The sequence below is a fragment of the Somniosus microcephalus genome, chromosome 8 (genome assembly GCF_052327205.1).
Source record: "Somniosus microcephalus isolate GS21.2 chromosome 8, FLI_Smic_1.0, whole genome shotgun sequence".
Lineage (NCBI taxonomy): Eukaryota > Metazoa > Chordata > Chondrichthyes > Squaliformes > Somniosidae > Somniosus > Somniosus microcephalus.
In genome coordinates, this window is record NC_140994.1 from 223,799,510 (window position 1) to 223,871,598 (window position 72,089).

The window sequence follows — 72,089 nt, forward strand, 5'->3', positions numbered from 1 at the left end:
ATAACAGATGTAAAACAGAACTCTGTGTAAGTTGACACACATCAGAAGATGGCCATGCTTGATTTAGTTTACCAGAGCATTGCAGAAGAGCCAGAATATATTCCTACTTTTGTCTCATTTGCCTCTCAGCTGCTAGAAAGGATTTTGCTTCAGGTCCTTTGAACATATCCATCCAGAAGCTCAATATGTAGTAAATCATTGACATTCACATAGCGGCAGCCCTTGCTGATGCCTTTAGCAGATGGTGTATGACTCAGCAGGATATGTCATCTTATTCAGACAAGCAGGCAGGATAGATTCTGTACTGAGACTTTAACATTGAGATTTAGGGATTGTAGTGAAGAAAAAGATGCTGGTATATGACTTTCATATGACAGGTGAACTATAATCAAGTGACTGAGGACATAACAATCACAGCCTTGTTATATTGATCAAATTCTTATGCAGCATTATGTTTGTTTACACATTGCCATGACCAGTGTGATTGCATCTCATGGGAGATGACAAGAAAAATAGCAGCAAGCCATAGGTAATATGAACAATGTGATCCAAAGAGAGGATTTTAATGCAAAATAATGACTCCTTTTTATAGGGGTCTAACATGAGCTACAATGGTTATATTTTCATTTGTGGGTACGGTTTAATGACACAGTTCATATGGGAAAGACCAATGGAAAGGTAGTAACTGGATTTTCTTTTGTTTCATTGCCACTCAGAGCCATGTTCCTTAAATGTGTTGTGATAGTTTGCTAATAACAAAAATGCCTTGTTAAAGGGCACTCAAGCTGTGCAGCTTTTCTCAGGGTGGGATAAAGACAAAGATTAATTGCACTACTCAGTCAAGCCTGTTGGTTAGCTTTATAAAAGAAGGGTAAGATCTCAAAATGTCATCAGAACACTGGCAGAAAGAACTGAGTCGTGCAGTGAGAGATTCATTCTCCTGATATGGATGCACCAGCCATTATGAGTTATTGTATAATGTAGCAGAAGCTCTAGGAGGAGGCTGTGTGCAAATGTGCACAATTTGTGGAACTACCCCAGGCAGTAAATTTACCACAACAGATGCAGCTACTTAGGAAAACTAGTGTATGAGGAGGTTCAGAGTCACGAGGGAGGCTATGACAAATGTATGCTGTCTGATCCATGATGATGTTAATTGACAGTTAACTATCAGCACTGCACTACCCTTTAGATCACCTTACTCAAACTTTACTAGACTGGTTCGTCTCGGCATCCACAAGGGACATCACCAGAGTCTGTCACTATGCCATATACTGCACCATCAGTAGCCTAGTGGTTAAAATATTGGTTAGCAACCCAGAGGTCCTAAGTTTAACTCCCATGATAGCAAGTTGTGAAACTGAATTCAATACATCTGGTAATTTGAGGGCTGTCACCAGGAAAATAATCATGAAAGCTGTCGCATTATCCTAAAAATTCAACTGGTTTACTAATGTCCTTCAGAGTAGGGAACCTGTTACCCTTACCTGGTCTGGTGCACAAGTCCCACTACTTGGTTGACTCTTAATGCCCTCCAGGATGGGCAATAAATTCTGCCCACTGCCTGAGTCACTCACATCGCAAGAACAAATAAAAAAACTAAAGCCCTGTTTCACCACGCACCAACAGATATACTTTAGCCGTGACCATCACCAGAGGCAATGGCAGTTTTATCATTTTGCTTACATCCTCAAGCTCTAGGGCTTCTTTGATACATGTGTAGCCATTTGTGCTGCCATTAACAATCCTATGCCATAACTGTATATGATTTCATCAATATATTGACATGTGACCACTGCCAGAAAATTGTGAATGTCAATACATGCTTCCCAGGAATATGAATTATCCCTTTATTTTGAGTTAATCATGACAGAGCTCTTCGAAGTAGAAGGAGTGAAGGGTTGATTTCAGAGACATACATGGGCTATACAGTTCAACCAAAGTCTCTCTGCACAAACACTGTACCACACTGAATTCCAGATGCCTCTCTGTGAATTACAAGAGTGCAATCTGCAGCTGCATGTGTTAAGTCTGTGTGTTCCAGTTGTATTAAGATTAATTACTGACACAGACTACAAGAATAACGTTTCAACAGGTCTTTACTAGTTGGAGGTCAGGACTATACTAAATACAATATCACTACACAGTACTTATATACCGGTGGTCACCACCGGTATTACGTATATAGCAGCCAGAGAAAGTAGTACATCTCTTAAGGTGGAACAGGCTTAAGTTCTCTTAAGGTGGAACAGGTTACATACACCACAATCCTCCCTTTTTAGCTTAACAGTCATATCCCCATTTAACATAACATAATAACATATATACATATATAACTTCAGGTATAAACAGTTCAAAGGTTCAGTCTCTCAGGAGGCCTTCTGATTCGGTTTGGATAACGCCTTTCAGTGGTCTCTGATTCTTGTTGCTGAGGTGACTCTTCTTGTTGGTTTCCTATGTATTGGACGTCATCATCAGGTACAGTCCCTGCCGAGGTAGATGCTTCAGGTTCATTAACGTCTTCCACAGTTGTCTCTGTCGCAACCATGGGTTCGACCCTTGCTCTTGATTCTACCAGTTGATCCGCATGACGCCTTATCACATTGTTACCAATATCTACTGTGTACATCAGAGGTCCTTGTCTGGCCCGAATTGTTCCGGACTGCCATTTTTCGTTTCCATAGCCCCTTGCCAACACTGGTTGTCCTACGTCGAAACTTCGAGTGGACTTGTTATTAATATGCCGGAACTGTTTGTTTTCCACTTCCCTCCGCACATTTGGTTTTAACAAGTCCAACCTGGACCGCAACCTCCTGTTATAAAACATCATGGCAGGACTTTGGTTAGTCACTGCATGAGCGGCGTTTCGATATGCCATTAGGAAATTGTCCACCTTGTGTTGTAACGGAATCTGATCATCGTTCATGGCCTTTATTGCCTTTTTGAATGTTTGGACAAATCTCTCGGCCAACCCGTTTGTCGCCGGATGATATGGGGCAGAGGTATAATGTTTCACCCCATTCTTCTTTAAGAATTTTTGGAATTCTTCCGACACGAACTGTGGTCCGTTGTCCGAACATATCTGTTCTGGCAATCCGTTCCTTGCGAATATTGTTCTTAACACCGCAATTGTCTTTTCTGAAGTAGTGGTATTCATCTTGATCACTTCTGGCCATTTGGAATGTGCGTCCACCGCAATTAGGAACATGGAGTCCATGAATGGACCAGCAAAGTCAATATGTACGCGTTGCCATGGGGCTGAAGGCCATTCCCATGGGTGTAGCGGTGCGATCGGAGGTGCATTTTGCACTTTTTGGCTCCCAGCGCAGCTTTTTGTCAACTCCTCTATCTGTTGGTCAATGCCCGGCCACCATACATAAGCCCTAGCAAGACTTTTCATCTTAACTCCCCCCAGATGACCTTCATGCAGTTCCTTTAGAACTCTTTCCCGTAACTTGGGAGGAATAATCACTCTTGTCCCGTACATCAAAGTACCATGGCAGACGGACAGCTGGTCTCGCCTTGCCGAGAATGCCGGTAACAGAGGATCACCATGTGTTGGCCATCCCTTCACTGTCACCTCGTAAACTCGGGACAGTGTCGGGTCATTCCTGGTTTCTCTTTCAATACTTGCATTGGTGACTGGTAAACACTCGATGATGGTCGAATGAAATAACTCAACAGGGTCAACTTTCATCATCTCTTCCGCTTCAGGTAGTGGCAGGCGCGACAGCCCATCAGCATTGCCATGCTGCTTTGTACCTTTGAATTCTATTTGATATTGATGTGCCCCTAGGAAAAGGGACCATCTCTGGAGTCGCTGTGCTGTCATTACCGAAACACCCTTCTTAGGGTTAAAAATGGATACCAACGGCTGATGGTCTGTCAGAAGTGTGAATTTTTGGCCCTGCAGGTAATGATTAAACTTCTTCACTCCCCATACAAGGCTGAGAGCCTCCCTATCGATCTGCGCATAGTTGCGCTCAGCGGAGGTCAATGATCTGGATGCAAACGCGACTGGCCTTTCCGTGCCATTTGGCAACTTGTGTGAGAGTACTGCCCCAATACCATATGGAGAAGCATCACAAGCCAACCGAATAGGCAGTGTCGGGTTGAAGTGAGCCAACACTTCCTCTGAGGTGATCAATTCTTTGCTTTTGCGAAATGCCTTCTTACAGTTTTCGCTCCATTCCCATGGTACCCCCTTCTGTAAAAGAGCGTTCAGCGGGTGCAGTACCGTGGATAGATTCGGTAGAAACTTATGGTAATAGTTAATCAATCCCAGAAACGACCTCAACTGAGAGACATTATCCGGAGCGGGAGCCTTTACAACTGCCTCTATCTTGTCAGGAGACTTATGAAGCCCCTCCCGGTCAATGACATGACCACAGTACGAGATCCGCTTCTGAAAGAACTCACATTTCTGCTGATTAACTCTAAGTCCATACTCTTTCAGTCTGTTGAGCACCAGTTCCAAGTTTGCGAGGTGTTCTTCATCACCATCACCTGTAATCAGAATATCGTCCAGGTAACATTGTGTGCCTGGAATTCCCTGTAATACCTGCTCCATGGCCCTCTGCCAAATTGCCGGAGCCGATGCCACTCCAAAAACCAGCCTATTATACCGGTACAAACCTCTATGCGTGTTGATCGTGAGGTACTGGCGTGACTCTTCTTCAACCTCCATCTGCAAGTATGCCTGCGCCAGGTCTATCTTGGTGAAGTGTTTCCCGCCAGACAACGAAGCAAAAATATCCTCAATCCGCGGAAGCGGATACTGCACCATGTGAAGCACCGGATTAACGGTGATCTTGAAATCTCCACAGATGCGAACCTTCCCTGGTTCTCCTGGCTTGTTGCTCGAAGGACGTTTCATAACGGGAACAATGGGCGTAGCCCACTCACTCCAATCTACCTTAGACAGTACACCTGAATGTTCTAGCGCTTCCAGTTCCGCTTCTACAGTAGGTCGTATTGCATAGGGTACCGGTCTGGCTTTGAAAAATTTTGGTTGTGCATGTTCATCAATCTTGATGTTTGCCGTAATTCCTTTCAGTGTTCCCAGTCCTTGCTGGAACACCTCTTTAGCATCATCCAATATTTTGGACAATCGTTTAGGTTTGACATCTGTTTCCCCGGAATCTACCATTAGTGCTTTTAAGGAGTGCCAGTCCATATTCATTTTCCTAATCCACTCCCGTCCCAGTAGTGGTGGACCTCCTTCAGGTAGCACATATAAGTCCATTACTTGGCTTTCTTCGCCCTTGTGGACCACTTTTACCTCTACCTTTCCAATGGGGTACACTCTTTGCCCCGTGTATGTTTTCAATATAATCTCCGTATCCCGTAGGGGAATATGTTGGAATAACCTTTTGTAATCTTTCTTATTCATGACCATCAATGCCGATCCAGTGTCCAATTCCATCTTTACTTGGACTCCTGCTATCTGAAGAGTGACCCAAATTGTCTGGAGAGCTGCATCCTTACCAACGTTGTGTACTCTTAAGCTACCCAGTTCATTACTGCTAGCGTCTGAATCTGACTTCTGTTCGTTCGAACTGGTCTTTGTCACCTTGTGCACCTTTATGTATTTTCCTTGCGGTGACTTTTTGTTACTGGTCTTCTTTCCTGACCGGCATACTTTAGCTATGCGGCCAAGCCTGCCACACATTCTGCATTCTTGGTTTTTAAACCAACACTGGTTCTGATCGTGTGTTGTCTTTCCACAATGATAACATTTTACAGTACACAAACCCAATTTATTTGTACTGAGTTCCGGTGACCGTAGCTGCATTACTGCCGTGCCTCTCGCTGCGGCTTCGTGTGCTGCTGCCATAGTGACCGCTTTCTCAAGCGTCAGCTCATTCTCCTCGAGCAGTCGCTTTTGTGTATCTTCTTTTAATAATCCACACACAAATTTATCTCTTAGCGCGTCTGTTAGTCCTGTTCCAAACTGACAGTACTTTGCTAGCTTACGCAATTCCATTAAATATTCAGCATTGCTTTCATCCTTCAGCTGCCTTCTGCTGTAAAATTTAAATCGTTCCGCTAGCATCAGCGGCGTGGGGTTTAGATGATTTTTCAGGACAGTAACAATCTCCTCGAACGTCTTATCCGCCTGGCTGCAATGGCGTTTGGCGTGCCGCTGCTGCTCCCCTTTCCCAGCGGTTAGTAACTCCCCCGACGCTGTCTCCGCTTCACCGCGGCTCCCTCGGGCATTCGCACTTCCCCGATGTCGTGCCTCGCAGCCCTTCTTGCAGCCCGGTTATTAGCACCGGCTGCGTTCGCCTTCACCGCAGCTCTCGCGCCTTCAGTCGCCCCAGACGCTGCGCCTTTTTGGCCCGAAAGCGGCCCGGCCCTTATCACCAGCCGCGATCGATGTCCCCGCGCTGCGCCTTTCGGCCCGAATGCGGCCCGGCCCTTATCTCTGGTCGCGATCGATCTCACCGCCCTTATTCCTCCGTCTTCCTCCCCCCCGTCTGTACAGCCAACGCAGCCGACTTTCTGCTCGCGTCGCTGACCGGCTTACCCACCACCGAGGTAGAAAGAAGATAGCTGACTGCCGCTGATGGAGGCTTCGAGTTCAGGATGTCTTCTGCACTCCGGGTTCTCGATGCCTGCCGCGCGACGTGTCTTCCAGCAGGGTGATGAGGGTGGATGCCTCTCTTCGACGCCCGTTCTGTGGACGAAGCCGCCGTGGATATAAACTGCCGCAGGGTAAGAATCGGACTCGTCGCCACTGTTAAGTCTGTGTGTTCCAGTTGTATTAAGATTAATTACTGACACAGACTACAAGAATAAAGTTTCAACGGGTCTTTACTAGTTGGAGGTCAGGACTATACTAAATACAATATCACTACACAGTACTTATATACCGGTGGTCACCACCGGTATTACGTATACAGCAGCCAGAGAAAGTAGTACATCTCTTAAGGTGGAACAGGCTTAAGTTCTCTTAAGGTGGAACAGGTTACATACACCACAGTATGTATACTATAATTGTCGTGCTCTAAGGAGAGGATCTTACTCTGCTTTTCCCAGTGTCAAATCAGGCCTTGACTCAAGACCCTTGCTATTATAACAACACTCAAGAAGCTTGACGCCATCCAGGACAAAGCAGTCCACCTGATCAGCACCCCATCCACCACCTTAAACATTCTCTCCCTCCGTCACCGGCACAAAGTGGCTGCAGTGTGTACCATCTACAAAATACACTTCAGCAACTTGCCAATGCTTCTTCGACAGCACCTCCCAAAACTGTGACCTCTGTCACCTAGGGCAGCAGGTGCATACGGGCACCACCACCTCTAAGTTCCCCTCCAAGTCACACACCATCCTGACTTGGAAATATATCACTGTTCCTTCATCGTCGCCGGGTCAAAGTCCTAGAGCTCCCTCCCTAACAGCACTGTGGGAGTACCTTCCCCACATGGACTGCAGCAGTTCATTGCCATCTTCTCAAGGGCAGTTAGGGATGGGCAATAAATGCTGGCCTTGCCAGCGACACCCACATCCTATGAATGAATAAATAATAACTTAGTGCTGTTGCAAAGCAAAGTTGTTTTACAACCCTGGACAAGCAGGGAGTGCAAGTTAGATAAAGAACTGAACTATGCCGTTATACATTTAAAAAAACTTTCTATTATGGGAATATAACTACTTCTGTCTATTGTATACCATGTGAATATGGGAATTTTGAATGAAGCAGATCCACCCTGACCTGTCAGAATGCTTCAAATTATCATCTTCTCACAAAGGTAAATTGTCGTAGGCCAAACATTCTATTCTCCAGTGTAAGTGCATATATGCTCATGCGAGACATACACTATCAGCAGCATCCACATTTTCCATTTAATTCTCTTCTTCAATATTACAATTGACTGTGAATGATTCCCTTGATGTTTTGGTTTTTTGTTCTCTTTACAGTACTATATAATGTAGGACATCAATGAACATCAGCTTTGTGATCTAGAACCTCAAAGTATGAGAGTTTTCAGCAGTATTACCAAATTATTTAGCACAGTGAATAGCAGTACTTTGAATTATTCAGCACATACTGTGCAGAGACTATCTGACCAGATTGGAAGTGACACGGTGACAAAAAGGAATTAGATCAATTTCTGATTCTGCGAAGAATAAAGAGATATGGCGTGGAATAGAAGAAATGAAAAAAGTTTGTTTAGTTCGGGTCCTGGACATGCATTATGGAGCAAGATGGATGGGTTGGACATCCTTTCCCTGCTTCTACATTCTTATATTTCCCAACAATCTCTGACTGCCTCATTTACTCAGCCTGGTCAACCTCTGATATTTTTTCTTCATTTTCTCCTGTAAGATGCCTCTGATGTTTCTAAACTGCATTGATTAGTACTTGAGAATTCATTATTAAATTTGAAATGTTCATCTCTCTTCTCTCCCCATTAAAATTTAAAGCTTTCTTACTTGCATTCACATCAGATAATACTGTGCTGTGCACCAGGAATCTTCACTTACTTTCCAGGATGAATATTAGTTGGAGATCATAGTCCTTCCAATTGCTCTCAGAGAGGAATCCAGTGAAATCTGAAGAACAGCATCTTATTTGACAAAACTCGGACCAGGAGAGAGATGACGTTCAAATGAAGATTAGGATTTGAACAGAGTTTGAAAACTGCTGGTGCACTCATGTGAATATTTAATGCATGTAAAATCTTGGTACAGTACATAGAATTGACTCAAAATGAGACATGTTGAAGAACAAGGGGTAGAAATTCGTGTGGGCCCATTTTCAGCCCTAGATTCTGTGCTGCATTGACAGAACGCACCTAGTCACATGGGCACAATTAGCAAACAAAATTGTTCAAGGGCCCTCATTATCATGAAATAGGCGAGCTGCCAGTGTTAGTCATGCTGTTGACTAAAAGACCCAAAGGGGCCTAATACAACCGCTAGACCCCTATTTATATATTTTAATGAGGTCAGCATTCATTTTAGGCAGCCACCAGGGATGTCTAATCAGTGCCTTAACCAATATGCCGGCCGTCGCTTTTTGTGCGTACTTCTAGCCCAGGACATCCCAGAGTACTGAAATTGGTAACTGGAACACTGATTTCATGCTCAAAAACCTGACGAGACACAAAGGAATTTCTACCCCCAAGTGTCACCATCAGCACTCCTTTTAAAAAATACAATTCCTACAAAAAATATATTAATGATTTTCATATTAAAATGTCATATTAACAAGGGAGATGAGTTATATCTGTAGAGATATAGGATGGAATTGCATTGCCTGTGGGAGTAAAGGTTATTTTAGCATTAACCACATTGTTGCCACATAACCATTGGTACAGTATTTTCTACATTCTCACATGCTGATAAGTAAAGTCTTCAAATCAAAACACACTTTCAAAAATTTGTTCGACCAACTTAATTACCTTGATCCCATTGGTTACCTCCTGATAATTGCAATGACTTCCTGATAATGACTTACTGTTGACAATTGAGATCCAGCTAGCTAATCACGATCACAGAGAAAGTACTCAGCAAATAGACCCCCATCTGTGAAACCATTAGGTTACCATCAATTCATATCCCTGTACTCCGCAGTAAATCAGAAATAGACATCATAGAAACTTACAGCATTGACTCTTTGAAAGAGCAGTTGTACTTAGTCCCACAAATCCGCTTTTTGTCCATAACCCTGTAAGTTTCCCATTCTCAAGTGCCTGTCCAACTCCCTTGTAAAATTATTTATTGAATCAGCTTCCACCACCTTTTCAGATAGAGCGTTCTCGATCCTGAGAGCTCTCTGAGTGAAAAAAATTATCCTCATCTTCCCTCTAGATCTTTCACCAAAGATTTTAAATCTATGCCCTCTGGTTATTAACCCACTTGCCAAAGACATAGACATAGACATAGAAGATAGGAGCAGGAGTAGGCCATTCGGCCCTTCGAGCCTGCTCCGCCATTCAATGAGATCATGGCTGATCATCCAAATTCAGTACCCTGTCCCTGCCTTCTCCCCATATCCCTTGATCCCTTTAGCCTTGAGAAATATATCCAACTCTTTCTTGAATATATTTAATGAACTGGCCTCCACCGCCCTCTGTGGCAGAGAATTCCACAGGTTCACCACTCTCTGGGTGAAGAAATTCCTCCTCATTTCAGCCCTAAATGGCTTACCCCTTATCCTTAGACTATGACCCTGGTTCTGGACTCCCCGGCCATCAGAAACATCCTTCCTGCATCTAGTCTGTCCAGGACTGACAGAATTTTATAGGTTTCGATGAGATCCCCTCTCAATCTTCTAAACTCCAGTGAGTATAAGCCCAATCGACACAATCTCTCCTCATACGTCATTCCTGCCATCTCAGGTATCAGCCTGGTGAATCTTCGCTGCACTCCTTCCATGGCAAGAGCGTCCTTCCTCAGGTAAGGCGACCAAAACTGCACACAATACTCAAGGTGCGGTCTCACCAAGGCCCTGTACAACTGTAGCAAGACATCCTTGTTCCTGTACTCGAACCCTCTTGCTACGAAGGCCAACATACCATTTGCCTTCTTAACCGCCTGCTGCACCTGCATGCTTACCTTCAGCGACTGGTGCACAAGAGCACCCAGGTCTCTTTGCACTTCCCCTTCTGTAAGATTCGCAATTTTCAGCAAAAATCACGCAAGAAAACTGGATAAAATAAGACTGTTTATTGACCAAAGTAAGCTTGCACAGAAAAACCTTTGATAAAAGGGCATACAAAATGGCCGCCAGGCCCCGTGATCAGTTTATGAACCATTTTATTTCTGTTACTGCAAGCCAGACAGGCTTGTGGATTGAAGACAGTGAGCCCACGAAAGCCAGTCTCTGGGAACCGAAACTCAGAGCAACAGCATACATATTCAATGAATTATAAGTACAGGATGGGGCCCATCAAGATATGGGCGGACAATGTAAAAACACTTATACCCATTTATCGTACAAAGGAAAAACCGTTTAGCAGCCATCAAGGAAAATGTCCGGACCGATCAATATGCGAACCGAGCCACGGTGACAATGCAAAAGACATTGAAAGACATTATCGGCCAGGAAGGCCAGTTTAAGTTATCACCGGCTCCGTTACAAGACAAAGCGCCCCTGCAGAGATTTCTGCCCGCCAAAATTAATACAAAGACAGGACTATGATTTGGCGGGAGATAAGACTGTCCCAAAAGAGTATAACTATGGATTGAAAGTCCATCTAAGTTACTTCGGACTTCGGGTTACTTGAACAACTTCTTCTTCACTGCCACGGCTTCTCGTTGGGCGACTTCAGGCTTCCATTTCTTCAAGAACTTTCTTCTACGAGGAACGAACGAAGGGCGGACGGTGCCCGGATCGGCGCCTCTTCCACTTCGGCAGATCGATGAAAACGTTTTCGTCTTTTTAAAGACGGACGGTTTCGGTAAAAGGACAACGTGGTCGGTGTTCAGCCAAACAAGGCTCGGCCACGACGAGAAGACGACGAGGGTGGCCCGGGTACTGGGGTCGGGAGATCATCGACGACCCAGGCCGACGGAGAAGAAACCCTCTGGAGGACTGGCGATCTAGGCCGCAAGATTCTCCCAAGTGCATAGCCTGCATCTGGGTCTGCTCCATGAACCCAAATCGACTGAGTAGATCTCAACCTTAACGAGCGCTCATCGAGGCTGGGTCTACCCCACCGCCTCGAGGGAGGAGAGAATATCGACTGCGCCAGAAGTTTCCAAATCCACGTGACGACGGAAAGCGGTGCCAAAAAGGCTGCGAACCCCCTTTCTCGCGATTTCGAGAGTGGTGAGCATGATCCCAAGTTCCCCAGGTCGAAACTTAGTTTAGGTATAGGGGAGGGAGTTAAGGGAAATCGTAATGTGTTTCCCCTTTTACGATGTGCCGTGTGTTCCCCATTTCCATAGAGTCAAGTTCATAAATTTGTGCATGATTGTAGTAACTTTAATCTGTGCCTATGACATGTATTTTGTAATGCTTCAAACTGTTTAAAAATAAAAGCATCCATTTCGTGCTATTCAACCTGGTCTATTGAGTTCTTTCTCTGCACTACTGTTCTCTGCACCTAAGTCCAAGGTCTAGAACCGTAGGGGGAGTGGGTCGAACCACTCAAGGGTAATTATTGCACGAAGCCTGGCAGGAGACCAGAAAGAGCAAGAGAAACCCCCTACAGAAATGGCGACCACGGCAGGACCTTGGCAGCAGGAAAGTAGTGTGTTAGATCAAGATCTGAATAAACGAAATGTGATGGATGAAAGAATAGCATATTATGTTTTCGGAAAAGTCAACCTCACTAAACAATGGATATCTGATCTACTAAGGGATAGGCGCCCGCTAGACGCAGCCATCAAGTGGACAGCGGGTAGAGAGCATAAGAAATCTGTAGAAAAGGCGGTCTGGCTGATGTGCTACAAGAAGCAAGTCCAGCTTTTGGACCAGGTAGTTGCAGCACAGACAGTCCAGATCAACGGCTTGCTTAAAGGCGTAGAGGAAAAGGTTGCGGGAGGTCAAAAACTGATTGAATCGCTTGACGCGCTGAACCAGGAACGCCGCTCTGTAATTCGCTGCCACGAAACCCGGGTAGAATATTTAAAATGTCAGGTCGTTGAGGCCAAGGCCAGTGAAGGTAGAATGAGAGAGAGGTGTTCCCGTCTAGCCAAACAAGTAGATGCCCAAGAGGAAAAGCTCCTGGGAGCCAGGGCAGCATATAAGATGGCCATGGAGGATAGATCTGAGAACACCGACCACAGCACTTGCCGCCGGGAGCTAGAGGACCTGAGAAAGGCCCTAGCGAAGGCAAACGGGTTGGTGTGTCTCATAAATCCACCAGCGAGTCAGCTGTTGCTAGCCAAGGAATCCAAAAGACCGATTCCACAAGAGGCAGTTGGGGTACCAACCCCCGAACCTTCTGCGCCTCCTGCCTATGAGGAGTCTTGGACTCCGGGACAGGAGACGGAGATGGTAGAGGAAGAGAGCCCTGAGGTAGAGCAACCCCAGACAGTAGAGTCGGGGTCGGCGCCAATGTGTCCAACGAGACACCGGAGGATCGGTCCAAATGAAGAAAATGGCGATGACGGACCCCTTGAGAGTCAGATCATAATGCCTCATAGCGCACGACAGCTAAGAGAGATGATAAGTCACATCCCAAAACTCTCCGAGTCAGGAGATCCCTCCGTGCATTTCAGGGACGTGGAGCAGACCGCAGCAGTCAATGACTGCGACGGGGTTGAACAGTCTAAAATGCTGCTGTTCTCCCTGGACAGTTCGCTCCTCCAGTGTCTCCCTGACGAGAGCAAGAGAGGGCACAGGGACTATGAGTTGCTACGGGATGAGATTCTGGAGATCATGGGAGAGGGGGACGGAACTCCGTTCCTCCGTTTAGAAAAGACAGTGCAGCTAGAGGGAGAACCCCCACGGGTTTTCGCCGACAGGTTGTGGCCAGTGTATCGGCGCAGCTGCCCGGGCGGGCCGGCCCGGGCCGGGCTGGATGGCGAACAAAGGGCTCACTGGCTTCGGTGCCTGGTAGCAGGTTGCCTGCCAGTAGTGAAGGAACAGGCCAAAGCATGGTTTGACCCCACTAACGCCCGCTCCACGGAGGAAGTAGTACTAGATCAGCTCACGATCAGTTATAGAAACAACAAGGGCAAGAAAACGCCTGTTGTGAAAGGAAAGGTGCATGAGGTGAGACCCGCAGCCTCTGCTAAAAAGGAATGGCGTCAGGAGGGAAATCGCCATCCCCAAGCAAATAGCAGTTGTTACGGGTGTGGGAAGGAGGGTCATTGGCGCAAGGACTGTAGGAATCCTTGGAAGGATAAGAGGGAGAGAGCGTTCGCCGCAGCCCAAGATCAAGCCCAAGCCCGAGTCGGCAACGGCCCGAGAGTTTACCCAACACCAGCACAACCACAAGTGCAGGCCGCTGCCCCAACACCAGTCCAGAACCCAACCGTAGCCTCTGCCCCGAATAAAGGGGGTGGTGCGGTTGTGGACCCCGCTGCGATCGAGTCAGTCTTGGAGACTATGCGGTCTCTGATGACCTGGCAGGGGAAGGTAGCGGTTGCTAACAGCCCTATCGCCCCCGAGACCCCAGCCGAAACACCTAAATGACTGACGCCCGCGCAGCCCATCTACTTGTGTCCGCTCCGCTATGACGCTTGGAGAAGACCTGTGGTGGAGATGGAGGTGGAGAAACAAAGGGGTAGTTACCTGTTGGATACGGGAGCTTCGTGTACCGTGATCCACACGGACAAACCTTTTGCCTCACCTCTGTCCGCCCAGGCTCCATATTTAGTAGCGGGTTTCACAGGTAGAGCACAGGCTGGCGCGCACTCCCTCCCGCTCTCCATTCAGTTGGGAGCGCTCCACACCACATGGACGTGCATCCTATTGAAGTGGAAAGAGGGGGGGGGGAAAGGCACCCTTGGGGCTGATTTCTTGGTGGAACACGGGATCCTCGTGGACCTGAGAAATCACTGTCTCTGGGGAGCCGAGGGCGGTTTAGGTAAGGTAGTCGTAATCCCGGGGAAGGAAGAAAAGGGGGCCCTGTGCACTATGAAGCCATCAGGAGGTTACGATCTCGAGCTCATGATAACAAACGTCCCAACGGACTTGCAGGCGCGTGTGTCAGAAAATCTGACCGCGTTCGCCACCCACAAGCACGACTGCGGGAGAGTCACTGGGTTCGAAGTCAGCGTAGACGGGGACCCCATGATCCGACCCCAAAAGCAGTATAATTTCCCCAAGGAGGCAGAACCCGACATGGAGACAGCAATATCTTCATTGGTACAGCAGGGCGTGTTGAGGACGATAGCCACCCACGTGAACTCCCCATTATGGCCGGTAAAGAAACCGGACAATTCGTGGAGAGCCACGGTGGACTATAGAATCCTCAATAGTAATATCCCAGCCTGCGCACCCACGGTAGCAGCAGTTGCAGACTTAATAGGGAGTATTCCAGCATCGGCGACCACATTCACGGTGCTGGACATCTCGAACGGTTTTTGGTCCATTCCGCTGCGGCGGGAGGACCAGTACAAGTTTGCCTTTACTTTCAAAGGGCAACAGTACACCTGGAACTGCTTACCACAGGGTTTTCACAACAGCCCCAGCATTTTCCATCAGTGCATGGCGGGGAGTTTGAAAGAGTTCAGCCAGCCCAACCAGATAGTGCAGTATGTGGACGACTTACTCCTGTTCACAGATACAAGGGAGCAGCACGGCCCACTGTTAGCCGAATTGTTGGAACTGTTAGAAAGGAAGGGTTTCAAAGTAAACCCAAAGAAAGCCCAGATCGGCCAGCAGGAAGTTAAATTCCTGGGTCTGGCCATCCGCGCTGGGGAAAGAGCCATAGATAAGGCCAGACGGGAATCTATACAAGATCTGCCGATTCCCAACACAGTAACGGGTGTAAGGTCCTTTTTGGGATTGACCGGGTCCTGCAGAGATTTCATCGAGGACTATGCTGCCACAGCGGCCCCGCTACTTCGACTCTTACACAAGGGAGTCGAGTGGTCTTGGGACGAGGGGTGCCAGGCAGCATTCGAGAAGTTGAAAAGAGATCTGCAGACCGCGCCAGCCCTAGGGGCCATAGATGGGGGAGAGGAGTTCTTTCTGGAGGTAGCCGCTAGTGGGGACAGCCTGAGCGCAGTGCTGCTCCAAGAGCGGCACGGCAAGCTAAGACCAGTAGTTTATTCCTCCAGGGTGCTCACGGATGTGGAGAGGAGTTTCTCCAATTGTGAACGGCATCTCCTGGCCACGCATTGGGCTGTGAACAGATCAGTGATCTTCACAGGGACCTCTCCCATTACGCTCCTCACCCATCACACCCCCACGAAGATGCTTCTGGACGGGAGGATTAAGGATGGGACCATAAGCAGCGCTCGGATTGCGCGCTGGACCCTCCTCCTTTCCCAGATGGATCTCAAAGTTAAAGGCCTCTGCGCGCCAAGGCTCGCAGCCAATATGGCATATCCCGGGACAGCCCATCAATGTTCCGTAGAAGGGGTATGGGAAGTTAACATAGGTTTACGGGCCGGGATACATCCCACGGGCCGCGAGATCTACGTAGACGGTTCTAGCACTGTAGCTGACGGCAAGCAACTCACAGGGTGTGGAGTTTATGACCCTGCGGCAAACATTGCCCTGGCAATTAAGCTCCCCAGCACTATGAGCGCGCAGCAGGCTGAACTGTCCGCGGTGGCGTACGTGGTTACCCACCCCGAGATTTTCCCAACCCCATACACGATTTGCTCAGACAGCATGTTCACGTGCAATTCGTGTACAGAGTACCTCGCCATCTGGTCCCGACGCGGGTACACCTCCGCGGACGGGCGGCCTTTAACAGTTAAGCCCTTGCTGGAGAAGATCCTAGCAGCTGTGGGGGAGAAAGGAGAGGTGTTCATCCATAAGGTGAAGGCTCACTCCATTACAGAACCCCGCAGTCAGGGCAACCAGCAGGCGGATGCGCTAGCCAGGGAGGGTGCCCGCAACGGCATTCTCTGGGACCCATACGAACCCGGACCCGTGGCGGCGATCCAAGGCAGGGTGGGAATTCCCGGGAACACAGGGGTGACGCCGCCCCCAGACCTAAAGACCGTCCAAACCCTGGATCCCGCCCTAAAAGCAGTCCTAAAAGCCATCACAGAGGGCAAACAGGTAGAAGGTCCGTACAGTACGGCAGCCCTCACAGTCAAAGAAGGTATGCTGTTCCGAAAGGAGCAGTGGGTTGTGCCGCAGCAGCACCGAAGGGAATTCCTGCAATTGGCCCACGAGGGTCCAGGAGCGGGACACCCCGGACCTGAGGTCACCTGGCAACGGGTGGAGCAGGCGGGATGGTGGCCGGGACTTCGGGACGATGTCCGCGAGTTCTGCGCAAGCTGTCTTGTGTGTGCTGCTAACAACCCAGACCCCCACAAAAGGAAGGTGCCCATGGGGCACATCAGGAGGGTAGAGGGACCATGGCAGTCGATTCAGGTCGACTACATAGGGCCCCTGCCCGCCGCCCAGGGAGGCTATAAGTACTGCCTTGTCCTGGTAGATGTGTTCACCAAATGGGTAGAAGCCTTCCCGTGCAGAACAGCTACGGCACTGGGTACTGCTAAGATCTTGATTCGGGAAGTGTTCTCACGGTGGGGACTCCCCCGTTTTGTAGAGTCCGACCAAGGGAGTCAGTTCACCGGTCAAGTAATGCAGAACGCCCTCAGGCTCTTGGGCATTGAGGGAAAGTGGCACGTAGCATACAATCCCCAGTCATCCGGGATTGTTGAGCGTATGAATCGGACCCTCAAGGAAAAGCTGAGGAAAGAGACAATGGGCTCGCCCCAGAAATGGGCGGAGGTCCTGCCTTTAGCCCTCATGGGGATCCGAGCCAGCCAGTCCAAAAGCACGGGGTATTCCCCGCACGAGTTAATGACTGGAAGGATCATGCGAACACCCACCCATGTGCTAGCCCCGGTGCTCACTGAGGGCCAGCTCCGAGAGGTGAAATGGGACAAATTCGCCCAAACCCTCTTGGAGCGCCTGAGACAGATTTATGGGCAGGCGGCTGGGAACATGGGAAGACAGCACCAGGGAAATAAACTGTTGTTGGAACCTCGGAAACAACAAGAGTGGGTAGTCGGGGACCAGGTCATGGTCCGAAACTACGCCAGGGTAGGGAGTTTTGAACCACTGTACATGGGGCCATACAGCATTGTAGACAAAGCCAGCCCCATGGTTTATGCAGTGAAGACGCCCCGACGTACCAAATGGTTTCACATCAACCAGTGTAAACTGTTTAAACCGGGTACACAAGGGCCACCAAAGGGGACCAGGTCTGAGAACAAAGATCCTCAGCCTGTAACAGAGTCACAGACCACACAGGCTGGAGCAGTAGCCTGCGTGAAGGGAGAGGCCATCCCATTGGAGTGGGAGGTCTCATCTTTTGAATGGGATTTAGGCAGGGGAGAGCCCGAACAGCTCAACCTCGCTTTAGACCCAATCACGGAGGAGGAAGAGTCAGAGGACGGCAGTCCCGCCCTCGACTCAAGCTTGGGGGAGGTAGGGAGTGGGGGTGGAGACTCGTTACCTGTAGGGACAGGTGAGGTGGAGTCGGAAGCCACAGATCCCGACCCCGGGGGGGCGGAGCCTGAGGGAGGGGAGCTGGAGCCGGCAGCTGTGGAGGAACCACAGGCTGTAACGGTAACAGTCACGACCCCAGGTCCATCGGCCCCGGGAGCCCAACCCAAGGCAGCCCCTCGTAGGTCGGCTCGAGCGCCCCAGCCCAGAAAATTTTGGCCAGATTCTCCCCATCCTCCCCAACCACGGTTTAAAGCAGCCCCAGGAAGACATGATCCCCGTTCAGCAGCGACAGGCTGCGGGGGATCAAGGCCAAAGATCAATGCAGCCCCACCGCAGGGTGTGGCACACGACAGACCTCACAGGGATTCGGAAAGCCGCCCCACGGAGGGCGGCGCTGTACATAAGTTAAGATAGGTAATTATGGTCATAGTTTAAGGAATGTAAAGTATATGGTGTTAAGAGTACAATTTTGAGGTCTGCCCGGTATGTGTGTTTCTTAGGGAGCGGGGTCCAGGAACCCGCGCGTCCAATTAATTTAGGCCAGCACCTATCGGGAGCCCGGCTACATCATTTTGTTGGTTACAGAAACCTGGGATACGATGGAAAGGATTGTCGTCGCGTTCATGGCGATCGGGTACGGGTGGGCCTACCGAGGCCGCACCAAGGACGTCATCATTTTCGGGTGCTCCGGGGACACGGCCCCCATCGCAACGGATGGGATGGGGGAGCGAGAGGTAGAGGAAACCGCCACCTACTTCCACCAAGGGAGATGGCCAGGTTGGCTGGGAACGAATTCTACGGAATATTCCAGCAATTTCGGTTTTGCCTACCAAGAGACTTCATTAACGTGCCCTCGAGTGAGGATCCTAGCGCCCAGAGTCAGCGTCACCGTGGGAAAGAGGATTTGTCTGGTGTGCAATGGGAACGTACCACCAAGGCGATGGTGGTGGCTACGAAAGCTGGGAAAGGACATGAGAAACTCTACGGTCGAGTGGGAGCGACTGGGTAATAATACCCATCGGACTATTACGGGAACTCACGGACAATTACGTGTGTGTTGGGACAAATGGTGGGAACCGGATGAGGGAATATATGTCTGTATGTGGGGTTCGAGACACGTCTGCCCCAAGGGCGTGTCCATCTTCTTCCAGAGGCAGTGGCAGGATGAAGGGAAGGGGATGAGATGGGATGTTAGCACTCGAGCGTGCGGAGCCCCATACTCCCCTATTCCGGCGAACGCCACTGAACTCATCACCCGCCCACGCAAGCCCCTGCCCACGCTTCCGGTAGCACTAGCCCAGAAAGGAGGGTGCCCAACCACCACCAAGGGACCCGGGAACGGTTTAGTATTGGTACCCACCGGTCAGGTGCTGTACCAAGGGGTACACTACGCGGTGGCCTCAGTGATTTTAAATCTCACTGAGGTAAGATTGCCGGAGTGGTGTCCCAAAGAAACGGAACAATTATACCAGGTCCTGTCAACCAGTATGTTTAGACAATTTTACGAATTTGACTTTGCCGACATCGACAGAGACAAATTATACACCACACCGCCAGAAGTTTTGGATCGAGTCGGGAGGCAAAGAAGGGGTACTGTAAATGACATATTCACTGCTTTTAATACCGGGACATCTGTTGTCAACGCTCTAGATAACGTGGAGCTGCAGACACAGATCAACGGTTTAAAAGCCCAGTTAAGGAACATATTGACAGACGAAAACAAGGTCGTGGGTTCTGAGTTGCATGAGGACCAGGCCATGACACTACACTTTAAGGACATAATTGCTGAGCTGGAGAAACACGCGAGAACGGTAAATGCACTCATTAAGGAGGATCAGAATGCGTCCGATCAAGCTGCGCAAAACGAGGCCTGTGTGCTGTACGGGGCGTGGTTATTGGGCGAGGGCCGCAGTAATCTTGAGGATTTAAAACAGGGTTTGGTCCCGTCCTGGATCAGCAACAAGCACTTGCAAGCGCTCCACCCTTTTGAGAATGCATTAAGCCCGTGCCAGCTCAGACTAGCCGCAGAAGCATACCCAGTTCCAGTGGACTGCGGACATTCGAATCACACTATTATGGGAATAGTAGTAAGAATGCCGGTGTTGGGTCCCGCAGCAAAGCCCGCCCCGGTATACAGAGTAGAGAACATTGGAGTCATTCAGGGGGGCGCACACATTCGTTACGCAGTGGTCCCGCCTTACGTCATCAGATGGGAGCGTACGATGACAGGCACCGACCTCTCGGGATGTCGGAGCCGGGGAGCACACATCATCCTGTGTCCCCAGCACTTGAATGCCTTTTTGAAACCACAGTGCAGGTTCAGAACCGCTAGCGCGAAGCCGGTGAATTGCACCATGGAGGCAATGGCAGAGGACCATGTGCCCCCACAGGTAGCATATATCGGGGGTGGGACATACTGCGTCACCACTGCAGCGCCTCAGTACCGATATGGACAACACGAGTGGTGTTCGGTCGGTGATAGCAGTTTCTGTTTCAAACCCAGGGACGAGGTTCAAGTGGCACAACAACGAATTGTTCCCATTCCTGCGCCCTCCACCGTACACATCACTATCAAAGAGAATTTCACAGACTTACAACGATTTGTCGCGCATTTTGGTTATGTCATTCCCCCTCTTCCCGAACACCTCACCAAGATTTTAAAAGCCGTTATAATTTCGCAGAAACATTTCTACACACTGGAGCAGAAGACTTTAGAGATAGGAAAAGACATATTGGACATAACCATCCCACCATGGTGGGACTTGTTCACCAACATAGAGGTCCCCGCCTGGATTAGAATAGCATCCCATATCCTAGTAGTATGTCAGGTTTTGATTGTGATATTTTTGCTCTTCGTGCATTACAAAAGAGGCAAACGCCTCCAGAGGCACGAGAACACAGGAGAATGGAGAGAACGCTATGTGCGAATGGGGGAAGCAGATACCCCACTCTAAGCTGCTAGTAGAAGATTAAGCGTCCCTCCATTTAAAATTTTTTTTTTTTTGATTGTTTTGGGTTATAAGGAAATAAGTATTGTTATGTTATTAGTTGTTCTTAAGTTTTTTTTGGATTAATAAAAGATGCATGCAGATGGCACAAAAGGGTATCAACCCCTGCCCATCTGACAGGTGAAGGTGTTATAGTTTAAGATTTGCTGTCTATGATTCCAAATGTGCATGAGGTAATTTTCATTTTCTCCGGAAATGGGAACTGCATGTGTCGTGAGGGGCATAGATAGTTAAGTGCCAGGAATGTTTGGATGTGGGGAATCAGGGAAAATTTGCTCATCAAGGATTATTGATACTTTAAGCAAGCTATCAGTATCACAGGGGGGCCTGTAAGATTCGCAATTTTCAGCAAAAATCACGCAAGAAAACTGGATAAAATAAGACTGTTTATTGACCAAAGTAAGCTTGCACAGAAAAACCTTTGATAAAAGGGCATACAAAATGGCCGCCAGGCCCCGTGATCAGTTTATGAACCATTTTATTTCTGTTACTGCAAGCCAGACAGGCTTGTGGATTGAAGACAGTGAGCCCACGAAAGCCAGTCTCTGGGAACCGAAACTCAGAGCAACAGCATACATATTCAATGAATTATAAGTACAGGATGGGGCCCATCAAGATATGGGCGGACAATGTAAAAACACTTATACCCATTTATCGTACAAAGGAAAAACCGTTTAGCAGCCATCAAGGAAAATGTCCGGACCGATCAATATGCGAACCGAGCCACGGTGACAATGCAAAAGACATTGAAAGACATTATCGGCCAGGAAGGCCAGTTTAAGTTATCACCGGCTCCGTTACAAGACAAAGCGCCCCTGCAGAGATTTCTGCCCGCCAAAATTAATACAAAGACAGGACTATGATTTGGCGGGAGATAAGACTGTCCCAAAAGAGTATAACTATGGATTGAAAGTCCATCTAAGTTACTTCGGACTTCGGGTTACTTGAACAACTTCTTCTTCACTGCCACGGCTTCTCGTTGGGCGACTTCAGGCTTCCATTTCTTCAAGAACTTTCTTCTACGAGGAACGAACGAAGGGCGGACGGTGCCCGGATCGGCGCTTCTTCCACTTCGGCAGATCGATGAAAACGTTTTCGTCTTTTTAAAGACGGACGGTTTCGGTAAAAGGACAACGTGGTCGGTGTTCAGCCAAACAAGGCTCGGCCACGACGAGAAGACGACGAGGGTGGCCCGGGTACTGGGGTCGGGAGATCATCGACGACCCAGGCCGACGGAGAAGAAACCCTCTGGAGGACTGGCGATCTAGGCCGCAAGATTCTCCCAAGTGCATAGCCTGCATCTGGGTCTGCTCCATGAACCCAAATCGACTTAGTAGATCTCAACCTTAACGAGCGCTCATCGAGGCTGGGTCTACCCCACCGCCTCGAGGGAGGAGAGAATATCGACTGCGCCAGAAGTTTCCAAATCCACGTGACGACGGAAAGCGGTGCCAAAAAGGCTGCGAACCCCCTTTCTCGCGATTTCGAGAGTGGTGAGCATGATCCCAAGTTCCCCAGGTCGAAACTTAGTTTAGGTATAGGGGAGGGAGTTAAGGGAAATCGTAATGTGTTTCCCCTTTTACGATGTGCCGTGTGTTCCCCATTTCCATAGAGTCAAGTTCATAAATTTGTGCATGATTGCAGTAACTTTAATCTGTGCCTATGACATGTATTTTGTAATGCTTCAAACTGTTTAAAAATAAAAGCATCCATTTCGTGCTATTCAACCTGGTCTATTGAGTTCTTTCTCTGCACTACTGTTCTCTGCACCTAAGTCCAAGGTCTAGAACCGTAGGGGGAGTGGGTCGAACCACTCAAGGGTAATTATTGCACGAAGCCTGGCAGGAGACCAGAAAGAGCAAGAGAAACCCCCTACACTTCTCCCAATCTATTGCCATTCAAATAATAATCTGCCTTCCTGTTTTTGCCACCAAAGTGGATAACCTCACATTTATCCACATTATAGTGCATTTGCCATGCTTCTGCCCAATCACCCAACCTGTCCAAATCGTACTGGAGTTTCATGACATCCCCCTCACAGCTTACCCTCCCACCCAGCTTTGTGTCGTCTGCAAATTTGGAGATATTACATCCAATTCCCTCGTCCAGATCATTAATATATATTATGAACAGCTGGGATCCTAGGGCTGATCCTTGCGGTACCCCACTAGTCACTGCCTGCCACTCGGAAAATGACCCGTTTATTCCAACTCTTTGCTTTCTGTCCACCAACCAGTCAATACCTTGCCCCCAATCACATGTGCCTTAATTTTGCACGCTAATCTCTTATGTGGGACCTTATCGAAAGCCTTCTGAAAGTCCAAATACACCACATCCACTGGTTCTCCCTTATCTATTTTACCAGTTACATCCTCAAAAAATTCCAGTAGATTAGTCAAGCATGATTTACCTTTTGTAAATCCATGTTGACTTTGTCCGATCCTGTCACTGCTTTCCAAGTGCTCTGCTATTACATCTTTTGTAATAGACTCCAGCATTTTCCCCACTACCGATGTCAGGCTTACCGGTCTATAATTCCCCGCTTTTTCTCTACCACCTTTTTTGAATAGTGGGGTAACATTAGCTACCCTCCAATCCATGGGTACTGTTCCAGAGTCTATCGAGTTCTGGAAGATGACCAGCAATGCATCTACTATTTCTACGGCCACTTCCTTAAGTACCCTGGGATGTAGATTATCAGGCCCTGGGGATTTATCGGCCTTCAGTCTCATCAATTTTCCTAGCACCATTTCCCTACAAATACTGATTTCTTTCAGTTCCACCCTTTCATCAGACCCTATGTTCCCCGGCATCTCTGGGAGGTTATTTGTGTCCTCCTTTGTGAAGACAGAACAAAAGTATATATTTAGTTGGTATGCCATTTCTTTGTTTCCCATGATAAATTCCCCTGATTCTGACTGCAAGGCACCTACGCTTGACTTCACCAATCTTTTTCTCTTTACATATCTATAAAAGCTTTTACAGTCAGTTTTTATGTTCCCTGCTAGCTTACTCTCATATTCTATTTTCCCTTTCTTAATTAATCCCTTTGTCCTCCTTTGTTGAATCCTAAACTGCTCCCAATCCTCAGGATTATTGCTTTTCCTGGCCAACTTATATGTCCTCTCCTTGGACCTTATGCTATCCCTAATTTCCCTTGTTAGCCACAGTTGAGTCATCTTTTTTGTTTTATTTTTATGCCAAACCAGGATGAACAAATTCTGTAGCTCATCCATTCGGTCTTTGAATGTTTGCCATTGCCTATCCACCGTCAACCCTTTGAGTGCCATTCCCCAATCAATCCTACACAACTCGCTCCTCAGACCATCGTAGTTTCCTTTATTTAAATTGAGGACCCTATTCTCTGAGTCAACTACTTCATTCTCCATCTTAATGAAGAATTCGATCATATTATGATCGCTCCAACCCAAGGGGCCTCGTACAACAAGATTGCTAATTAATCCTTTCTCGTTACATAATACCCAGTCTAAGATGGCCTGATCTCTGGTTGGTTCCTCGACATATTGGTCCAGGAAACCATCCCGTAAACACTCCAGGAATTCCTCCTCCACAGTGTTGTTACTAATTTGGTTGGCCCAATCTATATGTAGATTAAAGTTGCCCATGATGACTACTGTGCCCTTATTGCACGCTTCTTTAATTTCCCTTTTAATGCCATCCCCAAACTCTGCCTTACTGTTGGGTGGTCTATATACCACTCCCACTAATTCTTTTTCCCCTTAGTATTTCTCAATTCTACCCATACAGATTCCACATCATCAGAGCTAATATCCTTCATTACAATTGTATTAATCCCTCCTTTAACCAGTAATGCTACCCCACCTCCCTTTCCTTTTTGCCTATCTTTCCTGAATATCGAATACCCCTGGATGTTGAGTTCCTAGTCTTGGCCATCCTTGAGCCACGTTTCCGTAATCCCAACCAAATCATATTCGTTTACCTCTATTTGCGCAGCCAATTCATCCACCTTATTACAAATGCTCCTCGCATTAAGACACAAAGCCTTCAGGCTTGTTTTTTTAACGCTCTTAGACCTATCAGAATTATTATTTACTGTGGCCACGTTTGATTTAAACCATTGATTTCTCTGACTGCCACTTTTGTTTTTCTCCTTCCTATCTTTTGCTTTTATCCCTGTTTCCCTTTCCTCTGTCTCCCTGCTCAGGTTCCCAACCCCCTGCCATTTTACTTTAAACCCCCCTGAACAGTGCTAGCAAACCTCCCCGCAAGGATATTTGGCCCGTTCTGGTTCAGGTGCAACCCGTCCGACTTGTACAAGTCCCACCTTCCCCAGAAGCAGGGCCAGTGATCCAGGAAACTAAAGCCCTCCCTCCTGTACCCACTCTTTAGCCATGCATTCATCTGGTCTATCCTCCTATTCCTATACTCACTTGCACATGGCACCGGGAGTAATCGAGAGATTACAACCTTTGAGGTCCTGATCTTTAATCTGCTACCTAGCTCCCTAAATTCTTGCTGCAGGACCTCATCCCTCTTCCTACCCATGTCATTGGTCCCAATGTGAACCATGACCTCTGACTGTTCACCCTCCCCCTTCAGAATGCCCTGCAGCCATTCAGTGACATCCTTGACCCTGGCACCAGGGAGGCAACAAACCATCCTGGAGTCACGTCTACGGCCACAGAAATGCCTATCTGTTCCCCTTACGATAGAATCCCCTACCACTATTGCTCTCCCACTCTTTTTCCTCCCTTCCTGAGCAGCAGAAGCACCCCTGGTGCCAGGAAGTTGGCTGCTGCTGCCTTCCTCTGGTAAGTCATGCCCCTCAACAGTATCCAAATCGGTATACCTGTTTGAGAGGGGGCTGGGCACAAGGGTCCCCTGCACTACCTGCCTGCCTCTACTGCTCTGCCTGATGGTCACCCATTTCCCTTCTTCCTGTGCAGCCCTTACCTGCGGTGTGACCAACTCACTAAACGTGTTATCCACGGCCCTCTCAGCATCGTGAATGCTCCAAAGCCCATCCATCCACAGCTCCAGCGCCGCAATGCGGTCTGCTAGTAGCTGCAGCTGGATGCATTTCTGGCACACATGGTCATCAGGGACACAGGCAGCATCCCTGAATTCCCACATATTGCAAGAGGAGCATAACACGGGGCTGGGCTGTCCTGACATGATTTATCCTTTAATTAATTTAAATTAATTCACTATCACCAATTAAAGTTAAACTCTAAGGCACTTGTATGGTTTACCAACAGTCCCCGCTATACCAGAAAGACCTTAGCAACTATAAACCACAGAGTTAAAGTTTAAAAAATAGAGAAATACTCACCAACCAATCACTTATCTGCTCCCTGGTGACGTCACACTCTGATTACTTTTTACCTCTCTCCCCGCTGCTGAGTTGCTGTGCCTCACTGCTCCCTGGAACTGGTTGGGCCTCGGTGCTCGCGTCGGTTTTTATACCGGGCTCCTCGCCTCACTGCTCCCTGGAACTGGTTGGGCCTCGGTGCTCGCGTCGGTTTTTATACCGGGCTCCTCGCCTCACTGCTCCCTGGAACTGGTCAGGCCTCGGTGCTCGCGCCGGTTTTTATACCGGGCTTCTCGCCTCACTGCTCCCTGGAACTGGTTGGGCCTTGGTGCTCGCGCCGGTTTTTATACCAGGCTCCTCGCCTCACTGCTCCCTGGAACTGGTCGGGCCTCGGTGCTCGTGCCGGCTTTTATACCGGGCTCCTCGCCTCACTGCTCCCTGGAACTGGTCGGGCCTCGGTGCTCGCGCCGGTTTTTATACCGGGCTCCTCGCCTCACTGCTCCCTGGAACTGGTCGGGCCTCGGTGCTCGCGCCGGTTTTTATACCGGGCTCCTCGCCTCACTGCTCCCTGGAACTGGTCGGGCCTCGGTGCTCGCGCCGGTTTTTATACCGGGTTCCTCGCCTCACTGCTCCCTGGAACTGGTTGGGCCTCGGTGCTCGCGCCGATTTTTATACCGGGCTCCTCGCCTCACTGCTCCCTGGAACTGGTCGGGCCTCGGGAATAGTTTTTCTCTATTTACTCTATCAAAACTTCTCATCACCTGTTAAGCTTCTCTGTTCCAAGGAGAACAGTTCTAACTTTTCCAACCTCTCCTCGTAACTGAAGTCCCTCCTCCCTGGTAACACCCTGGTAACCCTCCTCTGTGCCCTTTCTAAGGCCTTTACATCTTTCCTGAAGGGTGGTGTTCAGAATTGTCCACAATACCCCTGCTGAAGCCTAAGCAGTGATTTATAAAATTCTAGCATGATCTCTTTGCTTTTATATTCATTGGCCTAGAAATTGGGTTTTGGCGCAGCGACGGCTTTAGCGCCGGAAGTTAGTGCCGGAGCTAAGTCGCGCTGGGCGGGCCAAAAATTCACTACTTCTGCGCCCAAAGGGCTGCCGGCGCTGCTGAAAGCTGTTAGCGCCTGAAAACTGGCGCTATGCGCTGAATTTCGGCGCTATTCCGGCGCTGCGGCGCCCACTGCGGTGCGGCAGGCTCGGGAAGTGCAGGCCTCCTCCTTCCCTTAAGGAGGAGCTGCCTGCACCCGGCCGCGGCCCGCGATAATCTTTTTAAAAATGAGCCCGGCACCTCGGACAAGTGCCGGGCTTGCTTCTGTTCCGGGGGGCGGGGGGGGGGAAGTCCGGGGAGGGAGCTGCGGCCAGGCGGGCGGCGGGAAAGCGGCCGGCCGCCGCGGGGCCTTTAATGCGCCGGCGCAACGTTCTGTAAGACACCTCTGCCAGAACGTTGCTTGCGGCTGCCACGGGCGAGGCGGCCGCAACTCAATTTCCGAGTTCGGGCGGGTTACCATGGCAACCGGGACGCTGCGCACACCGATGACGTCATCGGTGCCGGCGCAGCGCTACCGGCCTAACGCCGATTTAGGGCCCCTGTCAATTTCAAAACTGGCCATAACTTCGCCGCTAGGCCCTCTAGCGCCTCAAAAGCGGCGCTAAGGCCAGTGAATTTCTAGGCCTATACCTCTATTTCTAAACCCAAATAATCCATATGCTTGTTAACCACCTTATCAACTTGCTGTGCCACCTTTAAGGATTTGTGTATATGGACACCAAGGTCTCTCTGCTCAGCTACACTTTTCAAAATCGTGCCATTTATAGATTCATTTATGATTTGAATTCTTTAATCAAGACCACATTTGATGTATGAGATGGTACACTATTCCATAAATTAACTAAATATGTGGAGCAGTTACTGTCTAATTTGCAGTTAACTTGGGATTACCCTACATTTTTCAATGTTAAATAACATATGGCACCCTTCTTCCCCATTGTCAAGTTTCTAGAGATCTTTTTGTACTACATCCTTTTCTTTGGAACATTCCGTTGTTTTACACACAAATTGTCATTTACAAACTACTTCTTTTCTCTTGCTGTACAACATTTCTCCAGAGACGGTGGTCAGGCATCATCAGCCAGTCAATACGGCATGTGATAAAGTGGCTCAGCATGATTTCATTTTCATTTCCTTCCCTCCCCACATGTAATACCTGTTGGCCTCTGCTCAGCACCTCCACAAATAGCGTGTGAACCTCATCATGTGGAACATATAAGGTATGAGCCACCATTATGTCACTTTGTGCGACTGTGCTTTTTTGAATTTTGTTCACATTGATCGTGATATTTGCTGCTCCAGACCAGAATTATTAATATTGCCTGTGACTGTTTGTCACAAATTGTATTTGAATCTAAAATTAATTTGGTCACTTCTCTATCCACTGTAGTTCTCTGGTATCACTCTGTGTTCCTGCTGCCAAGATTAAGGTGCTGCAGAGAAGTGCTGGGGCGGGGAGGAGGGTCGTGAAATACAGCAATAACTCCCATGGGTGGATCAAACAAATTACATACAGAAATAACTTGAAACAGATGTTTTGTATCACAGCAGACTGACAAAGGTGACAACAAAGCACAAATCAACTCACAGATTTCACGAAACACGAGTGCACCCAAAAACTGAAGATCTCAAGGGGAGTGGAGAGATTTGTCTTGACAACTGCCATAGATAAAAGAGGACTGATGCAGGCAATTCTTTGACACAGTTACAAAGGAAATTCAGTAGAGTTGGCAATGGAAAAGAAAACAGACATAACTATCTGCCACAGCCGGGGGTGGATCACAAGCAGGCATTATCGGAGCTGAGGCTAATGCAAGAGGTTGACTTAACGGGGTCGATTTTAACTTGGTGGAAACCTGGCAGGGGGCAGTTAAATTGGAGCGTGGGACTTACCCACTCTGTCTCGCCCCAATCTGGCCGACTGCAATTTTAAATTGCAGGCGGCATGGACATTCGTTGGAGTCCTTTTTTAAATATGCAGGTCAAGCTCCAATGAAGTCATCAAGGCCTGAGTGCTATCTTTACCTGAGGCCTGAGGGGAAGAAGTGGTGATTTCCCCACCAGGCGGGAGCTGCATCAAGAGTCAGGAGCAGCCCAGTAAGGTAATTTAAAAAAAATTATTTGAAGTTTCCTTGTGGGGCCAGGAGGAGCAGGAATAACCCCCTCCCCTGCTATAACAACAAATTTTAAGTCCCTTTGGACTGTCTGTTCAATGGTTCGAAGCTGACTCCATATTGGTAACAGTTATGATTTTATTTGAGCATAAGTGAAACTTAATACACTCTGCAGTTTACAAAGTACAATTGAGAATTTTATTACCTGTTGTTGTCCTTTGGGTAGAAGGCGTGGCCCATTCCTCGTTCCTTCTACTCACATATGTGTTTGCACCTGTCTGGATTGGTGCCCTTCTTGGTCCTTCTACACTGAGAATAACCCAAACCTTCTAGGATATGCCCCAAAAACTGGAACTGCGGAGAAATCCATCCAATCGTAGGCACAGCAAGTTCAATGTCCAAGCACAGGTTTTGGGTCTGCCTTTTAGCCTTAGCGCAAGCATTTTCTGTGCGTGTTTTCTGTTTCTATGGTTGATGACACAACCCAGGACTTTAAAGACAGCAAGGGTTCGAACTGTAAATAAATCCTAACTTAAACAGCGTTCTCTTTACTAATTTGAAGAAAGGAAAATAAAACTGCATGTTTGCAAACTTAATATTGAACTACAATCTAGAGAAGCTTAATATTGAAAAATAGTAAAAAGGAATTATATTTGGTTGTACAGGAAACTCTCGATTTGCCGGCACCTAACCGGAAATCTCTGTTAACTGGCAAAATTCAGGAGTAGGTTCAGGTAAGTTTTACTTCATATTAGTGGCCTTTCCTGGATCTGTGGCTGTGTAATCGGGGTTCCTGCACTTGTTGCTAAGCAACAGGGATGCTTGGTCTGTGGCCAGGGTTCTTGCACCTGTTACAGGAAACTTCGCGATATCCGGCACCGACGGGACCGAGCTGCTGCCGATCTATCAAAACTTCCGGATAGACCAGCGCTAATGTTGAAGGATAGGAGGTTTTCATCTGCGTATCTGACAACAAACACTGTTGCTTAGCAACAGCTTGTAAACACTCGGCCCGTACCTTGGAAGCGTCTCTGAAGCTGTTGCTAAGCTACAGAGACGCTTTCCAGAGCCTGACTGTTAAAAAAATGCTAGGAGAAGAAAAAAAACCTAATCAAAACGGCTGCTGATTTCTGCCGTTAGATCGAGGTTTCCGGACTTACAACCTCCGGATAAACCAAAGTTTCCTGTACTAAGCAACAGGGAAGCCTGGATTTGTTGCTGTGTATGGAGCTCTCGTACCTTTTAACTATACCTCTCTGTAATCCGGACTTTTTGATAAACCGGCACCATACCGGTCCCGTCGGTGCCGGATAAAAAAAAGTTTCCTGTATTTCAATGGCTCACAAAGGTTCGTGCATTCCCACAAATGTTGAAAGAGATAAGAGATAAGACTGTAGACAGCTCTGAGTCTCCCTGTTCTTTTCCTCTCCTTACAAGCAATAATTATTCATTTTTGCAATAACAAGGACACTTGTGATCGTATGTCATCCTGAGAGTCAGAAAGCAGTGGATTCTGTGTAACAGCAGGCCTAACAAAAAGCTTAGGGTCAGTTAACTCTTGCAATGCCTAGTCCCTCTAAATATCCTCAAAAGCCTATGGGGGAAAAATGGAGTCGCGCCTACTTTGGGACGCTAACTTCGCCGGCCCGAGAAAATTAGCGCCCCTGGGCCGAAATTGTGTGATAGCACCTCAAGAGAGAAGCGGGGCGCTACTGGAAGCACCCCACCTCCCTCTTGGGGCGCTGCAAGGGAATATTGCGACACTCTGTGCCGCAGTGCTGCAGGCCTTCCTCCCTTTCTTAAAGGGGAGGGGCCTTGCGCAGCGCGACCTGGGACCCAGCTGGGCCACCGGGGATTGGAGTGCTGGCAAAAAAGTCCGGCACTCAAGAGAAGTGCCGAGCTCACGGAGCCCAGCCGGCACTCTGCGGGGGGACGGGTCAGGAGGCTGTGGATGGCAGAGGGGGCAGGTGTTGGCAGGTGGCCAGCAACATAAATGGCCACCTGGCACCTCGCCTTTAATTAGCGCTGCCTCGGCTGCAGGTAGGCCCCCCTGACCCCGTTGGACATTGCATCTGGCAGTAAGTCAGGGGGCGCTACCGAAGATTGTGGCCGGGGCATGACCGGGGCGCTGCACACACGGCGCAGCGCCACGGGACGCTAACGGTTACTGCTGCCGCTAGCCGCCCACTGAATTTCATGGGAGGTGTTGGCGGCGCCGCGCCTGGGCGCTAGTTGCTTTGCGCCCCGGTAGTGCCCTCTTTTCCCCCTATATTCCTAAACTGCATAGCCCCTCTGATCCACTTACCTTGTGCCAGGAACCATTCCACAGGTCCCTGCCGGTGACCTCCAAGCCTTCTGATTTTAACAGCTGGGACTCCACTTCCTGCCAACATCTCGGCCATTTTTGCTGGGAAGTCAGCAAGCGGCATGCTAATGAAGCCCAGCCTTTAAAATCAGCCAAATCTTCCAGCTATCACTGGCAGCTTGTTAGGCTGGGTTCCCACTCATGAGTAAGGATCAACCCCAATATGGTACCAAGCTTGTGGAATAAACTCTGACAGATGCCAACAAATATGCATGAAAAAATTATACGATAATAGCAGAAGTCAGAAAATACATTTCAGATAAATAATACAAGAAGCCCTATGCATAATTAAAAGCTGCTTAAGAAATCTCACTATGTACCCCCTGTTCACTTTTTTATTATAACAAAAAACAGTGTTATTGTTCTGATCTCTACCTAGCATTGCCAGGGCTATCACTTGTGATCAGCCCTTCATGCAGCCAGGCTGTTATATCATATATTTGGTTTGCATTCCAGGAAAGCACCTTCAACTTTTTATAAATTATCAGTTTGCTGAAAAAATGGATCATGGATCACGCTGCTGAAAAATGCCACGTTCAAGTGTTCCAACTATGCCTTTACTTATAGCACATGGACCCTTTTAAATTGTTCTTCTTAGAGCAGAGAAGTTTAAGGGGAAATATAATAGAGATGTTCAAAATTACGAAGAGTTTGATAGTCCAAATAAAGAGCAACTGTTTCCACTGTCAGATTTAAGATAATTGGAAAAAGAACCAGAGGGGAGATAGAAACATAGAAACATAGAAGATAGGAGCCATTCGGCACCTCGAGTCTGCTCTGCCATTCGATGAGATCATGGCTGATCATCCAAACTCAGTACCCCGTACCTGCCTTCTCCCCATATCCCTTGATACCTTTAGCTCTAAGAAATATATCTAACTCCTTCTTGAATATATTTAAAGACTTGGCCTCAACCGCCTTCTGTGGTAGAGAATTCCACAGGTTCACCACTCTCTGGGTGAAGAAATTCTTCCTCATCTCTGTCCTAAATGGCTTACCCCTTATCCTTAGACTATGACCCCTGGTTCTGGACTCTCCGACCATCGGGAACATTCTACCTGCATCTAGTTTGTCCAGACCTGTCAGAATTTTATAAGTTTCGATGAGATCCCCTCTCATTCTTCTAAACTCCAGCGAGTATAAGCCCAATCGACCCAATCTCTCCTCATACGTCATTCCTGCCATCCCAGGGATCAGCCTTGTGAATCTTCGCTGAACTCCTTCCATGGCAAGAACATCCTTCCTCAGATAAGGTGACCAAATCTGCACACAGTACTCAAGGTGTGGTCTCACCAAGGCCCTGTACAACTGCAGCAGGACATCCTTGCTCCTGTACTCAAACCCTTTCGCTATGAAGGCCAACATACCATTTGCCTTCTTCACCGCCTGCTGCACCTGCATGCTTACCTTCAGCGACTGGTGCACAAGGACACCCAGGTCTCGTTGCACTTCCCATTCTCCCAATCTATTGCCATTCAGATAATAGTCTGCCTTTCTGTTTTTGACACCAAAGTGGATAACCTCGCATTTATCCATGTTATATTGCATCTGCCACGCTTCTGCCCAATCACCCAACCTGTCCAAATCATCCTGGAGTTTCTCGGTATCCTCCTCGCAGCACACACGCCCACCCAGCTTTGTGTCATCTGCAAACTTGGAGATATTACATCTAGTTCCCTTATCTAGATCATTAATGTATATTGTGAATAGCCGGGGTCCAAGGACTGATCCCTGCGGTACCCCACTAGTCACTGCCTGCCACTTGGAAAAAGACCCATTAATTCCTACTCTCTGCTTTCTGTCCGCCAACCAGTTCTCTATCCAAGTCAATACCTTGCCCCCAATCCCATGTGCCTTAACTTTACACGCTAATCTCTTATGTGGGACCTTATCGAAAGCCTTTTGAAAATCCAAATACACCACATCTACTGGTTCTCCCTTATCTATTTTCCCAGTTACATCCTCAAAAAATTCCAATAGATTAGTCAAGCACGATTTACCTTTTGTAAATCCATGTTGACTTTGTCCGATCCTGTCACTGTTTTCCAAGTGGTCAGCTATTACATCCTTTATAATGGACTCTAGCATTTTCCCCACTACCGATGTCAGGCTTACCGGTCTGTAATTCCCCGCTTTCTCTCTACCACCCTTTTTGAATAGTGGGGTAACATTAGCTACCCTCCAATCCATGGGTACAGTTCCAGATTCCAGTGAATTTTGGAAGATGATCAGCAATGCATCTACTATTTCTAGGGCCACCTCCTTAAGTACCCTAGGATGTAGATTATCAGGCCCTGGGGATTTATCGGCCTTCAATCCCATCAATTTCCCTAACACCATTTCCCTACAAATACTGATTTCTTTCAGTTCCTCCCTCTCATCAGACCCTATGTTCTCCAACATCTCTGGGAGGTTATTTGTGTCCTCCTTTGTGAAGACATAACCAAAATATGCATTTAATTGGTCTGCCATTTCTTTGTTCCCCATTATAACTTCCCCTGCTTCTGACTGCAAGGGACCAACACTTGATTTCACTAATCTTTTTCTCTTCACATATCTATAAAAGCTCTTACAGTCAGTTTTTATGTTCCCTGCAAGCTTACTTTCATATTCTATTTTCCCCTTTTTAATTAATCCCTTTGAGATTTTTTTTTACCCTGCAAGTTGTTATGATTTGGAATGCATTGCCTGAAATGGTGGTGCAAGTAGATTCAATAGTATTCAAAAGAGAATTGGATATATACTTGAAAAGGAAAAAATTGCAGAGGTATGGGGAATGAACGGGACTAATTGGATCGCTCTTTCAAAGAGCCGGCACAGGCAGGAAGGGCCAAATGGCCCCCTTCTGTGCTGTATGGTTCTATGATTGCAAAGGGAATGCAGTATAAAAGTAGGGAAGTCCTGTTACAACTGTACAGGGTGTTGGTGAGACCACACCTGGAGCACTGCGTACAGTTTTGGTCTCCTTATTTAAGGAAGGATATATTTGCATTGGAGGCAGTTCAGAGAAGGTTCATGAGGTTGATTCCAGAGATGAAGGGGTTATCTTATGAAGAAGGGTTGAGCAGGTTGGGCCTATACTCATTGGAGTTTAGAAGAATGAGAGGGGATCTTATTGAAACATAAGATTCTGAGGGGGCTTGACAGGGTAGATGCAGAGAGGACGTTTCCCCTCGTGGGGGAATCTAGAACTAGGGGGCATAATTTCAGAATAAGGGGGCACCCTTTTAAATCGGAAATGAGGAGGAATTTCTTCTCTCAGTGGGTCATGAATCTTTGGAATTCTCTTCTCCAGAGAGCTGTGGAGGCTGGGTCATTGAATATATTTAAGGTGGAGATAGACAGATTTTTGAATGATAAGGGAGTCAAGGGTTATGGGGAGTGGGCGGGGAAGTGGAGTTGAGGCCAAGATCAGATCAGCCATGATCTTATTGAATGGCGGAGCAGGCTCGAGGGGCCAAAAGACCTACTCCTGCTCCTACGTCTTATGTTCTTATGTGTTATATATGATTCTATGACAAAACTGTCATGAGATATCCAGTCAGGCTAGCTGACAGTCAGCTCACTGAGTCAAGCACTGTTCCTTATTTATCTGCAGCTTCCACCAGCCCCCACCCACCCACCCCCCATCTGTCCAACTCTCCAGCTTACTGCTGCAACCTTCAGTCAGAACAAGCGTTTTAAAGGTTGCACTCTAATTTCCTTGCATCCCAGCACATTACTCCTGTTTCACATGGGTTTTATGCCAATCAGTATTCCAATGCTTTACAAATGAGTGGTTCCACAAAATTCTGGTGTAAGTGCCTCTCCAGCCCATCAGCAGGTGCAACCTAATTTCCATTGGAGTAAAAGCAATGTAACTCATCCCTTGAAATTTCTAGGTGTAGGGGTTCGCAAAATCCCCTCAGCCCTCGAAGATCGGGAAATATTAATCCACATCGTGGACGAAGACTTTGCGTGATTTAAATTGTCTCTGGGTTGGACAATGTTTTAAAACATACCCAGAACTGCAAGAAGGCTAGGCTAAGCTAGGCAGCACTTGGACAACACCGGAATCAAAGAACTTTGTAAAAAAATCGCACACCTTAAGACAGTACATTTTTATTTTTAAAAATGTACTCTTGAGTTTGGTAAATTGCCCAGGGATAAAATGGCCGTCAGACTGCATGGCCAAGGACAAAGGACCTGGAAGCAGTTTTCTGTGTCTGTGATGCAATGGCAGTCAAATTCTGTCAGTCAAAAGGGAAGTTTCCCCTCCCTGCAGAGACAATCGATGTTTGTTTACAGAAACTGCTACTTTGTGTACACAAGGGATTAAAACACTTGACTGCAGTTTTGGTGACCACAAGATAGTGGGTTTCTGTTTACATAGTAATACAACTCCATTCAAAACCCATCAGGATGAACGGAAATGGTTTCATAGCCCATCACACACAATGAACTCAGCACAGAAGAGATATTTGGACTGAGGAAGGGAACAGTTTAAAATGAATGGGTTTGAATCACCCATTACTGGACAATGGGGACAGTTGAATCCCTTTTGTTTCAGCCCAGAAACTTCCGGATCTGGGCGGGAACATTTCAGCCCCAAAATTGGGGTATAAGAGATAGCTTCTCAGGGGCATCTCTCTCTCTCTCTGGCCTGCCTCCGTGTGCCTCTCTCTACAGCGTGGAGTCTGTCTGAAGAAGTAAAACACCAGCAGTTTACTTTTAAAACACTGGGGTGTTTTTCACTTCTGGGCAGTGAAGATCCAAGATCGCAGGGCACGGAGCTGGCATTGCAGTGGTGAACATATATTTTTCTGGCCTTCCACAAGGCAACTTAGGATAGGCTTAGGGGTGGGAGTAAAGTGGGGATTTCATTAGAATTGTATTTTAGTCGATTTCCCTCGTTGTGTCCGTTTTTCCTCCCCTATTTAAGCAATTTTAGCGTGATTATTTTGATCGTGTGATGTAGTTTCTTAGTTTTAATAACGTTTGACTTTCTTGCATCCAGACTATTTGTCCGTTTTAATATATCATTAATTAAAAGTTCCTCCAGTCAGAACTGGAAGGAGGGGTTTAGCGATTCGAAACCGCTGATTGGAATTGGTCACAGTGCAGTGGAAAAAGGCTGCCTGACCAGGTAAATTACCGTAAACCAGGTAAAGGATGCCCCCCTACATAGGCCATGAACTTGAATCTCACAATGGCTTAATCACACAGCGCAGTTTTTGAATGACCATAATGGAACTCCTGCAAGAGAATACAAAGCAAGGCAAGAAATAAAGATCCTTTTTGGCTCCAATCCATCGTTTTTAATGGAACTGCTTCTCTCAGAGCAAAAACTATGTTGTGATTTTTAATCTCTTTGGTTTAAGGGGATAGTTAAAAGAGCACTGTAAATTGCTACATAATTCTTAATACTGTGAAGCAACTTATCTGTATACTAATGGTGTCTCTCAGTTCCGTAATTCTTATATTTTATGGTTTGAGGCAGACTACAAAAGTCCTGTCTGTATGGAGATTCCTACAGTTTACATGAGCAGTATACAGATACTTGAAAGAATTTCTGTAAGTGCCTGAGAAGAGGCATGAAGGGATTGAGGGGTCTGTGAGAAGTTAAGGAGGTGAGTGTTCTATCAAAAAATGTTGGCATGTGTAGGCCTAATGTCCTTTTCCTAAAAACTTTCTCCAGTATTCAATCTCTTATTTTCTCCTAAAATTAAAGGGACTCTCAGCAGTCATTTTGCTGCAGTACATTTACTATATGTCATCTGAGATCAGGTTAACAGAGGCAGCACTTACTAGTCAAGAAAACAAAAGATCCAAATAACTGTACAAGATCCTCAATGTATATATCTACAGATATGAGCTGCGAAATCGGGAGGCCTAGTGCGGGCTGTTAAAGCCAGTTTCGCTGAAAAAATTGTCATTTTGGGGAAGTCGGCAACGCTGCCGTTGCCTGTGCTCACCGCGCACATGTAAATTATGCAGATCGTGATGTCAATCGACGTGCACTTGATATCACCCTCTCCAAACCACGCACGGAAGAATGTGCATGCAGCAGTACTACAGGGATGCTGCCAGTGCTCCTTAATGGGGCACACAATTCTTTCAGGTAAGTTTAGATTTTAGCTTTTGGATGGGTGCTTTTACATTTTATTGGTGTAGTGGATTGACGCAATACATTTAAAAAGTTGTTAAAGTGTGCAGGGAATGCTGCTGGTCGATTGTAAGGCTTTGGATGTTAAAGGAAGACCTCTGAGAAGACCATTTGCTCACAGTCCTGGGGGCTCTAGTTGCCCCTTGGGCTGCAGCACATGGAAATGAAGCAGAGGCAGCAAAAGCAACAAGCTGCTCGCAGAAAGAAAAGGAAAAAGCAGAAGAGGAAAAAGCAGAAGAGGAGGAAGCGGAAGGAAAGGAGGCAACCCAGAAAGCCCCTTTCTGGCCGGGATATCTGGGATCGAATCATCCGCCTGTGGTACCAGTGATCACAACTCCAATTCCCCTTTCAACATTTGTCCCACGCCTTACCTTTCTTCTGTGATTGACCATCATAGCGTCCTCTTGGCCACATTGATGAAATAAAAGCCACCACAAAGCAAACTTTACAATCCAAATTTATCCTTATATGCAGACAATATTACATCAATAAATCAACTAATCACCCTTGTGCATTCCCTTAGTGACTGTCTTGCATGTGCCTTTGCCTATCCTAGTGGTGTTACGTAGTGCTACCCCAGTGGCTGCAGCATGGCTGATGGAAGGCTGCTAATTTTCAGTGGGGGACACTGCAGATGGCCGTGCAGGACGACCTCTAGGAGCTGGTGGCTGGGAATGTGAAATCGAGTAACGGTGTTTCTTCTTCTTCTTCATCACTCTCTTCTCCCTCTTCTTGGTCAAGCATTGGCTGGGCAGGCTGGATTTCTTGGGTGTCTAAAATGAGGAAGGAACAAGGGTAGGGTTGTGGTGAGGGGAGGGCGGGAAAGTAAGAGGTGCATGCTTACACCATGTGCAGCTCGTACATCAGAAGAGATTGTGAGATAAAGGGGAAGTGGGATGTGAGAAGGAGGATAATGTATGAGGATACCAGCATCTTGTGTTCTTTCAGCCCCGCCACTGGCCAAGGGCTCAGCCATGCCCCTACCAAGATTGCCCAGAACCATCTCCTCCAAGAGGGTGAGGTGAAGGCAGGAATGTGAGGTGTGCCTCGTGTTTGATAGAGTTTGTTTGTAGGTGAATGATGGGGGTGGGGGGAGTCATGCATTGAGCAGTATGTGAGGCTAGTGGTGCAGTTGGTAAGAGATGGGAGAGCTGTCCCACAGACTAGTCAAGCAACAGCCTGACATAGTCATACTCACAGATTCATACCTTTCAGCCAATGTCCCAAACTCCTCCATCACCATCCCTGAGTATGTCCTGTCCCACCGGCAGGACAGACCCACCAGGGGTGGTGGCACAGTGGTATACAGTCGGGAGGGAGTGACCCTGGGAGTCCTCAACATTGACTCCGGATCCCATGAAGTCTCATGGATTCAGGTCAAGCATGGGCAAGGAAACCTCCTGCTGATTACCACCTACCGATTTCCCTCAGTTAATGAATCAGTACTCCTCCATGTTGAACACCACTTGGAAGAAGCACTGAGAGTAGCAAGGGCACAGAATGTACTCTGGGTGGGGGACTTCAATGTCCATCACCAAGAATGGCTCGGTAGCACCACTACTGACCGAGCTGGTCGAGTCCTGAAGGACATAACTGCCAGTCTGGGTCTGCGACAGGTGGTGAGTGAACCAACACGAGGGAAAAACCTACTTGACCTCGTCCTCACCAATCTGCCTGTCGCAGATGCATCTGTCCATGATAGCATTGGTAGCAGTGACCACCGCACAGTCATTGTGGAGACGAAGTCCCGACTACACACTGAGGACATCCTCCATCATGTTGTGTGGCACTACCACCATGCTAAGTGGGATAGAATCAGAACAGATCTAGCAGTTCAAAACTGGGCATCCATGAGGCGCTGTGGGCCATCAGCAGCAGCAGAATTGTATTCCACCACAATCTGTAAACTCATGGCCCGGCATATCCCTCACTCTACCATTACCACCAAGTGAGGGGACCAACCCTGGTTCAATAAGGAGTGTAGAAGAGCATGCCAGGAGCAGCACCAGGCGTACCTAAAAATGAGGTGCCAACCTGGGGAAGCTGCAACACAGGACTACATGCATGCTAAAAAGCAGAAGCAGCATGCTATAGACAAGGCTAAGCGATCCCACAATCAACAGGTCAGATCAAAGCTCGGCAGTCCTGCCACATCCAGTTGTGAATGGTGGTGGACCATTAAACAACTAACAGGAAGAGGAGGCTCCATGAATATCCCCATCCTCAATGATGGTGGAGCCCAGCACGTGAGTGCAAAAGACAAGGCTGAAGCATTTGCAACCAACTTCAGCCAGAAGTGCCGAGTGGATGATTCATATCAGCCTCCTCCTGAGGTTCCCACCATCACAGAAGCCAGGCTTCAGCCAATTCGATTCACTCCACGTGATATCAAGAAACGGCGGAGCGCACTGGATACAGCAAAGGCTATGGGCCCCAACAACATCCCGGCTATCGTGTTGAAGACTTGTGCTCCAGAACTAGCCACACCTCTAACCAAGCTGCTCCAGTACAGCTACAACACTGGCATCTACCCGACAATGTGGAAAACTGCCCAGGTATGTCCTGTCCACAAAAAGCAGGACAAATCCAACCTGGCCAATTACCGCCCCATCAGTCTACTCTCAATCATCAGCAAAATGATGGAAGGTGTCATCAACAGAACTATTAAGTCAAAGGAGGAAGCTTATAAAGTTGCCAGAAAAAGCTGTCAGCCTGAGGATTGGGATCTTTTTAGATATCCGCAAAAGGGGAACCAAGAAATTGATAAAGAAAGGGAAAATGGAATATGAGCACAAACTAGCAAAAAATATAAAAATGGATTGTAAAAGCTTCTATAGGTATGTGAAAAGGAAAAGACTGGCAAAGGTAAATATAGGTCCTTTACAGTCAGAGATGGGAGTATTTATAATGGGGAATGAGGAAATGGCAGAGAAATTAAATAAATACTTTGTTTCTGTCTTCATGGAGGAAGGCACAAAAAACCTCCCAGAAATACGAGAAAACCAAGGGTGTGGCGAGAATGAGGAACTTAAAGAAATTACTGTTAGTAAAAAAACAGTACTAGCAAAATTAAAGGGAGTAAAAGTCAATAAATCCCAAGGACCGGATGACCTACATCCTAGGGTTTTGAAAGAGGCAGCCATTGGGCTAGTGGACGCATTGGTTGCCATCTTCCAAAATTCTGTAGATTCTGGAATGGTTCCTGCAGATTGGAGGATACAATGTAACCCCGATATTTAAGAAAGGAGGGAGAGAGAAAAGAGGGAACTACAGACCTGTTAACCTCACATCAGTAGTTGGGAAAATGCTGGAATCTATTATAAAGGATGCAATCACTGGGCACTTAGAAACTAATAGTAAGATTGGGCAGAGTCAACATGGATTTATGAAAGGGAAATCCTGTTTGACAAACCTATTGGAGTTTTTTGAGGAAGTAACTAGTGGAGTACACAAAGGGGAACTGGTAGATGTGGTGTATCTGGATTTTCAGAAGGCCTTCGAAAAGGTCCCACACAAGAGGTTGGCGAACAAAATTAGGGCACATGGAATTGGGGGTAATATACTAGCATGGATTGAGAATTGGTTAACAGACAGAAAACAAAGAGTAGGGATAAACGGGTCTTTATCAGGATGGCAGGTTGTGACTAGTGGGGTACCTCAAGGATTGGTGCTTAGGCTCCAGCTATTCACAATCTATATCAATGATTTGGATGAGGGGACTAAATGTAACATTTCCAAATTTGCTGATGATACAAAGCTAGGTGGCAGTGGCAGTTGTGAAGAGGATGTGAAGAGGCTTCAAGGGGATCCTGGGATGGCGGGACTGTCTTATGAGAAGAGATTGATTAAACTAAGCCTGTATTCTCTTGAACTCAGAAGAATGAGAGGGGATCGCATTGAAGCATACAAAATTATTACAAGGCTTGATATGTTGGATGCTGGGAGAATGTTTCCCTTGGCTGGGGAGTCTAGAACCAGGGCCACAGCCTCAGGATAAAGGGTAGGCCATTCAGGATTGAGATGAGAAGAAATTTCTTCACACAGAGGGTAGTGAATCTTTTGAATTCTCTACCCCAGAGGGCGGTGGAGGTTCAGTCATTGGGTATATTCAAAACCGAAGTCGATAGACTTTTGACTAGTAAGGGCATCAAGGGATATGGTGATAGAGCCGGTGAATGGAGTTGAGGCAGAAGATCAGCCATGATCTCATTGAATGGCAGAGCAGGCTCAAAGGCCCGAATGGCCTACTCCTGCTCCTATTTCTTATGTTCTTATGTGCTATCAAACGGCACTTACTCATCAATAACTTGCTCACTGATGCCCAGTTTGGGTTCCAACAACAGCACTTGTCTCCCGACTTCATTACAGCCTTGGTCCAAACATGGACAAAGGAGCTGAATTCCAGAGGTGAGGTGAGAATGACTGCCCTTGACATCAAGGCAGCATTTGACTGAGTCTGGCATCAAAGAACCCTAGTAAAACTGAAGTCAATGGGAATCAGGGGGAAAACACTCCAATGGCTGGAGTCATACCTAGCACAAAGGAAGATGGTTGTGGTGGTTGAAGGTCAATCATCACAGCCCCAGGACATCGCTGCAGGTGTTCATCAGGGAAGTGTCCTAGGCCCAACCATCTTCCACTGCTCCATCAATGACCATCCCTCCAACATAAGGTCAGAAATGGGGATGTTTGCTGATGACTGCACAGTGTTCAGCGCCATTCACAACTCCTCAGATAATGAAGCAGTCCATGCCCGCATGCAACAAGACCTGGACAATGTTCAGGCTTGGGCTGATAAGTGACAGGTAAAATTCGCGCCAGAGAAGTGCCAGGCAATGACTATCTCCAGCAAGCGAGAGTCTAACCAACTCCCCTTGACATTCAATGGCATTACCATCGCCGAATCCCCCACTATCAATATCCTGGGGGTCACCATTAACCAGAAACTTAACTGGACCAGCCACATAAATGCTGTGGCTACAAGAGCAGGTCAGAAGCTAGGTATTCTGCGGCGAGTGTCCCACCTCCTGACTCCCCAAATCCTTTCCACCATCTACAAGGCACAAGTAAGGAGTGTGATGGAATACTCTCCACTTGCCTGGATGAGTGCAGTTCCAACAACACTCAAGAAGCTCGACACCATCCAGGACAAAGCAGCCCGATTGATTGGCACCCCATCCACTACCTTAAATATTCACTCCCTCCACCACCCGTGGCTGCAGTGTGTACCATTTGCAGCAACTCGCCAAGGCTTCTTCGGCAGCACCTCCCAAACCCGCGACCTCTTCCATCTAGAAGGACAAGGGCAGCAGGCTCATGGGAACACCATCACCTCCAAGTTCCCCTCCAAGTCACACACCATCCTGACTTAGAAGTATATTGCCGATTCTTCATCGTCGCTTGGTCAAAATCCTGGAACTCCCTCCCTACCAGCGCTGTGGGAGTACCTTCACCACACGGTCTCCAGCGGTTCAAGAAGGCGGCTCACCACCAACTTCTCAAGAGCAACTAGGGATGGGCAATAAATGCTGGCCTTGTCAGCAACACCCACATCCCATGAACGAATAAAAAAAAGATGGCTTTTGAAGATGCATTCACTGACCTTGACCACTCGTCTGAGGTCATGAAACTTCTGTGGACACTGGAGCCAGGTCTTGGGGGCAACCTACTGTCAGTGACAGCCTTAGCGATCTGGTCCCACTTCCTTCTTTCTGGAGGGCTTCCTGGCCCCTGGAGCAGGAGTGCAGCATGCGAGACACTGGGTGCCCCTTCGCTGGCCTGTTGAGCAATGTATGTTACTGCTGAAGCACTTATACTGTTTTTTACATGCAGAAGGTAGTTCATCTTTAAGAGCTGCAGACTGCCTAGCTCTGATGGATTTTTTTTTTCAGAAGGCAGTTCAGCTTTAAGGGCTAGCGACTGCCTTGAAAAGAAACAGGTTAGCTTTAAGTAAAGGCAACCTCGCTGCAGGAGCGTAAACTTGGCCCCCTACTGAGCCCACAGCCTATCAGCACCGCGTTAGTCTCTAGGCTGTGCGCTACAATAATTTAAATTAGCAAGCAGCACCAAATTGACGTGTTGCCTGTGCTTTCTGAACGGGCGCGGTCATATCTCACATTGCGGTGTCCACATCCGCTTTCAGGCTTTATCGAATTTCCCAGCCATGGTGTAATCGAGAATGTAATATTAAATCTATCTTGTACCAGGATTTGAAAAGCACGTGCTTACAAAAACACAATCATGTTTAAAAAATATATTTAAATAAAGTAAATAAAAGAAAGAGAAACTGAGGAGAAAGAGGAGCAAGGAACAACATTGAGGAATGAGATTAAGGGAGAGAAGAAAAAGAGAAACAAGAACAAAAGAGAGAAAGCAAAGGAAACAGCAATAACAGGAGAAGCAAAGAACTAAAAAAAGAAGTGTAAACAATGACAAACTGAGGTTGTAACAGAAAGAATATTTTGCTAACCTGCAGTTGATTTTTTTTGCAGATTAATTCTTGATGGTTCACAGCTCTGATGCTATGGCGATCTGTACAAAATGCCTGCTTTTTGATTCTGACATGCATTCTTTAAAGAATAAAACACAGATGTCAGTAAATGCATAGATATGTGTCTTTATAACATAATTGACTTAAATGTACAAGTAAAAATTAAGGTAATCTAGCTGTTAAAATAACCCTTTTATCCTTATATACATTGCTAAATTATTACAATTTCTGGAATACTGTTCAATTTATGAAAGACAAATATTTAAGTCATTGACCCTCTTTTCTCTGTACCGAGTCTCTTGCCAGTCACAGAACAGAATTCACGAATGAGATGAGAATAAATCATGCGTTCCTATAATTGCCAACTGATTTAATTTATAAGTTATTCATAGCAGAAGTGGCTCACCTGATTGTCATAGCGCCAGAGCTGTGGACCTTGAAGAGTTAATCTGCAACAAAATCAACTGAAGGTTAAAAAAAAATTCATCACTCCAAAGGTGGTTAGAATGGAAAATTCACTGCCACAAATCATTGTGGAAGCAGAGTCCATAAAATCTTTTAAAAGGAGATTAGCTGGGTGCTTGGAAAAACAGGAATATTAAAGGATTTGGGGAGCAAACCAATGAGTGAGATTAGATTAGGTGGCTCACATGGCGAAAAGCACTGGCACAGCCGCAATGGATCAAATAGTCTGTTGTTACACAGTAATGTTCAATGTTTCTATCCTTCTATGAAATGTGGTCCTCATTGGACTTAGTATTGAGAGTATCCAGTGGTACGGGGTACTTGTTTTAAACAAAATATTTTTTAATGTGGAGCACCCGGGTAACTATTCTCCCATGGAGGGTGGGAGAGGGGACAGCTATAGGGCTCCAAAATTTTAGTTTACTGAATCTATTCCATAAAACAGGAATATTGAACAAGTTGAACACCACAATTAAAATTGTTGCTAATTTGTGCCTGATATCCAGACTCAAGGTACACAATTTGTGTTACAAATTATTTTTACTTGCTGTGGTTCTTTTTAAATAACTAAAAAAATTGAATTTATTGAACTCACCTCTCGCTAACATTATGCAGCCTGCCATTTTGGAAACAGGACTCAAAACAAGAAACATAGAAACATAGAAGATAGGAGCAGGAGTAGGTCATTCGGCCCCTCGAGCCTGCTCCGCCATTCAATGAGATCATAGCTGATCATCCAAATTCAGTATCCTGTCCCTGCTTTCTCCCCATATCCCTTGATCCCTTTAGCCTTAAGAAATGTATCTAACTCCTTCTTGAATATATTTAATAAGTTGGCCTCAACTGCCTTCTGTGGTAGAGAATTCCACAGGTTCACCACTCTCTGGGTGAAGAAATTCCTCCTCATCTCAGTCCTAAATGGCTTACCCCTTATCCTTAGACTGTGACCCCTAGTTCTAGACTCCCCGCCATCGGGAACATCCTTCCTGCATCTAGTCTGTCTAGTCCTGTTAGAATTTTATAAGTTTCAATGAGATCCCCTCTCATTCTTCTAAACTCTAGTGAATATAAGCCTAATCGACCCAATCTCTCTTCATACATCATTCCTGCCATCCCAGGTATCAGTCTAGTGAATCTTCACTGCACTCCCTCCATGGCAAGAACATCCTTCCTCAAATAAGGCGACCAAAACTGCACACAATACTCAAGGTGTGGTCTCACCAAGGCCCTGTACAACTGCAGCAAGACATCCTTGCTCATGTACTCGAATCCTCTCGCTATGAAGCCCAACATACCATTTGCCTTCTTAACCGCCTGCTGCACCTGCATGCTTACCTTCAGCGACTGGTGCACAAGGACACCCAGGTCTCGTTGCACTTCTCCTTTTCCCAATCTATTGCCATTCAGATAATAACCTGTCTTCCTGTTTTTGCCACCAAAGTGGATAACCTCGCATTTATCCACATTATACTGCATCTGCCATGCATCTGCCCAATCACCCAACCTGTCCAAATCATACTGGAGTTTCTCTGCATCCTCCTCAAAGCACACACGCCCACCCAGCTTTGTGTCGTCTGCAAACTTGGAGCTATTACATCTAGTTCCCTCGTCTAGATCATTAATATATATTGTGATTAGCTGGGGTCCTAGCACCGATCCCTGCGGTACCCCACTAGCCACTGCCTTCCACTCGGAAAAAGACCCGTTTATTCCTACTCTTTGTTTCCTGTCTGCCAACCAGTTCTCTATCCAAGTTAGTACCTTACCCCCAATCCCATGTGCTTTAACTTTGCACGCCAATCGCTTATGCGGGACCTTATCGAATGCCTTCTGAAAGTCCAAATACACCACATCCACTCGTTCTCCCTTAGCTATTCTACCAGTTACATCCTCAAAAAATTCTAGTAGATTAGTCAAGCATGATTTACCTTTTGTAAATCCATGTTGTCTTTGTCCGATCCCGTCACTGTTTTCCAAGTGCTCTGCTTACCTTCAGTGACTGGTGCACAAGAACACCCAGGTCTTGTTGCACTTCCCCTTTTCCTAATCTATTACCATTCAGATAATAATCTGTCTTCCTGTTTTTGCCACCAAAGTTGATAACGTCGCATTTATCCACATTATACTGCATCTGCCCCACTACCGATGTCAGGCTTACCAGTCTATAATTCCCCGTTTTCTCTCTACCACCTTTTTTAAATAGTGGGGTTACATTAGCTACCCTCCAATCCATGGGAACTATTTCAGAGTCTGTAGAATTTTGGAAGATGACCAGCAATGCATCTACTATTTCTAGGGCCACTTCCTTAAGTACCCTAGGATGTAGATTATCAGGCCCTGGGGATTTATCAGCCTTCAGTGCCGTCAATTTCCCTAACACCATTTCCCTACAAATACTGATTTCATTCAATTCCTCCCTCTCATTAGACCCTATGTTCCCCGACATCTCTGGAAGGTTATTTGTGACCTCCTTTGTGAAGACAAAACCAAAGTATGTATTTAATTGGTCTCACATTTCTTTGTTCCCCATTATAAATTCCCCTGATTCTGACTGCAGGGGACCTCCACTTGACTTCACCAATCTTTTTCCCTTCGCATATCTATAGAAGCTTTTACAGTCAGTTTTTGTGTTCCCTGCAAGCTTACTCTCATATTCTATTTTCCCCCCTCTTAATTAATCCCTTTCTCCTCCTTTGCTGAATCCTAAACTGCTCCCAATCCTCAGGTTTGCTGCTTTTTCTGGCCAGTTTATATGTCCTCTCCTTGGAACTTACGCTATTCCTAATTTCCCTTGTTAGCCATGGTTGAGGTTTTATTTTTATGTCAAACTGGGATGAACAAGTTCTGTAGTTCATCCATGCGATCTTTAAATGTTTGCCATTGCCTATCCACCGTCAACCCTTTATGTAACGTTCCCCAATCCATCCGAGCCTACTCGTGCCTCATACCATCGTAGTTTCCTTTATTTAAATTCAGAACCCTAGTCTCTGAGTCAACTAATTCACTCTCCATCTTAATGAAGAATTATATCATATTATGATCACTCCTCCCCAAGGGGCCTCGCACAACAACATTGCGAATTAATCCTTTCTCATTACATAATACCCAGTCTAAGATGGCCTGATCTCCAGTTGGTTCCTCAACATATTGGTCCAGGAAACCATCCCGCATACACTCTAGGAATTCCTCCTCCACAGTATTGTTACTAATTTTGTTAGCCCAATCTATATTTAGATTAAAGTCATCCATGATGACTGCTGTGCCCTTATTGCACGCGTCTCTAATTTCCCATTTAATGCCATCCCCAACCTCAGCATTACTATTTGGAGGTCTGTATACAACTCCCACTAACGTTTTCTGCCCCTTGGTATTTCTCAGCTCTACCCATACAGATTCCACATCAACAGAGCTAATATCCTTCCTTACTATTGTGTTAATCTCCTCTTTAACCAGCAATGCTACCCCACCTCCTTTTCCTTTTTGACTGTCCTTCCTGAATATTGAATACCCCTGGAAGTTGAATTCCCAGCCTTGGTCACCCTGGTGCCATGTCTCCGTAATTCCAATTACATCATATCCGTTTACATCTATTTGCGCAGCAAATTCATCCACCTTATTATGAATGCTCCTCGCATTAAGACACAAAGGGGGAGAAATTCAGTTGGTTGCGCCACCCGTTAGCGCCTTAAGAGGGCGACAAATGGGGCGTGAGCCAGCTAGCGCCCGGGCGTGGCGAGACATGCGGCTCTCATGAAATTGAGTGGACATTTAGCGGTGGCGCTAAACCGCAACGCCCGCTCAGTTGCACATGCAGATCCTGATGTCATTTCATGGGTGCAACGCCCTTGCGGCACCCCGAACGGGGAATTCAGTGGTGCCCCCCTCCTTTCCGCCTGTCGCTCCCAGCAACTGGTTGACTGGAATGGTTCCCAGTCGCTGTGGGGCTGGGGGGGCACTATTTAAAGGGGGCTCTTCTTGGCTTCTTTGTGGTAGCCATTTTTTGACCACTCCTTCTGTGAGAGAGAGAGAGATTTGCAGAGAGACAAAGGGAGAGAGCGTTCTGCATTGAGTCAGCGCTCGCAGAGGTACTTTTGGCTTCTGACCAGAACTTTGTAGTTGGTTTGCTTCTTCGCCGGCATAACCTTGAGTGGCCACATACTATGGGGGCTGCAATGGGTGGGAACGTTGGGCTTCTCCATTACATTGAGAGGGCACAGTGACGCAGAGAGAGAGTGCCAATCATGGCCAGATGGAGGAGGGCCAACGGGCGTCGGCACACGAGACCTTACCGTCCCAGGGTTTTCCGCCAACAGTCCTCATACCTCAATATGTCTGAGAAGCAGTGTTTTCGGAGGCTGCGATTCAGCAGGGAGGTGGTCACTGAGCTCTGCCACCTGCTTTAGCCAGACCTGCAGCCTCAACTGAGGAGCAGGACATCTCTGTCGGTGTCAGTGAAGGTCACAGTGGCTCTCAACTTCTATGCCACCTTTCAATCCGCTACTGGGGACATTACCAATATCTCCCAGTTCGCGGTGCATTGCTGCATCTGTCAAGTCACGAATGCCCTCTTTAAAAGGAGACGTCAGTACATCTCCTTCCCCATGACCCCGGACAAGCAGCAAGAGCGCGCAATGGGATTTGCAAGAATAGCGGACTTCCCCATGGTCCAGGGCGCCATTGACTGCACGCTTGTGGCTTTGCGGGCACCGCAAGAGAATGCCGAGGATTACCGCAACCGGAAGGGGTTCCATTCGTTGAACGTCCAGTTGGTCTGTGACCACAGACAGCTGATAGTCGCTGTCAATGCCCGCTTTCCAGGCAGCAGCCACGATGCCTTCATCCTGCGCCAGATTTCTGTGGCAGACCTTTTCGAGGCCCCGGCTCACCCAGGAGGCTGGCTTCTCGGGGACAAGGGCTATCCTCTGTGCACCTGGCAGATGACCCCACTCCGTTCGCCCAGCACCCCTGCTGAAGAACGATACAATGAGAGCCATCAAGCGACCAGGAACATCATTGAGCGCATAATCGGCGTGCTCAAGCAACGGTTCCACTGTCTGGACCATTCCGGAGGAGCCCTTCAGTGCTCACCTGAGCGAGTCTCCCATTTCGTTGTTGTGTGCTGCATGCTGCATAACCTGGCAAGCCTCAGGACTCAGCCACTGCCACCAGACATTGGAGCACCAGCAGAGGAGGAGGAGGAGGAGCAGCAGCACCAAGACGGGAGGGAGGCACAAAGTGCAAGGGCCGTCCGTCAGCGGCTTATAGCAAGTCGGTTCTAGGCCCCCTCTGAGGGAATGACTTCTGCCATTCAAAGAACATGAATGGAACTGTGCTGCAATCCCTAAGCCGGTCAAGGCAACAATTAGTTCAAAGAGCAAACATGCACATTCTGAATAAAGACACTTCTTTATTTAACAAACTATGTGCTCTTCCCGCATGACAAAGTAATAGAGAGAAAACCCCAAAAAAGCAGTCAGTCACATAACTGGCTCTCACAACCTGGAGACAATGAACAAAACAGTAACAAAAAAATGACCACGATCCTCGACCTTCAATAAAACATTTAACAGCATTTTGCCACACCTCCTACTTTTTGCCCTTCAAGGGTGATCTGCTTCGCTTGCGAGATTCGCCCCTTCCCACCCTGCAGCTCCTCCGCAATGGGACCCCAGTGGCTGCAGCAAGGCTGGGGGAACACTGCTGAGTGTCCTAAACTGAGACTGCAGATGCCCTTGAGGGACGTCCTGGACCAGCTCTGAGCCTGGAGGGCCCGGCTGCTGACTGCTCCAACTCTGCATGGGCGGCAGCAGTCTGTCCTACAGGTGGTGGCAGCTGCAGTGGAGAAGTGACAGTGTTGGCAGCAGGAATGCTGTCATCCTGACAGAGAACAGCAACTCCCTGTTCGGACGACACACTGGCACTCCCATGGGGCAGCACTGCAGCATGCGGAGCAATCTGCTGAAGCACAGACTGCTGGCCTGCTGCTGCGCAGCGAGGGCCCCGGTGATTTTTGCCCAATCTAGCAAGGGTGGCAGCAGTCAGTGCTCGTGTGGCCTCAATCTGCGTCTGCATGAGACCAGCCACTGACTGCATTGCAGCACTAAGCACTTGCATGGCAGCCACCTGTGCTGCGCCGAAGTCTTGGAGACTCCTTGCCTGTGCTGCGCCAAAGTCCTGGACGCTCCTTGCCAGTGACTCAATGGATTCGGGCATCCTTGCCACTGCAGCCATGCGCTCAGTGTGCCTGTGCTCCGCCTGGGCGCTCATTTCAGCGAGGAGCCGCACCTCTTCTGCGCTCACTGTAGCAGGACTCGAGGCCAGACTCTCCCTCCGGGGAGAAGGCCGCCGAGCTTCCCTACCCCCCCGACGTTGCTGCAGCCCGCTGGGCCCTGGAGCTTCACCCTCCTCAGACCATTCCCCCCTGCTCCCCTCCAGGGAAGACGTGTCCCCATTATGGCCATGGGCTGCCTCGGCTGAGGGTGGCACTGATGGTCCGGCTTCTTCCTCCTCGTCGCCTTCAGAGTCGCTCACAGTGGCAGCTTGAGGGCCCACCTCCTCACCTGGAGAATCAGCATCTGAAAGCAGGGAGGTACAAGAGTGGCTTTAACGTGAGGACAGGGTGGCAGCGAGGGAGGCATGAGTGCTGCAATGTACTGTATTGGTTCGATAGTGGCAAAGGATGCTGGTGTGAGGCACAAGTGGAAGGCGAGAGGTCAAAAAGGTGATGACCTTACCATTGCTGTCCAGAACGGGGTCGGCATCTCCAGTGGCGACGGGGCCAATCATCCAGCCTGCCATAATCCGCTGGACTCGCTGCTCCAGATCGGCGAGGGTTTGATGGTGAGGCCGGCCTCCCCCGGTCTGTTGCTGCTGCCTCCTGTTATGCGCCAGCTTGCCCTGCAAGAGAAAGGACGGGCTCTGAGTACAGTGTGAAGCCCTGATCTTGGCTGCACTGCCTCCCATGGTGGAATAGCCCTTACAGTTTAAAGCCCTGATCTTGGCTGCACTGCCTCCCATGGTGGAATAGCCCTTACAGTGTTTAAAGTGCTGAATGTGCATGTGAGTTTCCTGAAAGGGCCATAGGTGTTGGATGAGGGCTGGACATTGGGACTTTCAGGACCCTTTGGCCATAAAGTGAGGTCAACATGCAGGGATGAAGAGGATTCTGAAAAGGGTACTTACCCTGATGACCCGAGTGAGGTCGTTGAACTTCTTCCTGCATTGCACAGGGGTTCCAGGCACCATGCTGCTGGAGGTCACTCTGTGAGCCACCTCCCTCCAAGCTTTGTGATAGTCATTGGGCAGCGGCCTCCTGCCAGTGTCCATGAACAGGATAGATCGCCTGTGCTCCACCGCGCCAACCAGAACCTGCAAGGCCCCCTCGCTTAACCGCTGCGCTCGCTCCCTGGCCCTCTCCATGGTCCTAGGCATCAGAATGTGGCAGCAGGTCTATCCAGGCCGAGAATCAGGGCTCCGATGCACAGGGTATGGCTGCAATCCAAGATCGAACCTCCCCTTTAAGAGCTGACCGGCGCCAGCGTGTCTGTGTGCAATCGCTAACGGGCCGCACCTGCGCTGCGCCCGCCCTCAGTGGTAGCGCCTCGCTTCTCCGGCTTAGCGCCTTAAGACAGTTGTGCAGCGTCTGTTTTAGCGCTCCAAGCACCTCCTGGGGCAAAGCAGGCCAATTTACCAGTAGGTGGCGATAATTTGTGCCGGGCGCAAAATTTCGCGCCCGGCCGATACTTACGCCCCAAACAGGGCGATACTGAATTTCTCCCCCAAAGCCTTCAGGCTTGTTTTTTTAACACTCTTAGTCGTTTTAGAATTATTATTTACTGCAGCCCTGTTTGATTTACACCCTTGATTTCTCTGCCTTCCACTTTTGCTTTTCTCCTTCCTGTCTTTTCTTTCTATCCTTGCTTCCCTTTCCTCTGTCTCCCTGCACCGGTTCCCAATCCCCTGCTATTTTAGTTTAGACCCTCCCCAACAGCACTAGCAAACACTCCCCCTAGGAGATCGGTTCCGGTCCCGCCCAGGTGCAAACCATCCAGTTTGTACTGGTCCCACCTTCACCAGAACCGGTTCCAATGTCCCAGGAATTTGAATCCCTCCCCCAGCACGTGGCACTGGTAGCAATCCTGAGATTACTACCTTTGAGGTCCTATTTTTTAATTTACCTCCTAACTTCCTATATTCAGCTTTTAGGACCTCATCCCATTTTTTACCTATATCGTTGGTACCTATATGCACCACGACAACTGGTTGTTCACCCTCCCCCTCCAGAATGCCCTGCAGCCGCCCCAAGACATCCTTGACCCTTGCACCAGGGAGGCAAGATACCATCCTGGAGTCTCGTTTGCAGCCGCAGAAACGCCTATCTATTCCCCTTACACTAGAATCCCCTATCACTATAGCTCTCCCACTCTTTTTCCTCCTGTCCTGTGCAGCAAAACCACCCATGGTGCCAGGAAGTTGGCTGCTGCTGCCTTCCCCCAATAAGCCATCTCCCTCAACAATATCCAAAGAAGGCCATCCAATAATGCATTTATTATAGTAGTGCAATAATCTATCATTTTATTTTGAAAGTATTGTGCTGTGGATTGCATTTGTCTCCTGACTCCATTGTCCACCTACATCACTTCAATTCCCTGTCCCCGCCCTTCAATATCATTTCTCCATCTACTGCTAGTAGAATCCAATCCTTTCTTGTTTTGCAGCTTTCTGTATTTATTGTCCTGTTCTATCGTATTTTTAAGCTTTGTTTTTCTGCACTCTTACAGAACTGTGATTGTATTTTCTAGTCAACGTCAATAAATTTTGAAAAAATTGATCCTTCTGCCAGAAGATGTTAAAGGTGAACGCTCCAGAGATTTATTCAGTTAAAAAGGAAATACACTATATCTATGGCATGTACCTCATTTAAACAAGGAGACTTTCCAACCAGGACCCTCTTGTTAAAAAAAAAACCAACTGCTTGCAAAGAATTATAAGTAAATTGATCAACTATCATTGTTTTTCTGCTTCTTCTGGTTATGTTTTGTTGGATCACTATGGTTTAAAGAGTGAGTCCATTGACATCATTAGGCATACTGACTTGGGTGGTTGACTGAAGTAAAAGTCTATGGGGGAAAAATTCAGTATCGCCCCGTTTGGGGAGCCATTATCGGCCGTGCGCAAAATTTAGCTAATTATCGCCTCCGATGGCAAACTTGGCTTTTATCGCCCCTGGAGGTGATTGGAGCGCTAAATCAGGTGCTTCACACCTGTCTTAAGGCACAAAGGCCGAGGAGCGAGGCGCTACCTCAGAGCGCTGGCGAAGCAAGGAAGGGCAAATCAAAATGAACCTGCAAAGTGCTGCTCATTACCCAAAACTCCTTCACACGGCGTTGAATCTCTCCAGAAGTCTCTCTCCCTCTCAGAATGCGTGGTGCAAAAATGTCACCAACAAAAAGAGGCAGGAAGCGGTCACCTTTAAATAGCGCTCCCTCAGTCCCTTTCTGACTGCAAAACGTTCCCCTCAACCTATCGTTGCTAGCGGCAGGCGGTAAGGCAGGGGGAACCACTCAATATCTTGTCCAGGGTGCTACCGGAGCGTTGCGCACTTGACTGATGTCACAATCTGCCGGCGCAGGAGATCGTGGCGGTAGTGTTTAGTGCCGCCGCAAAATGTCTCGTTAATTTTGCGAGCGGCGCAAACATCGCCGCGCCCGGGTGCTAGTTGCTTTGCGCCCCATTAGTGCCCTCTTAAGGCACTAACGGGAGGTGCAAACAACTGAATTTTTCCCCCTATAAGAACTAAATTAACATTAGTTCATATCATCAGTAACCCAGGATCCTTCAACGTTAGCTGTGTTTATGTTGAAACGACATGACGACAATGATAACAATAACTCAGAGTGCTGTATAAGGGAAAGAGATGGATTCTGGTCTGAAAGTGGAGCTATAGAATGACTGGAATTTTGCCGGCGCTCAGAGGGTGGGTTTGGAGGCAGGTCCGCTGTCAAAATCAAAAAGGTTGGGTGTTTTCGCCATGTTCATGTAAAGTTTCTGTTGATGTGTTGCCAAGCATTGAAATCTTTATTTTCCACACTTTGTCTTCTTGGACAGATTTGGAAGTGGCTTAGTGAGTTGCAGTGAATGGTGAGACATAACGTTACCCCAGCAATGGTGATGAATGTGAAAGGAATGGCTTGGGCATTGTAGGGATGCTTTATGGTGCTGGTGTGGGGCGGTGGCAACCTGGCACATCATGTAGCAGCCACAGTGCACAGTGTTAAATGAAGTCAATCTGGCCATGGTGAGGCCATCATGGTGTCTCGGGCAGCAATGTCGTTGGGTGCTGATGCCCTGTGTCCAGTGCAACATCAGTTGATTGCGGAGAAGGTTGGTGTGTATGTTAGTGCTGCTGGTTTGCCCTGTGATGCTGGTGTTGGGGCTGATCGTGTTGGGATTCTGAGGACCAAGGTGAGATTTTTTCAAGGGCCGTTGTTCCAATGAGATGACACTGGATAGAGAGAGTTTGTTCCAAACACTTTCAACCTGCATAAAGGTCAATCTGTTTTCCAAATGCAGTAAGCAACAGCTTCTAACTTTGGAAAGTGAAGACCTATGAAATGGAAGCTCCCATTTGCAACTGTCAGGTTAGTAAATCATTCCATGCTGACACAACACCCAACCTACTTACCTGACGTGATCCCCGCATGCCGGGAAACTCATGGAAAAGCTGGTAAAATGGCAAGTGCATGGTAAAGTCCTGCTTAACTACCTTTTAAAAGCCTTTTAGCTATCTAAATTGGCTGATCCATCACTTGGTGTTGGGTCTGTTCAGGAATGACAGACCCGACACTTGGGAAACTGACATGGAGGTGGGTTGACAGCGGGATACCGACCCACTGTCAATCTTTTTGATTTTGACAGTGGACCCACCTCCCAACCCACCCTCTGAGCGCCGGCAAAATTCCAACCCAGGAGTGGACTTGAGCTGCAGAGTTGTGGATTAGCGGAAATTGGCAAGAAGACAGTTTCTCATATATCAAATGCAGTGGCTATGAGCCATTTCCCCATTGATATCAGCACCTCCTTTATGAAAGAATCATATAGTTGATCCAAAGTGAGAATCCCTCTTTAAATCTGAAGATGTGATCATTTCCTGCAGTATGTTGTATATGTACCTTTAAGGGAATAACTGGTCTTAGACTGCAGTACCGGCAGTGACCACCCCTGTATAAAAGGCCCTAGCAGGCTTCTGTAGTTTCAGTTTCCAGCTGCCTCTTGTTCAGTAAAGTACCTGTTAAACTGTTCCCCCGAAGTCCGTGTATTATTGAGGCGCGGACTTTACAGTGGCGACGAGTAAGTTCGAACTCACCTGCAATGTGGCATCATCTCACGGGGATCTCGCCTGAAAGGAAGGTCCTGGAAGGTCATAGTCTGAGCAACGGGCATCGACCGAGGGCAACCGCCCAAAGAATCCATCGGTGTTTGGAGAATTGCGGGAGAGACTGTGGTTCCAGCGAATCGTGCTGGTAGCAGGACTGCGGCGGGCTCAAGCTCGATCGAGCGGCTCTACAAATCGGGCCGCGCTGCATCGCCGGGAAAAGAAAACAAGAGAGAGAAGGTGGAGCGCACAGGGCGCGGTCGGTGCTCGAGAACAGGACAGCGGAGAGAAACCAAACGGGGGGGGAAGGAAAGCGAGACGCGCCGAAGCTGCGGGTCACCGCCATTACCCCGTAGAATGCTAGGAGCAGCGTGGCAGTAAGGGGAAGAAGCAAAAGCATGGGAGGTGCCATTTAATCCCGTTGGGGAAGAAGCAAAAGCGTGGGAGGCGGCATTTTATTCCATTGGGGAAGAAGCAAAAGCGCGAGAGGCACCATTTTAAATCGCCCAAGGTGCCGAAAAGTGGGAGTATCACTGCTTTCGACAATGAGGTAGAAGACTGGACCACGTATGTAGAAAGAATCGAAGTGTACTGCAAGGCAAATGAGGTGGCCGATGGAAAGAGGGCGTCGGTATTATTAAATCTGATGGGTGCGAATACGTACGGCCTAGTGCGGAATTTAATTACCCCAGCTAAACCAATGGAGAAAACGTTTGAGGAGATTGTTCATATCTTACAGGAACACCTAAGCCCTACACCACTGCTGATAGCAAAAAGATTCAAATTCCATAACAGAAACCAGCACAAAGATGAGAGCAATGCTGAATATCTTACGGAACTACGCAAGTTATCGAAGTACTGCCAGTTCGGAGCAGGACCGGCAGACACCTTACAGGATAAGTTTGTCTGCGGGCTCCAGAGTGAAGGAACCCAGAAATTACTACTTTCAAAAAAGGACCTGACGCTAGAACAGGCTTTCAGCGTGGCAGTATCCTACGAAGCAGCAGCATGGGGAGCTGCGGAAATACAACAGAAACCACAAGAATACAGCGCTAACGAAATGGCGTATGGAGCCGAAAAGTGCTATCGCTGCGGCAGAACAACCCATGAGCAGAAGGACTGCTGGTTTAAAGACAAAATATGCAGGCAATGCGGAAAAATGGGACATATAGCAAGAGTCTGCAGGTCGGGAAAGAAGACCAACACGACAAGAACTACTAAGGAACAGTACAGGAAAGTAAAGAAACTGACAGATAGTAGTTCCGAAGATCAGGAGAGTGATAAGGACTCCGGGAGCAGGTGACTAAGTTGTTTAAAATTACACAACATGATCGCAAAAGAAGATCACCGAACCATTTGGGTCACCCTCATGATAGCAGGGTCCCCAGTGAAGATGGAATTGGACACAGGATCAGCCCTAACTGTCATGAATCGACGAGACTATGAGCGGCTATTCTCACACATACCCTTAAAGGACACGTCCATTGTATTGAAGACATACACGGGGCAAAAGGTCTACCCCAGAGGAAAAATAAGGGTGCCAGTTGAATATAACGGAAAGGAAACACAGAAACTATACTTGTATATACTACGAGATGGAGGACCACCATTATTGGGACGTGAATGGATCCGAAGACTACAATTGGATTGGCATTCCATTCTGGCACTAACTGTGACTGACAAAAAAGATGATGACGTTGCACCTGGACGTCTGTCACAAATTCTATCTGACGCGGAAGAGGTGTTCCAACAAGGACTTGGGATTCTAAAAGGAGTAAAGGCAACCATAAAGATTGAGGATAACGCAACCCCAAAATTTCTCAGGGCCAGACCGGTGTCATACGCGATACGCCCAGCTGTGGAAGCTGAACTGGAGAGTCTGGAGGGTTCAGGGGTGCTGTCTAAGGTGGACTGGAGCGAGTGGGCCACACCCATCGTTCCTGTAATGAAGAAAGCATTGAGCAGCACGCCTGGGGAGCCAAGGAAGGTTCGCATCTGTGGGGACTTCAAGGTGACTCTGAACCCAGTCCTGCACACAGTACAGCGGATAGAAGATATTTTCGCCTCACTATCTGGAGGGAAACGTTTTACAAAGATTGACCTGGCTCAAGCGTATCTACAAATGGAGGTGGAAGAAGCATCTAGGAAATACCTCACGATAAACACTCACAAAGGCCTTTACCAGTACAATCGACTGGTATTTGGGGTAGCATCGGCCCCGGCTATGTGGCAGAGGGCAATGGAACAAGTCCTGCAAGGGATCCCGGGGACCCAGTGTTATTTGGACGACGTCCTGGTTACGGGCGAAAATGACAATGAACACCTTGCCAACTTGGAACAGGTGCTCACGAGATTGCAGGAATATGGGCTACGAGCCAACTGTCCCAAATGCAAGTTCTTCAGGAGACAAATCTCGTATTGTGGCCACATGATTGATGAGGAAGGGTTGCATAAGTCGCCGGACAAGATTGAGGCTGTAGTCAAGGCTCCAGCACCAGAAAATGTGTTGCAACTGAGGTCGTTCCTCGGGTTGGTGAACTACTACCATAAGTTCTTGCCGAATTTATCTACAATTCTGCACCCACTGAATGCCCTCCTTCAAACTGGTGTAACATGGAAATGGAGTGATGAGTGTAAGCGTGCCTTTCAGGAATGTAAATGCCAAATCACTTCAAAAGAAGTATTGGCCCACTACAACCCAACACTACCGATTCGGTTGGCATGTGATGCGTCACATCAGTATGACATAGAGTACAAAGGTACGAAACAACATGGAAACGCTGATGGGCTGTCGCGCCTACCGTTGTCTACGGCAGAAGAAGCACCTGCAGTGGACCCTGTGGAGATATGCCATGCGACCATAGTCGAATGTTTGCCTGTTACAAACGCAAGTATTGAGAAGGAAACCCGAAATGACCCGACACTCTCTCGGGTCTATGATTTGACGGTGAAGGGATGGCCAGCATATGGCGACTCACTGTTGCCAGCATTCTCGCCCAGGAGGGAACAGCTGTCAGTGTGCTGGGGAACCTTGATGTGTGGATCCCGAGTGGTAATTCCACCCAAGTTGAGAGATAGAGTACTCAATGAGCTTCACGAGGGACATCTGGGAGGAGTAAAAATGAAGAGCCTAGCCAGGGCGTTTGTGTGGTGGCCGGGAATCGAAAAAGAAATCGAGGATATGACCAAGAGATGCACAGGATGCCAGAAGGTCCAAAACGCTCCACCACAGGCCCCGCTACATCCATGGGAGTGGCCCTCATCTCCATGGCAATGGGTACACATTGATTTCGCTGGTCCATTTATGGACTCAATGTTTCTAATCACTGTGGACGCCCATTCGAAATGGCCAGAGGTCATTAAAATGTCCTCCACCACCACGGAGAAAACTATTGCAGTCCTAAGGACCATCTTCACCAGGAATGGGTTGCCAGAACAGATCTGTTCCGACAATGGCCCACAGTTTGTGTCTGAGGATTTCCGGAGGTTCCTGAAGAATGATGGGGTGAAACATTACACATCTGCCCCATATCATCCAGCCACAAATGGATTGGCTGAGAGGTTTGTTCAGACCTTTAAAAAGGCCATAAATGCAATGTATAATGACGACATACCACTGCAACACAAGGTGGATAACTTCCTGTTTGCTTACCGGAATGCGACACATGCAGTAACCAACCAAACTCCAGCCGTACTGTTTTTCAACCGGAGACTAAGATGTCGCTTGGATTTGCTCAAACCAAACATAAGACGAGATGTTGAGGATAAGCAGTTCCAGCAGATAAATGAGAAGCCAACCAGGAGCTTCAAGATAGGGCAACCAGTCTTGGCCCGTGACTACCGAACAGAAAAATGGCAGCCAGGCACGATATGCACACAGCAGGGACCACTAATGTACACAGTGGACGTTGGAGAGAGCATCGTGAGATGCCACGCTGATCAGATTCTAGAGTCACAGGAACAAGCCAAACCTGTACCACAAACATGTGCACCTGGTAATGAGCCCGAAGTACAGATTGCGTCTACCTCAGAAGCCGGGGTATTGGAAGCTGATGAACCAACCAATGACAATGAGCCAGAATTGACTCCACCGCCAGAACAGGATACTCGAGAAAGGCGCTATCCAGTCCGGATCAGGAAGCCTCCTCAAAGACTGAACTTATAAATGACTATTTCCGTTGATGTATATATTGCTGAGAAAATTGTAATTGTAATTAGTTATTATTTAGTTGTTAAATGAATGTTATGTACTGTTTATCTAAAAGGGGAGGAATTGTTTTGTATGTACCTTTAAGGGAATAACTGGTCTTAGACTGCAGTACCGGCAGTGACCACCCCTGTATAAAAGACCCTAGCAGGCTTCTGTAGTTTCAGTATCCAGCTGCCTCTTGTTCAGTAAAGTACCTGTTAAACTGTTCTCCTGAAGCCCGTGTATTATTGAGGTGTGGACTTTACACAGTACACCTTCAAGCATCAAACTTGGTTACAGTTTTGATGAAAGGTCTTCGAACTGAAACGTTAACTCTGTTTCTCTCTCCACGGATGCTGCCTGACCTGCTAAGTTTTTCCAGTGTTTTCTGTTGTTATTTTGGTTACAAGTAATACTTGCTATTCTGCACCTATGTTTGCAAGCATGGTCATTAGTCTGGTTTACAAAATTATGGAATCACTGGGAAATATCATTCCAGATTTATATAGAAGACTGTTTAACTTCATTAAGCCTTCAACAATGCTTTAAAATCTAGTTATTGGCAATTTCATGAATCTCCTGTGATTTTGTATAAATTATCTTTTCTGCAATGCTTTTTTGTTGATGAGGATTGCAACAAAATTAAAATATTAATTATAATAAAACAATTGATACTTGGCCAAAGAAACAAAATTAAGTTATTTAAGATTTGAATGCAATTCATCAAATTGTCTTCACTAATGCTGTTGTACTCAAGGATTGATAAGAATTTATTGCTGCCTCATTTAATCTGGTTGAATATATATTCTTCTGGAACAGTGGATTCCAGTTCCTTCGCTGTATACATGCAACAATGTCCTTCTTAAGTACTTTTGCATGTGCAGTGGTGTTTTGAGGTTTTAGGAGACTGGAGCTCCCAGTGTATATGGCCTGCTTCATCTGCACACTCGGGTAAGTAAATTGATCCATTTCCTGCCAAGATGTCACAATGCATACCAGTTTTTTCAGTGCTTTATCTGCTCCAATTGTACCACTGCAGACTGCTTCTTTAGATGATCTAGGTGTGTCTGTTTTGGATGTGATGATGTTGTCCTATGAATTTGGTGCCACGTTCAATGAATTAAAATGGCAGCGTCCCATAATTTTTTAACACTTTTTTCCATTTTGTCCTCATTTTTTCACCTCCCCCACTGAAGGGTTCAGTCGTTGTATGCCACTGTTCTACTTTTTCTAGCTGCCCTGCACTACCTTGCCAAAATAATTATGCTTCACGTGTGCACCTAGATAGTGATTGTCAGAAGTCTATTCTACCACAAAGTCCATCAGAACCAATCATGGGCTCACATAATGTTCACGTTTGCATTACCCATTAGATAATTGGGAACAGGAAGCATAACTGTTTTTATTCTTTCCTCTCTTCGCAGCTAGGGCAATTTTAGCATCCCAAATGTTGATGTGCTGAGATCCTCCAATTCAGCACAAACTATAATTTCCATTATCATGAACAATGGGTAAGAGTGAAGGAAATCCACTGGCTTTATTAAAAAAAAAACTGTTCTTCTGACGTAGAGATGATTGCACAGATTGCTGGATCACAGAGTTGTGTCCAAGATCGCCTACACTGAGTTCCTGTGTGTTATCATTAGAACAGTCACCCATGGCTGCTCATATACACCTCCTACCAATTATCATTGGTAAGGTGATAAATGCACACAATTACAGTGCATTTGCCACATAAGTAGCCTTTATAGTCATTGACTGGGTGGTTCCACCAAAAATATTCAAGCAATGTTCCTTTTATTCCTTGCCTATGATTGTAATTATTTTTGTTAGATATTTAATGCACCAAAGTTGTAAGAAATGGCAGATTCCTCTTCATTTGCCTCTCAGATTGTCATAAAGCTAATGTATCCTGATAATGAAAATACACACTGGTTCGGATTTTGGTGTGAAAATAATGGTGAGGGTATCAGCGCTCACTGTTATTTATGTGCAAAGTGGACAGTAACTTCTGGCGACCGCACATGCACAGTTAAAAGTGGAAATCTGGAAGTTGGTGTCCGAGATGCCCCACTCCTCCAAAAGCTATGCGTAAACAGCATTTCACCGTCTTAGTCACCGTTCAAATTGAATGGTGTGAAGTTCCTGTACTTATCACATAGATATGGACTAAACTCACGAAAAAAAGTTAGAGCTTGTCCATTCCAGAGAAGCACGCTTTTAATGGCATGGTAAGTCTTAATTATTGCCAAACAACCTTTCTGGCACTGAAAATTAACTTTTACCAGTGTGGAGTCTCATTCCTTCAGCTTTTACTTATTGTTTGAGATTTTATTTAATGTAAATAATTTTTAAAAACTTTTTCTTTCTGTCTCATTTATCTCTTTCTATTTGTGCAATCTTTCTTTCCCTCTCTTTATTTCACTTTTTGTACTTGATTTGACACTGAATTCATTGTTCTAATCCTGGTTCAGACTCTGCACTGCTCATTAACGATTCTTCAATCTGATTGGTTAAGGAGACACAAAGTTATTTTTCCTGTTCACACAGGTTCCAGATGCCCTGCAGAGGGTGCTGCACTTTTTGGATGTTTGGCTGACAGCAACTTGGCATTCAAAACCCCATAGAAATTCTATGGGCAAGTACAAGTCTAACAAGTGGCTGCTGTAATTCGTTCGCCACTCAGAGCAAAAGAGCCCATGATGTCACCACTGCATTCAAGGGACAACCAGTTTATTTATTCAGAAATTCTTGTCAAACTATTCTCGCGTAAAGCTATTACTGCATCTTCAAGAGAGCTTTTATTTGTGTTTTGCCCATTTCTAATTAATAGTTACTCCATAGATTTAACAGTTAGACTGGTTTTAATCCAATATAACATCTGCAATGCAATTGGGGTTAAGCTTACTATGGGAATTCTGTCTATGACTCTTCTGTGTGGGAGAGATCTAATTGAAAAGGAAAGTCTGCCAGTTCCATCTTATTTGTACAATTCTGCTTAGCTTGTTTGTATTTTCTGGAGTCAAGCACCAAAATTGGATTAAGTATCACAACTAGAAGCAAGAATTCAATTTCCTGTGGATTTAGGATCTTTCTTTGGCTTCTAAATGACAAAATGTGATTATTTGTGAAGCTGAGCCCAGCAATTCAATCTGATCTTAGCTGTTGGTGCGTGAAACTCCAGAGACCGCTAAGTAGACAAATATCTCCTTCTACATTACCAGGGATCAGAGAAATTTCTGCCAAAGTGTCAAAAATTTGATACCCTCACGAGATCACCAGACAGTGAAATGCCCACCCATCTATATATCCATCTAATCCCTGAGTTGGTAACTAAGTCACGCACTCCCTCCATTGAAATCAGTGAGTAATGTTGTGACCTTAACATTTGCTACTTTTACTTCCTTCAAAGGATGACGGTGTTACCTCTTAAAAATGTTAGAGGAATACCTGTTCTATTTTTGCGTTGTAACCTCTCTCAGCTTGTTATAACAAACGCAGCTAAAAGACATACCGGGGCGGGGAGGGGGGGGGGGATTTTAACCCTTTCCCCGCCCTGGAGAAACTGGGTGGGGAGAAGGGGTGTGGCAGTTCAAATTGTGCAGGATACTTACCCGCTGTCCTCCCACCCCAATCCTGCCGACTGCAATTTTAACTTGCAGGTGCAAGAACATCCACCTGAAGCCAGCAGGGTCCTTGTTTGCATATGAGGTCGTCGGGGCCCGACTGTAATCTTAACCCCAGGCCAGCGCAGAGAAGCCCTGATGACCTCACCGTCAGGCCTAACCTGTCGGAAAGTGGATCCAGGATCCAGCAAGTTAGTTATTTTTTATTTCTGTTTTCTTGTGGGCCGGGGGGTGTATTCCCCCGGGTCCCACAAGGAAACCTTGGGCCTCCCCTACCCTGGGCTTCTACCTGCTCTGAACGTCCGAACAGCATCGCAAACACTTACATTAGTGCCGGGGGCTGTTCAATCGGGTCCTCGGTGGCAGCCTCCTGCCGTCTGAAATCCCGTTCCCACTGGCTGATCACATAGTTCTTCCCAGTGGGTTCTGGCAGGAGATCACCTCTGATTATGTAGCTGAGGCCTGGGAATTAAAATCTCCCAAGTTGAGCCTCGGACGGCCAGGCGGCATCCTATCAGCTTTGGCCCCCAGCTGCACCGTTCCCACTCATCCTTAAAATCGGCTCCACCATTTCCACTGATTAATCTTGAGCAATGCCACAGGAGATTATATTAAGGGCCTTCACTTTCTTTAAGTGTCACACTCACTTCCGCTGACAAATTTCTGTCACTCCTATTTCTGCCATTTCCATCACATTTGCCTGTCACATCAAAATTATATCTATCTGTACTGCCTTTGATTGTGTTCTCCCTGTCCGCACCTCCTAGGTAGGTGTTACTGTAGCGCTGTGCTCACTGTCTAATGATTACTCATCCTCTTGCCTCCTCTGCTAGCACCAGCCTGTCCTCATAGCCAGTTATTAATCCTTCCCCCGATTCTGACCCAACTTCAGTCCGTGAGCCCCAGTGCCTGCTCCAAGTCCCACTAAGAAATAATAAGAGGCTTCCCTGCTAGTGTGAAGAATATCTTTAAAGAATCAAACCTCCACACAATGAAAGGCCATGTTCCTGGCAGTGACCACAAACTGCTTTAAGTTGGCGTAGTGCTTTTAAAAGGCATATAAGGGGTTACACTAGCACTATTTGTGATTAAAATGCTCCTGGAGAAACCGCTTAATTTTTCAAACATTTTGGGGGTCACAGGCTATGACTCTTCTGCCCTACCCACTTCGATAATTGGCCTGAGCACCCATGCTTTCCTCCCAGCTCCCTCCTCCAATCACTTGCCACTTCCACCCCATCTTGTGTGCATTCTTGCTTTCCACCCCATGGCTCCCCCCAAAAAGCATTGATGCTTTCACCCCCATTCCTTTGTGCTGTGTCTCACCACTCCTGCCTCTCTGCTCCATGTCAAGCACCCATGCCTTTACCCATGCATGCCACTTGCTCTTGAGAGAAACTCCTATCTCTGTGCCTTTCCAACATCTCCCTTCACACTGTTGCCATCCCTAGAACTCCCCTCTCAGTATTCTCACACTCAGCAACCCCCTTTCCAATGCTCCCACAATGTGCCGACATCATCTTGGTGCTCCGCTACCTTAAGACCAACCTCGCACCACTACCACTCTCTGCCACCCATCTCCCAGTACTCTCATACCCCAGGAATAACCCTGCAGCACTACCTAACCACATGGCCCTCCCCATTACTGCTACATGCATTATCCGCAATCTACCTGTGTCCTGGTGCATTCTCCTTACCATTTCCTCCTTAATTGGATTTTAAAAATTGCTGCAAATAATAAGTGGAAAGGATTCACCAGGATGACACCAGAGATGGGAAACTATAATTACAAAGAGACATTTGAGATACTGGGACTATTTTCACTGGAGCAGAGAAAGTTAAGAGGAGATTTAACAAAGGTTTTCAAAATTATGAAGGGATTTGATAGGGTAAATAGGGAAAGACTATTCCCTCTGCTTGGAGACTATCAATTTAAGAATTGTCACTAGGAGAGTGAGAAGAGAAGATAGTAGAAATTACTTCACACAGAAGGTTGTTGGAGCATGGGATGATTTGCTATAGGGAATAGTTGAGGCAGAAACTATTGCATCTTTTAAGAGAAAATTGGATACATATTTATTGCAAAGAAAAATGCAGAGCAATAGGGAGAAAGCATATCAATAGGATTAGTTTTAGATTTGTCTCGCAAAAAAAGCTGGCACTGACACAATAGGGGAATTTTAGCATGGGTGAGCGCATGGGATTGGATGCGGGTGGGAAGGTTAACTCGGGAAAAATTTCAAGTGTGTCAACTTCCGGGTTTTACCAAGGCGGGACAAGGGACGGACGACCAACCTGCTACCAGGAGGGGGGCTGGCATTTTAAATATGTTAATGAGGCTGGCAGCCTGTGACTTAACCTGCTTTGCCACTTTTACAGTGGGCGGCCGTGTTTCCCAGGCCTCTGGAAACGCGGCAGCTGAAGCAAGGTGAGGACAGCTTCAGGGAATTAAAACTCCACAGCATGAGGGGAAATCCAGACCTCTGAGTTTCACATCTGAAATGCCACCCCTACACCCCCACCCCACCCCCCGCCACTCCCACCCTGCCTACGTAACCCACCCCAGTAAATATCCAGGCCAATCGGCTGAATGTCCTCCTTCTGTGTTGTAACCCATGCTCATGGAACTAAGGAGTAATTCTGACTTTGAGTGTTAGTGAAAAATGGGCGATATCGATTTATATAGGATTACATAGGATATATGACACAGAAACAGGCCCTTCAGCCCAACCAGTTCATGCTCCACACGAGCCTCCTCCCATCTTTCCTCATCCTATACAGCCCTGGCTCATAATATCTTAAAAGTGCCCTGAACAAGACGTGAGAAGTGATTTAATGGGCCACATGATGCTACAATCTTCCTGTTTATTTTAAACAGGTTAAAGTCTGTGTGAAAATAGCGCATGCAGGAATGTATAAACCCATTAAGCGTTCGTCTGTAAAGGTCAACTATTGGAATTTCTATCAGGTAAATTATGTAACATAACATGTGGTGATTGGCAAGAAGGAAAAAAAGAACTTGCATTTATATAGCACCATTATTGATCTCAGGCTGCCCCAAAGTGCTTAAAGCAAATGAAGTATTTTTAAGAGTAGTCACTGTTATAATGTAGACAGTTCTAAGAAAAGGTTCTGGGGGAGGCTGTAAAGGTATTATAGCTCAATGATTCAAGAGGAAAGTAGGTATAGCTCGTTATGTTAATTTGTGTAATGGTTCTGTGATTTAGTATAATGTAGCAGATGAATAATTAATATATGAATGGATATATTTCTGGAATGTACCTCCAAGAACTATGTAAATTAGACCTATAGTGTACATATAATTGGAAAAGTTTGCATTTATTTTTTGGGACGTGGGGTGAATATTGTTGCTGCTCAGGGTGAGGGCTACCAATGGGGGAAATGGAACACTTTTATTGTCCATTGTCGATAGCAAGCACTAAATTTAACTGCAGTCTTGAAAACAAATCAAAGCACAACTATGGCTGGTTAACTTGATTGATGTTGCATTACTGAATTGAGTTTAAGCCTCGATTTTAACTCGGAAGCTACTGTCGGGGACCAAATGAGCGTTCCCCCACAACTCAGTCAAGTCATGGGGAGAAGATTTGGGAAGGCTTCACGATTGGGAGAGGGAGAGAATCCCAGGGCAGGGGAAGCCTAAAATTTCACTGTGGGGCCCGGAGGAGTGCTCCTGCTCCTCCAGGTTCTGGAAGGAAAGTATAAAAGAATAAAATGTCACTCCTCTTCTGGCCCCGACTTCTCTTCCTGCTAGACTGGCTTGGCGGGAAAGCCACAAACGTTTCCCTGCACAGGTTTCAGATTAAACTAGCAGTCGGATCCTGTTAACGCATTGGGCCTGATCTGCATATTTAAAGAAGAACCCCACCGGTTGCCGGTAGGTGTCCATCCCGCCTGTTCAGAAGAGCAGATTAAAATCAGAACCTGCCGGAAGAAAGTGATAGCTTGGCAGGTACATCCCACAGGCAGGTTTTAACTACCAGCCTGCCGCGTTTCCTCTGGGCAGGCAGGGTTAGAATCACCCCTTTAGAGACTAACGGAAGAAAACAATACTTTTGCTATACTGCACACCATGTAAAAGCTTTCACCATGTATTCTGTGGAAGCTGTGAGCAGCTAGAGCTGTAAATATATACCAATATGTTCTTTCACCTCAGCTTTTGAATCCAGCTCATGTTGATGGATTGAAATATATCGTTCTTAGCTGGACGTAGGTGAAATAATTTTAGAGAAGTCTCAATCTAATTCCTTGTGGCCATGGATTCATAGTTCAGAACTACTCAAAATTCAGCACAGATTTGCAATCTCAGTCAGAAAGACCACAAGGGGGGCTGGTGTGGGAAATAAAAATGCCATGCAGAGAAGGTTGAGAGGGGATTTGATAGAGGTGCTCAAAATCAGAGTAGACAGAGAGAAACAGTTCCTGTTGGCAGAAGGGTCGAGAACCAGAGGCAACATGAGGATAAACTTTTTTACACAGCGAGTGGTTAGGATCTGGAATGCACTGCCTGAGAGGGTGGTGGAGGTAGACTCAATCGTGGCTTTCAAAAGGGAATTGGTAAGTACCTGAAGGAAAAGAAATTGCAGGGCTACGGAAAAAGGGCAGGGGGGGTGGGACTAGCTGACGTGCTCTTGCAGAGAGCTGGCAAGGGCTCGACGGATCGAATGGCCTCCTTCTGTGCTGTAACCATTCTATGATTCTATGGCCGGGATTTTGCTCACATCGGCGGGCCCGGGGCTAGCGATGTCAGTGGTGGGTCGCAGCCGCGCTGCTGGCTCCATTCCGCTGCCTAAAATTAATTTATGTTGATAGGACTTGTTAAGCCCACCCAGCACGTTTCCCGGTCCAATTAGAGTAAGCGGGTCTGGTGGCGTCATTCATGACGCGACATCAGCCGGTTTCCTTAAAGGGACCATGGCCACCTTACTTTTGACGTTTGTGCTGTCAGTGTTCTACAGCATTGAGGTGCTGCAAACACTGACAATCACTGCACAGAGGTGCAGGGCTGCACCCAGGTTCTCCCATGACACCCTCCATATGCTTATGGAGGGAGTCAGATCACACAGGGATGCCCTCTTCCCTTCCAATGGGCAGAAGAGACCTCCCCAAGAGATCAACACAGGCTGGTTGCACATTGCAGAGGAGGTCACAAGCAGGGATGTCATCAGGAGGACCTGGGTGCAGTGGCACAAACCTTTCAATGATCTCATTAGATCAGAAAACATTACTACAAAGCCACACTCAACCTCATCCTGCTGTGCCTCTCATCATATCCCCATAACTCTGCCTTCCCTACCCCACTCCTGCATATCCTTACTCACACCAACTTTCCTTCCACCTCCACCCACCCCTCTCTCTCTATCTACATTATCACATCCCCATCTCACTAGCCACCCCTCACACTCACCCTCATCCTAGTCCAATCATACCAACTAACAACACACAATGGTAACCATTTGGGTGTCTTATCCAATGTCCACATAAAGTTTCTGTTAATATGCTGTCAAACATTGAAACCTTTATTTTCAACACTTTGGGCAGGATTTTCATTGGGCCATGAAGGCGGGATTGGAGGCGTGTGGGGGGCTAAAATCTCGAAATCGGGGAGCACGAACCCATCCCGCCCCCAACCCGCCTCCATGCCAGTTTCAAAGGAGGCGGATACCCGACCTGTGCTGGGAGCCGCCTCCCCGAGGCAGGAAGGGGATTAGTGTCAATTGACTGCCTGTTAACAGGCAGTGTTTAGCCTAATCCCAATTTTTATCCCTGAAGTGTGGGATTCCCGACAGCTCCAAACCATGCCAAGTTAGCGAGGCGGGCCGTCGGGCTGAAGGACTTGGCGGGTTCGAGATGTCCGGTGTTCAGGTGAGTGATGGGTGCATAGTGAAGAGGTAAGTGTGTTTGGTGTGTGTAAAGTGTTTGAAGAAGTTTTACTTACCTTTACAGCCTTCCTTCCTTCAGGTCTCGGGAGTCCCTCATCTCACCGGCACAGAAAGCAGAATGGCCGCGAGCTGTCAAAAGTTGCAGCATTCAGCTTTCTGTTCTGGAGAGATCTCTAAATCAGCCTGAGAGGAAGGAATTAACTTAGTGCACAGATTGTCAGTGTTTGATAGCTTCAAAGAGCTGTCAAACACTGATATTTCATCTGTCAAAAGCTCTTGACAGATGAAATGTTAATCTGTGACGTTACCTGTTGCCGGGTGGCCCTTAATTGGCCCACTGAGCCCTCTGGGTGGGCTCAACAAGGTCAATCAAGTGAAAATCGCGTGGGTTGGCCACAACTCGATGGAGGCGGGACTACAACCCCAAAAGTTGTAGTCCCGCCTCCTACACGCTTCCAGAATCAAAATCCAGCCCTTTGTGCTCTTGGACAGATTTGTGTGCTCCTTTGGAAGTGGCTTAGTGAATTGCAGTGAATGGTGAGACATAACGGTGCTCCCCGCAATGGTGACGAGTGTGAAAGCAATAACTTGGTGATTGTAGGGATGCTTTATGGTGTTGGTGTGGGGTGGTACCAACCTGGCGCATCATGTGGCAGTCAGGGTGCATATCATTAAGTTAAGTAAATCTGGCCATGGTGAGGCCATCCCTGGTCTCCCGGGCAGCAATGTGCTCGGGTGCTGATGCCCTCTATCCTGTGCAGCATCAGATGGTTGCGGAGAAGGTTGGTGTTGTTGTTGGTGCTGCTGGTGTGCCTGGTTCTGCTGGTGTTGGGGCTGATCGTGGTCGGATTCTGACGACCAAGGTGAGACAGTGTAAAGGGCACCCATGTTGATGGAATAGATGTCAGGTGAAGTAGAGATGACAGAAGCACGGTGGCATAGTGGTTAGCACTGTTGCCTCACAGCGCCAAGGACCCGGGTTCAAATCCGGCCTCGGGTGACTGTCTGTGTGGAGTTTGCACATTCTCCCTGTGTTTGCGTGGGTTTCCTCCGGGTGCTCCGGTTTCCTCCCACAGTCCAAAGATGTGCGGGTTAGGTTGATTGGCCATGATAAAAAAAAAAATTAAAAAAAATTGACCCTTAGTGTTAGGGGGGATTAAATACGTGGGGTTACGGGGATAGGGCTTGGGTGGGATGGCTGTCGATGTAGGGACTGGGTGCTAGGGTTTGGATGATCAGCCATGATCTCGTTGAATGGCAGAGCAGGCTCGAAGGGCCGAATGGCCTACTCCTGCTCCTATCTTCTATGTTTCTAAGCATTCTGTCAATGGTGAGAGTGGATAGAGAGTGGAGAGCCTGCAGAATCTGTGCTGGAAATGGACTGAGAAACAGCTTGTGACTGAGAAAAGTGATCATCTGTCAGATGGAAGCTTTTACTGTACATTTGAAGCTGTCTAGTAATCAGCTGGAGCAATGGCCACTGAACTCCCGCCTCAGGTTGACAGACATGGTCCTCAAACAGCCGTGGCCATAAAGATAAAGCTAAAAAGTAAGTTTTAAAAAGCCTATTAAGGGTCTGTTAAGTATATTATAATGAGTTTAATTGGGTCGCCTGCTGCTGCCTGTCGGGTCTGCTTAGCACTGACAGACCCAACATTGGGAAAGGCGGGTTGACAACCGGTTCCTGACCTGCTGTCAAAAAACACACTTGCCCACCCGGTCCACCACCGATTGCGCCCACTGACACCCCGGAAAATTCCGGCCTATGATTCTATAAGACATTTTCCTGATACTAAGGTTAATATGCATTGTTGACACAGTAGAGTGAAATTTGCTAGAATTAATTTGTGTGATACCTGGCCTGTAAGGCTGATGCAGTACTGGCTGCAAAACTAGAGAAGAAATTCTATTTCTTTGGCACAAATATCCTACATCTTGATCACAAATATTCACAATATTGACACCGAGCTGAAGCAACACAAAGGGAATGGTAAGTGCCACCAAGAATTAGTA